Raw genomic sequence first — 72,089 nt, 5'->3', positions numbered from 1 at the left:
TCAGAGCAGGAACCCTGGGGCCAGCCTGGATTTGAACCCCAGCACTACCACTGACCTGGTGTGTTATATTGAACAGGTTATTTAACTTTCTGTTTCTCATCTGTTAAAAAAAAGAAAAAAAAAGGATGATAATAATAGTGCTTAACTTATAATGTTGTTATAAGAATTAAACAAGTTAATGTGTTCAACATGCTTACCCAGTAGTATATAATGCATGCTATGAACATACTTATTAAATCCATTTTGAGAAGATAAACATAAATTCTTAAACAGTCTTGACAATTTTGTGTTAAGGGCATATACTTTATACATGTGTGCGCCTGGGAGTAATTCTTACTCTAATCTGGATGTCATGTGGTTTAAAGAAGAAATTAAAATGAATAAAAAGCTATGTTTTTAATTTGCATATAAGATTTTTTTAAAAATGAAATGGATGATAGCAGGTTGGTTGTAGTATATGCTTGGGTCTGGGGACTGGTGAATCTTTGTACCGGTCATAGGAGTACAAATTATAGGAGATGTAGGTTATCACAGCAAACCACCTGAATTTGAATAGCACAGGCTTCCTTAAAGCCCCTGAGAAGGCCAGAAAGAAGGATATTTGAAAGGAGACCTGGGCTCCTCACAGTGGGACCGAAGCACTCACAAAGCCTAATAAATAGCTGAACACACAATTCCACAGGAGGAAGCTCTGGGAAAGGGTAATTTCTGGCTTTAGTTCCTACCGTGTTAAGAATTGGCTCAATTTGGTTTTCATTTGTGACCACAAATGGGACACTATATGTCCCTTCTATATTCCCCGGTCATCTAGGAAATCATTTTGCAGTTCCCCTTTGTAGAAACTTCCTCACTCTAGGCTAATGACATCACCTTTATTTCACTGAGAAAATAGAAGCTCTCTGGAGATGACTACCAGCTCTTTCACCACCAGATCTACCCACTCAGCTGTGTCTGTATTGATAAACACTTCCTTGCCTGCAGTGGTAGGTCTCTGCTTCCTTCCTGTGACAGCCTCTCTCTTTTGTATTCTGTCCTTTGGCCATTTTTCTACTCAGAAATTTGTTTGCTCTACTCCAGCAATTATTCTTTCTCTTCCCTCCCTTCTGCACTCCTAATCATGCCTTTTCTACCAGATCAGTCCCATCCATATATATAAAAACCCTAGATCCATCACATTTACAATGATCAGGGGGAGGGCGGGAGGGGCAGTTAGGAGTTACCAGGCTTGCAGAATAAGGCAGTTAGGGGTGACCATGCCTACTGGGATTAGGCCTAAATGGGCAGTCGGACATCCCTCAAGGGGTCCCAGGCCTAAATGGGCAGTCGGACATCACTCAAGGGGTCCCAGATTGGAGAGGGTGCAGGTTGGGCTGAGGGGCAACCCTCCTTCCCCCGTGCACAAATTTTCTGCATTGGGTCTGTAGTTTTCTTAATAAAATACAAATTCCCTGCAGTGGCTAAAGCCTTCCTGACCTAGCCCTGACTACCCTTCCACTGAATCTCCTGCTCTGCCTGGCTCCTCCATCAGCTCCAGCCACATCCACTTCTCACTGGTCTTTGAACACTCCAAACCTGTCCTGCCTTAGGATCTTCACACTTGCTTCCTGCATCTCTTGGAATGTGCTTCCTCCAAAAGTCCAGATTGTTTTCTAGATTCATGCAGCTCTTTGCTCAAACAGCACACTTTAAGAGAGACCCTTCTTGATAATCAGATCCTAAATAGAATCTATCCTTGTCTAGTTTCTTATTCAGCTTTATTATATGCTATATTTCTTATATATTATGCTATATATTTAATTGGTACATATTTTATTGTATAGTTCTTTGACTATAAACTTCTATGTTGACCTATAAGTTCTATGATTGTGAGAAATGTGTCTGTCTTAAGAGAATCAATCCATTCACTGATATATCTCTAGTGCATAGCACTTAGTAGATTGCAGGTGCCCAATATGTATTTGTGGAATGATTAAGTTGACATTATTGAATGAATTATTTTTAATATTTAACATTGTTATATCCTCTTTCTGGACTATAAATTCTATAATTTAAAAATATTATTTGTTCCAATGAATGTTTTGGCCTTAGATTCCAGCTTATTTGATATCATGAGTATGTTGCCTTAAAATTTATTTACATTATCCTGCTATATTTTTGTGCATCCCTCTTTATTTATTAACTTTGATTCATAGTGATATCCCCTATTTAATTCTGATTTGCCAAATTCAGATCACATTGTTCCATGAGAACAGTGTCTTTAGCGGTGGCTAACCTACACAGAAACATCAGCAGTTGCAATTCTGTAGATTGGGTAGTTTTCTTGAAGTTAGCCCTTTAAAAAAGAGTCTTCTGGGGCTTTGCCAGCTGTGGGGGAAGGGAGATGCTGTAATCTGTGCACCCTCCTCATCTGCTTTTGTTGATCTCAAATATTATTTGTATACAAGGAGCCAGGACAGGAAGAGATGGGGCCTATCTCAAGTTGTTAGTAGATGAGCATATGGCAACCTTATAGGGTTGATCTGAGTGAAATGTCTTCATCAAGTTAATTTATGAATGGATTTTGGCATTGAATGATGGTACATGATAGAAATTGAGGGGAAATTTACCCATTTACCATTGTCACAAGACTTATTTTAACCTTGAACCTTTAATATTTTTAAATTACAGAATTTAAGATTCTTATTTCTCCTTTATTTATTTATTTATTTATTTATTTATTTATTTATTATTATTTTTTCTTTCTTTATTGATGTCCAAAGCCCATCCACAGTCATGACTGAATAAGGAAGGTTGGGCCCCTGTGAAAAACAAAAAGGCTGAAGTGCATGCATACCCTATTGATGACATGTCCATCATGGTGATCTTTTAAAACTCTGCCCCACATGCATTAAGTCATAGTCTCTTCTCATGTCATCAACCCTAAACCAGTGCCTGATAATCTATAACTCATTCTTTATTTTTCTAGGTAAATCTGTTATTCTTCTTAATATACTTCTTCACAAAAGCAACCAGGCAGCTAATAATCCCTGGCCAGCTTAATAAAATGAGACCAACTGAGGATTTTTATCCCATTCAAATCTTGTTATAACTTAGGAACGTGAAAAAAAACTCAAGTGTAAATACATCAGTATGGTGAGATTCATTCTGATCATCAAATCCAATAATGAGAGCAGATTCTAAGACATAGTTAATGAGGGAGGCCAGAAGGGGAGGACAGTTGGGGGTGAGCAGGCTGTCAGGGGGGTCCAGTTGATGGTGAGCAGGCCTGTGGGGGGAGGGACAGTGGGGAGCGAGCAGGTTGGCAGTGGGGGGCAGTTAGGGGGGATTAGGCTGGTGGGGGGACAGTTGGAAGTGGGCAGGCTGGCAGGGAAGGCAGTTGGGGGCAAGCAGGTTGGTAGGGAGGCAGTTGGGGGCAATCAGGCTGGGGGAGCAGTTGGGAGTGATCAGGCCAGCAGGAATCAGGCCTAAACCGGCAGTCTGACATCCACTGAGGGGTCCCAGATTGGAGAGGGTGCAGGCTGGGCTAAGGGACATTCTACCCCCCACAACCCCAGTGTATAAATTTTGTGCACTGGCCACTAATATATATATATATATAATGAAACAGATTATATAAACTCAAGAATACAGGGCATTGAAGTTTGCTTAACTGAGATTTACAAAATCAATTCATTTTTCTTAAACTTTTATGTTCTAGGGAACTTGTTAATTGAGTTAGTAATTCTTCTATATATTATGAAGTTGACCAAAGCCCAAAAACCAGTTTAAATAAAAAGTTGGAGAGGATTTCCTGACCCATGCTGTGTGAAGTAGGTTCTCTTCTTTGCCAATTTGTCAACTTTTTTGAGCATTTCCTAAATATTTACTCATTCACTCATTATGGGCTGAATAGCTCCCATGTGATAAGAATTGTTCGCCGAAACCGGTTTGGCTCAGTGGTAGAGCGTCGGTCTGCGGACTGAAAGGTCCCGGGTTCGATTCCAGTCAGTGGCATGTACGTTGGTTGCGGGCACATCCCCGGTAGGGGGTGTGCAAGAGGCAGCTGGTCAATGTTTCTCTCTCATCGACGTTTCTAGCTCTCTAGCTCTCTTCCTTCCTCTCTGTAAAAAAATCAATAAAATATATAAAAAAATAAATAAAATAAAAAAAGAAATGTTCTAAGCTCTGAGGATTGGTCAGGGAACAAAATGGACAAATTTCTGCCTTTTTATAATGCTTGTTTTATTAAAGGAACACAATATTTAAAAATAACCAAACAGACGTATAATGTCATTTTGTGAAAAGTGATACAGAAAAAAAAAAAAAAAAAAAAGCTGAGAACCTCGAGGGTAGCAAACTCATTATTAAAGACAGACAACCTATATGATTATTAGACCCATTTAAAAGATATTCCAGCTATCATGTTGATAAATTGAAAGCCTTGGTTTTGTTTGTTTGTTTGTTTGTTTGTTTTGGATAATGGGTCTATGACAGGTTACCCAGACTGGCTGCATGGGAGTTTCCTGGAGGTCCATATTAAAAATAGTTTTCTGGGCCCCATCCACAATGCATTAAGCCATAATCTCAGAGTTTAAGACCTGAGTTTGTGTGCCTTTGAGTGAGTTCTCCAGTTAACTGGGTATGCCATCAGGTTGGGACTCACTGCAGCTGCATAAGGACCACAAAGGGCATTAGTCACAGTCACTGGTTTTCTTATTAACACATGGAGAAGTCTGTTATGAGCAGTATACAGTAGTTTATGGTTTTTGCTGACCTTACTTTATCCTTAGTCTCTGTAGGCAAGAAAAGGTCAGAACAAGCTCCGTGACCTCAATACTGAGGCTCAGTTACTGAGGCTCCTGCAGAACCTTAATTGTATGTTGAGGTTAGAATCAGGCAGGTGTTTTGATGGTTCAGGTAGCAATTTACAGCCAGGCATAACAGTGATGTGATTTGTTCTTACAACCCTCTGAATTGGATGCACAATTATTCTGCTCTTAGATGAGCTGTGTGTGCACCCCACACAGCAGAGAAGAAGATGATCACTCTGACACACGGGCTATGGCTTGATGGTCACCTATAGTATCTTAATAGTGAAGAAATGGACCATAATTTAAAAAAAGACAGCAAATAATAATTTTAGATCGATAAGTCTTCAATTTTTAACATGACTTTGGATCACAATCCTGTATACAGCAAGTGACTTGGTTAATTACCTAGTGAATTATTTGTCATCTGTAAACCTCAGAAGAGACATTAGGAAGTTTCATTGGTTGAGATTAAAGATTATGTCGGGGACCGACCTTCATATTAATAAATAAATCACCTAAGGAGCTTAAAAAATCTTTCCCACTTCCAGATATTCTGAATGAATTAGTCTGAGGTGGAGCCTAGGGATCTGATAAAAAAAATATTTTTTGAAAAAGAAAGCCAGTTTATTACTTATTTGTTTTTGCAATCCTTACCCAAGGATATATTTTTATTGATTTTTTTAAAAATATATTTTATTGATTTTATACAGAGAGGAAGGGAGAGAGATAGAGAGTTAGAAACATCAATGAGAGAGAGTCATCGATCAGCTGCCTCTTGCACACCCCCTACTGGGGATATGCCCGCAACCACTGTACATGCCCTTGACCGGAATCGAACCCGGGACCCTTCAGTCCCCAAGCCGACTCTCTATCCATTGAGCCAAACCGGTCCCGGCTATTTTTATTGATCTTAGAGAGAGAGGATGGGAGAGAAAAAAACAACACATTGATGTCAGAAAGAAACATTGATCAGTTGCCTCCCAAATGCACCCCAAACTCAAATCCAAACTCTTGGTTCCCTGACTGGGAATCAAACCTACAACCTTTTGATGCGTGGGACAATGCTCCAAACACCTGAACCACCCAAGCAGGGCTTGGCATCTGATTTTTCAAAAAGCTTCATGAGCGGTGTACACTCCATGTAGAGGACCACTATTCTCTGGCTTAGCAAGTGGTGCCTTGGTCTCCCTCTATCCTTGTACAGGAGCAGGGCTCCGAAGTTCTTATGGGGCCGTCCCTTTTTCTAATTTTCACATTTAACTGGGAAAACAGGACACATTAGCCTCACCAGATACTTGTCAGAGAATTTTCTTGCTTGTGAACTCATGACTACTCAGTAATAATCAGAAGTTAACTTAGAAAAACATTATTAAAAATCATTAACCCCTAGCCGGTTTGGCTTGGATAGAGCATCAGCCCATGGCAGGGGTCTTCAAACTACGGCCCGCGGGCCACATGCGACCCACAGAGGAGTCTGATCCGGCCCGCCAGGTTTTTTGGGCAGTGAGCGCAGCCGAGGTGTTACAGTAGGAATTAGTAGTTCATATAGTCCGGCCCTCCAGCTCTCTGAGGGACCGTGATCTGGCCCCCACTTTAAAAAGTTTGAGGACCCCTGGACTAAAGGGTCCCATGTTCTATTCTAGTCAAGGGCACATACCTAGTCAAGGAACAATCAATTGATGTGTTTCTTTCACATCAGTGTTTCTCTCTCTCTCTTTTTCTCTCCCTCTCCCTTCCACTCTTTCTAAAAATCAATGGAAAAATATCCTCAAGTGAGAATTAACAACAACAAAAAAGTCATTAAATAGCCCTGCCTTCGTGGTTGAGCATCGACCCATGAACCAGGAGGTCATGGTTCAATTCCCAGTCAGCACCTGTGCAAGAGGCACCCATTCAATGATTCTCTCGCATTATTGATGTTTTTATCTCTCCCTCTCAACTTCCTCTCTGAAATCAATAAAAAGTATATTTAAAAAAGTTAAAAACCTCCTGCCTCCAAATCATTAAATAAAATCTTACTGGATTTCAGATAGAAAAAAAACAAATCCGAGGCATTATTATAAAACTAGTAACCACTAATACCTAGTTTGTAACCACTAGCAGAACTTCCTACTTATGAATTCTTTTGTCTCTTTTTATTCAGTTCTGTGTATTATCTTGCACTATATTTAAATGTTCTCATATGTAGATAACAAGCTTTTGAAAGAAGGGAATATATCTTTTATGTGCCTATGTCCTTTATATCTTTTAATATTCCGCCAGAATACAAATGGCATCAGGAATCTAGCAGCTGTTTAATAAATATATTTTTTTAAAGAATGATTAATGAATGAACAATTGATCCTTGTATCTCAAGCCACAGAATATTAATTCTATCTCCTTAGAATTGTAAATGTCCTAGAAAAATTTATGAAGAATTTTAAGTACGAAAATAAAAACAAGTGCCATTCATGGTGTTAGAACACATGACAAATTTTGCCAGTGACATCCTTGTCCAGGCAGGTTCAGGCCTTCATCTTCTTTCTGCTGAGAATTCTCTATTCCATGCTTTCAGCAACTCCTCAGCTACTAGTGCACCAGAACCTGTGTAAGGGATGGAGGGCAATTTATCAGTTTCTTTCTATTTCGATGCCTGAAACTTATGGCTCCCAACCCTTCCCAGTTGCCAGTGATTGATGGGTTTGTTTACCACCTCTCCCTCCCACCTGGGGGGAGATACTGAGCGCGGTTTCTGCCAGCAATCTCCGAGGTTTGGCAGAGTCCCAGATCCAAGAGCGCCGTAGCCGGAGCTGTGTTTATGCCACAGAAGCCCTTGGACTTCTTTGGATTTGAATCACTTTGTGAACAGATGCGTTTCTGTTGAAATGGACAAGGGATGGACACTTGCACTCTGCTTATGTAAACCTAAACTCTGCTTGGTCATAAAGCTGTGTTTTTTTTTTGTTTTTGGTTTACTTTTTCTGATAAAAAATTAAATAGAAGATGTTTCTTTCCATCTGATTCCTGTTTCCACAGTTGCCTTTCTCACCAAAATTAAAGAGACTTTTATATTGTAATCTCCCATGATTAATAATCCCTTTATAGTTGAAAGATGACAAGAGAGTTAAATGGAAACAAATACGTAAGATATCAGCAAACTCACTGCGCACAGCATGTGTATAGAGAGTAGCAAGCTGTTTGCTGTCTTTGAAAAGGAGAAACCTGGGTGTGTGCACGCGTGCATGAATAACGAAGCTCTCCACGCATAAGCAGCATATGTTAACTTCTCACTATCAGACAAGGTGCAGAGTGTGTTATTTAATTACACACATTGGCTTTCACACAAAAATAGGAGTTGCTTTAAATTTCATGGAGCTGTCCTATGAAGAAGGAAGGTGGAAAATAAAGTAAAAATTAATGAAAGAATTTTTGTACCTTGTTGCTGCCAGAAAACCTGGTTTACACAGCAGTTTGACAATTGACCTGGATACTTTGTATGCCAGCATGCCAGCAATCAATCTCTCTCTCTCTCTCTCTCTCTCTCTCTCTCTCTCTCTCTCTCTCTCTCTCTTTCTTTCTCTCTGTCTCTCTCTCTCATTTCTCTTGTACTGTGTATTGCCTTCTCTGAAATATTCGTACAAACCGGATCTTGTATTTTTATTGTGCTGAAATGATTCTGGTAAAAACAGGTTCTAAATAAACACGGCAGGTGTCGGGAAAAGCAGCTGGATCTGGCTGAGAGGGTCTAACAGATGGAAAAACATTGCACTGGTAACGGCGAGGACGAACCTGATTGTCTGATACTGACACCATCTTGGGTGTGAGTTTGTGACCATTTCTAAGAGCTGCTAGCCCCCAGCCTTCATCAAATGGTGACACGGTTGGAGGTAAACAAGGACAGGCGCATTCAGCTGAAGAGAGATGTCCCTTAGAAAGATCAAAAGAGAAAGTAGAGACTCTATCTAGTTGATTGAACTTTTTGATTGGAAAAATACAGTGCTTTTCCCAATAAATCTTTGGCAAACAAATATTATTTCTAATAAAGTTGCCAGTGCTGTAATACATTAACAAACAGAAATTTCATAAATTGAAATGTAGCAAAGCTGTGTTGCTATGCTTCCTACCCTTGTAAGCTCCGATTCTTCAGGCCGTGTGAGTCGGAAGCTAAACACTGACTATTGTCAACCATAAAAAATTATTTCATCAACTCTGTCCTTGTAGAATCTCCCCTCACCCTTATGTTTCTGGGCGTGGCCAAGGCATGCTTGTCTAAGCTCACCAACACACATCCTTTTAGCTAGAGGAGCTCAACTGCCATTTCTTCTTTTTATCTTACTCTTAACTCCCTGTTATGCCTGTTGCTGAGAACTTCAGTTCTCAACAAGTCTTCTGAAGACTGCGTTTCAGTTGCTGCACCATTTATAGTGTGTGTGTGTGCGCGCGGGGGGGGGGTAGGGGGGAGGGGAGGAGCAGGGGTGAGGGAGTCATTATGTTGGGAACTGTAGGTGGCCAGTGGCAGAAACCCAGTTAATTTCCCCTCGAAGACTGATGAAATCAGTAGCAGGACTACCTCGTCTCAGGACCAAGAGGTCAGGGAATCCAGGCTGTCAGGAGCCTCTCTCCTGTCTCACCCTTGGACAACGGCTATATTTTCATCCTCGCACAGTCTTTCCCTTCTTCCCCAAGGGACATGTTGACAGTTTCTGATTTTGTATTTTGTAACCCAGGCAGCCCAAAGAGGCTGCCAACTCTCTCAGTACTGGAATTTTCAGGTGAGGGTCTTGTTGGCTTGGAGTGGGTCAGGGGCTCTCTTCTGGATCAGTCAACCATGGCTGTGGAGGTAAAAGGATGTGATGGGGAGGCAGAGACCCACTTATGGACCCACCAACAATGATCAGGGAGCAAGTTGATGTGGTGACATGGCTGCTAAGTGACAGGTGGTCAGGAGTCATGTCTGCCTTCACCACCACTGAACCCTGAGCACAGACCTCTTACTAGTGGACATTTTAAAAATCGGTGAGTAAATAGATTATGTGTATGCCTGTGTGTGTGTGTGTGTGTGTGTGTGTGTGAGTGAGAGTGTATGTGTGTGTGTGTGTGTGTGTGTGTGTGTCTGCGTGTTTCGTTTTATTGGCTCCAGCCTGCTATGTGGAGATGCTGTTTGGTGCTGGTTGGTGTGGTGAAGAGTTGAGGATGGATGGAAGTCAGCCCCAAGGGCAACCTGAGTTAAGGTTTTTAAATGATGATAAGATTTCAAGATGAGTCCTTCCCAAAACTCCTTGTGTCCTTGGAGAGAATGAGTCTGGAGCCCGCACCCAGAGTCCAAAGGAAGCTTGCTTCCAGGAGCGGAAAGGTAAATGGCGATTATCACCTGCTTCTCTGGGCCCTGAAGCCCAGCCCAGAGCTGCCCCATCTCCTCCACCACCAGCTACTGTCCTGCAGCTTCCTTTTCTCCTGTTCCCTGACCTGGACACAGATCAATCTTCTCCTTTAATCTCAACCAGTTATACTTATTTCATTTACTTCTATTAAATTTGAAAATAGTACCAACACAATGAGCAAAACTTGGAAAACAGAAAAGATCAAGAAAATACAAATGTTCACCATTCTGTGTTTTAGCACTTTCTGTATATAGTAATTCCTTTCTGTTTTTTTTTCTAAGCATAGTTTAATATATATATATATATATATATATATATATATATATATATATATATAGTTTTAAGCACTTGGAGTTACACATTTTTATCCTGCTTGTTTTACATATTCTCCTATATGCCTTGTATACATTCTTGCATGGTCTGCATAACTAGCTGGTATGTTTTTACCATGAATTAAGTTAGTGTTTAATTATGCTTTCTCCCCATGATCCAGAATGCTTCCTTGTTCGATTTTAACTTCTGCTAATAAAGCTTCTAATAAAAGAGTCTGCCTTTGGAAAAACCCTCTTTAATAATAGATGTAATGCCGCAGTCAATTTGGAGCTTAGAGCTCCCATGAAAACTGAATTGGATCACAAGACCGAACAATTTTGCTGTTTGAGGTAGCACCCACACCCATCCATCAAGAAGTGCAGTTTCGTAGTTGCATACCCCAAGGAAAAGGAAAGGGAGTGGAAACGTATTTCGTTTAGGATATTTGGCCTTTGCTGAGACCGGTTTGGCTCAGTGGATTGAGTGTTGGCCTGCGGACTGGGAGGTCCCAGATTCGATTCCGGTCAAGGGCATGTACCTTGGTTTGGGCACATCCCCAATGGGGGGTGTGCAAGAGGCAGCTGATTGATGATTCTCTCTCATCGATGTTTCTAACTCTCTATCCCTCTCTCTTCCTCTCTGTAAAAAATCAATAAAATATATATATTTTTTAAAAAGAAGATATTTGGCCTTAAGACTCATAGACAGTGAAAGATAATTTGCTGCTTTCTATTCCAGCTTGGGGGACATTTAAAAGCTTCTTAAAAAACATTTTTTTAAAGAATTGATATCAGAGAGGAAGAGAGAGGGAGAGAGAGATGGAAACACCACTGATGAGAAAGAATCATTGATTGGCTGTCTCCTGCATGCCCCACACTGGGGATCAGGCCTATAACCTGGGCATGTGCCCTGACTGGAAATCGAACCATAATCTCCTGGTTCATAGGTTGATGCTCAACCACTTAGCTACACTGGCTGGGCTTGAAGCTTCTTTTTGTCTCTCACTTTATATTTTATATCTCCCTCTACAAACCGGGGGGGGGGGGGGGGGGGGGGTGGAGGAGAATTTCATTGCTGATCATAAGAGAATTAAGCCACTCTATGGGCCTTTGGAATTATCTCCCTATCCTACTTCCTTAGGCAAACAAAACCCCAGAAAAATTTCCCACTGCCTCAATTATTAGAGTATGTCAGGTGAATATGCCTTATTTTGGCCTGGATCCTTTTGAAATCACACATATGGTGTGTACATCTCCTTACCTACGACAGTAAAGTGTATGTGCCCTGGCAAAGGTAAGTATTTTGGCCTGCAGTAAAAGGCTGGTTTTCTAAGAATGCCAGGAAACACCCCTGAATAATTATTGCCGCTTAATTCCTGAGTTCTGCCTGCTGCAGCTTTAGGTGTGAGGTTCCTTAGCTCTGCAGCACATAAGGCCACCCTCTGAAACTTGGGTGGGCCTGAGAGTGAACCTCGGGAATTTGCCGAGTCCCGTGGGATCCATCCTCGCTGGGCGGTCTGTGTCCTCAGAGAGCAGGGGCAGGCTATGGAGGGGAAGAGCTCTTTGCTTTATTTTTTTCCCTAATGTGGACAAAAGCCCCAGTATATTAGACTGCAGGTCTTATTTATTTGTATCCATAAATAATTTTAAGGAGTATTTATATGAAGCACATAATTTGAGAGACTCTTTTGACTTGTGCATCTGAATTCTCTCTTCTTTTTCTTCATTCTACCTCCAGAATTTATTTCTAATTCTGATTTTGTCTGGCAGAGGAGATTGAGTTGACATTTTGTGTTTTGAAGGGTCTAGCAGCTGCAATTATGTCTTTAGAGAAGGATCACAGCAAAAGGGTGGAGAGGTCTTAGCATGAGAGGAACACTATCTAAAAACTGTGAAGAAATGGTTCAGATTTCACATTGTGGCCAATTGATAACACCTGGGATGAATATTTCACTTTGTTATGTTTAAATGTTTGAATATTTGTTGACATGTAGGTTAGCAGTTGCAAACATCTTGGCCTCAGCACTACTTTATACTTTTTATGTTTTATTGATGTTTCCCCAAGAGTTTTTGTTTACATGGCTTATATGTATTAACAATTACCATTTTAGAAATTAAAACTGGGAAACTGAAAAAAAATTAATTCATTTAAAATTTTAAACTAATAAACCAGTTACAAGTTAATCATTTTTACTGAAGATGTTCATTTTTATTGGCAGTAAGAAGAGTGACATTGTTTTACATTTTTGAAATTTCTTGTGCTTAGTACAAGACAACTGGATTTTCATATCTGCTTCTGAATTCAAACTGTTGCAATATGTTACTTTGGTTGAAGTATGAGCAGATAGGTAGTTTTAAAAAGGATATTTGATAGTTTTAAAAAGGTCATTATTAGTAATCATTTAAAAATATTTTTATTGATTTGAGAGAGGAAGGGAGAGGGAGAGAGAATTGTTGATTGGCTGACTCCTGCACGCCTCCTGCTGGGGATCAAGCCCACACCTGGGCATGTGCCCTGACCAGGAATTGAACTGTGACCTACTGGCTCCTACATCAATGCTCCACCACTGAGCCACACCAGATGGGTGAGTAATCATTTTTTGATATTATATCACAGCTAGACAAATGGTAGTTTCTTCCCCCTCACCCCTCTAATTTTAGGTATTTAATTTTCAAGTGGTAGTTCCTTTTTCTTTTAATATATTTTATTGATTTTTTTACAGAGAGAAAGAGAGAGGGATAGAGAGTTGGAAATATCGATGAGAGAGAAACATCAATCCCCTACTGGGGATGTGCCTGCAACCAAGGTACATGCCCTTGACCAGAGTTGAACCTGGGACCTTTCAGTCAGCAGGCGACGCTCTATCCACTGAGCCAAACTGGTTTCTGCTCAAGTGGTAGTTTCTTAATGGTTGGTTGTAATGTGAAGTCTGAAGCCATTTCATGAACTTTGAATCTTTTTGTTAGTCTTGCCACATGACTGAGTCTTTTAACCAGGTTTGATTATTTGGAAAATATTGGTTCACCGAGTTATGCATATTTCCTAAATGTTAACACATCCTATTAGACAATATGATGAAACCATATTCAATAATATCACCACAGATGTTAAATTTCTGACGCTAGGAAAAGCCTTTCAGCATTGTGACACTGTCAACCTCAGTATGAGATTTTCAAACTTTTAACTTTGCTGAAAGTTCAAGTTTAGTCAGTGACAACAAATACTACTAGTTGTTTTCCTGAATGTAACAGGATTACAGTGTTCATTTTTGAGAAATATCTGCCCAGTTCCCAAATCTATGTCATTCCAACCAGGACCATCAGTTGGTCTTTCAAGTGACAATGATGCACCAAGAAAAGGGCAGCTGGTTCGGGGCACAGTTCACGCTATGGCCCCCGTGCTTCTTAGCCAGCCCAACGAGGTCCTTGGGTGTGCAGCCTTCATCCCATTTCTTCATGCAGAATCCTGCACAGACAGGCAATTCAGGCTTGAATTTTAATAAAATTAGCATTTCTACTGCTTTATGAGGAACATCAAGTGAAACTGCCATTCATATGATCATCATTAGCATTTTTATTGCCAGTGCACTACCGTAGTTCTCCTATTTATCCCCAGTTTCACTTCCCGTGGTTTCAGTTACTGTCATCTGAAAATATGAAGTGGGAAATTCCGAAAGAAAAGAAACAATTCATCCGTTTTAAATTGCCTATTGCCCTGAAATCTAGTACTGTCCTGCTTCGCCCCTCCAGGACATGAATCATCCAGCATCTTGTGCTGTGCCCGCTCCATGCCCATTAGTCACTACCTAGGGCTCTAGGTTATCAGATCAGATTGACGGTAGCAGTACTGTAGTGCTTGTGTACACGTAACCCGTATTTACCTTAACAGTGAAGCACAAGAGCAGTGATGCTGAAAATTCGGATCTGCCAAGGAGACTCCCTAGAATGTTTCCATTAAATGAAAGCATGGAAGTTCTCAATTTAAGAAGGAAAGAAATAAAACTGTATGCTGAGGTTTCTAAGCTCTGTGGTAAGAATGCATCTTCTACCTGTGAAACTGGGAGGAATTAAAAGGAAATTCATGCTAGTTTGGCTGTCGCACCTCAAACTGCAAAAAGTCAGGGCCCCAGTGTTTGATAAGTGCTTAGTTAAGATGGAAAAGTCACTAAATTTGTGGCTGAAAGAAATGAGCAGAAAATGAGCTCTGATGGACAGCAACATGTTGTGCCAGAAAATGGTGAGCCTATAAGAAGACTTCAGCGTGGGATCCCCTGACATAAGTGACAGCCGGCCATTTCCTGCAAGTAAAGGGTGGTCACACATATTCAAGAATAGGTTTGGACTGAAGAATATAAAAAGTACTGGCCCTCCTGCATCTACTGATGAAGCAGCTACTGCCACATTTCCAGCAGCGGTGAAAAAGGGGAGTAGGAATTAGAACTATTCAGGCATGCACGGGGGTCTTGGAACCTATCCCCTGCGGATAAGTGGGGACTACTGTAAATAGCACTTAATGTATGTTTGTTAGTGTTACTTCTGAGTTTCTGTGTGTTCAACATTTATGTCAGATGACATTTACAGATTCCAATAATAAATGCCAATTCCTTTCTGTATGGCTAATTTTTGTGCTAATATAGTTTTTGGAAACTATTGACTGCTGATCAGAAAGAAAACCCATTGCCCTAACCAGTTTGGCTCAGTAGATAGAGCGTCGGCCTGCTGACTGACATCGATTCCAGTCAAGGGTATGTACCTTGGTTATGGGCACATCCCCAGTAGGGATGTGCTGGAGACAGCTGATCGATGTTTCTAACTCTCTATCCATCTCCCTTCCTCTCTGTAAAAAAAAATCAATAAAAATTATTTAAAAAAAGAAAACTTGTTAATCTAGGGAGAGTACACATTATAAACAGCTATGTAAAAAGAAAATGCAGTCATGTTCTTTCTCACCTATTTGGTCTTTCTTTGAAGTATTTCGTCTCCTGAGCAGGAAGGTGAAACAATTTATTCTAATCCAATAATTTTAGTCTAATACAATAGTTTAAGTCTGTAGGCAGTCTAAAATGGATTTTGGTTTAAATCTTGGTATTTTGGTTTCCTTCTTCTAAATCTGCTTCTCGCCAACCATGTCAGGGTGTACTGTAGAGGGAGAGCCTGGGGGGAAGGGAGAGAGCCCCTAAGATATGTTTTCAATGCTGTGTACTGTCCTCTGGCTCGATTGGAAATGCCTCTTGTTTATCTGTGACTACTGCTTGCCCCTTAGCCTTAAAAACTGAGGTGGTTGTCTGTTCTCTATAAATTCAGGGTGAGCATTGTGCTAAGAGAAGTAAGCCAGCTGAAGGAAGATAAATGATCTCACTCATTTGGGGAATATAATGAACAACATAAACTGATGAACAAAAATAGAGGCAGAGACAGAGAAGCATCGAACAGACCTTCAAACCTCAGAGGGAGGGCAGGGGAAGCAGGGGTGGGGGTGGACGTGGGGTAAGAGATCAACCAAGGACTTGTGTGCATGCATATAAGCATAATCAATGGACACAGACACTAGGGGCCTAAGGGCATGTGCTGGGGGTGGGAATGGCTGGGGAGAAGTCAATGGGGGAACAGGGAGATATATGTAATACTTTAAACAATAAAGAATTAAAGGGAAAAAAAAATTCGGGGTTAGGGCCAAGTAGCTTTCTTTGGTTGTTGGCCTTACGATCTTTGTGACATTCCTACAATCCCTGGAACACTGACTTCTGACTATGAGCCATGTCATGCTATCAGCTGACTTCTATGTGCCACCTTGGGGTCAGGTGGGAACATCTATCTTAGGACACTTAAGGAAGACCCTTCTTCCACCCTTCTCGTTGTGTTACACACTCTGTTGCCACCATGCCCACCACAGGAAGTAGGACAAAAATCTTTATGTTTCAGGTATTTCCTTAAGTCGAATACACTCTCCTTTTTGCTTCTGAGATAGGAGAGCTGATAGATCCTCTCTTCCTCTAACTGATGGACAGACCTAAACTCCACCTGCAGCCGGACATTCTGAGCACTGAACCACCAATCAGCACCTGCCAAATACCCTAAGCCTCGATTCCTAAGTCCCTAGGTCCCTAATCATAGGCCTTACATGAAACCACCAATCAGCGTGTGCTGAGTGCCCTAAGCCCCATCCCCTCTCTTTCCTCCCCTTAAAGGTGCTTGTACCCCGGCCCTTGGTCTCTTCAGCTCTCTTCCGCTCTCTCTCTCTGGAAGCAGCCGGCAGTGGTACTCTTCTCTGCAATAAAGCATGTGTCCTGGTATCTCGGTCTCCAGCTCTTCTCTATTCCATCTTTTAAGAGCAAGACACACATGTCTCACCTCTTTCCTCTTACCTCTCTTCACCTGGCTGTTGGGGTGGGCTTCCTACCTCCTAGGGTCCTGTGATCTAGCGCACCAGCTCATGCTGGAGGTGTTCTTTGTGATTCAGACATCATTCTTTCTCCTGACTGCCTGACTTGCAAGCCCCCTCTCTCCAAGAGATCAATAAAGTCAGCTCAGAGAGTAAAAGCTGATCAATAGTGTCTTTGTTCTAGGTTCTTTCCTCCCGCAGAGCACTAAATCTCAAGGCTCAAATGGAAACAAAAAGCTGAAAGGACTTAGGGGGAAATTAAGAACATTGTTTTAATATGCACAAACTAATATCCCCTGTTACGTTAATCTATCAACGTTTGTCTAACTACAAACCCCATGCTTTTTCCAATGCAGGATATTTGGCGGGGGATAAGCCTGTGGTTTTTCAGATAGAAGACAGAAGAAATTAGGAAGATAGAAAGAGATGGGAAGCAGTTGGTGTCTGGACGCAAGCAGTGAGGATGAAGAAGAGACAAGCATTTACAAGTAAGATTCTCTGAGAGGACCTGTGCCAAGTATTACTGCTATAGAAAATGGATGTATTCCTGAACATTTTACGATGTTGCCCTCAGGACTGATGTCTTTATTTTAAAGAGGTATTAGTAAAATGGCCACTTACAATCCCACAGATAGGTCTCATCCAATGGTATAGCCAGAATAATCAGGATATAATCTAAGGTATTATTGCTAGGTATAATTTCTTTAAAATGTGAACATTTATTTTCAGACTATCTAAATTGAATTACGACACTGGAGTCAGTCTGTCTGGGTTTGAGTCCGGGAACACACTCCCATGGCATATGAGAAAATCAGTTTTAATCATCCTTAAAATGAGGATTACAAGAGTCAGCATTTATTGAGTGTTTTTGCCTGCCAGGCACTCCTCTGAGCATTGTGTGCTAATTTATGTGATCTAAATAATGCCAGGATGTACTAGAGCCATCTTTGTTTGCAGATGACAGAACCGCATATCTGAGAGATTATTTAACTTGTTTATCATCATCTAGTTAGTGAGAGTTAAAGGGGATTAGAATCCAGGCAGTATGGCTTTAGATCTGAGCCATAACAGCAAACACTTTTTCACATACTTTATTCCAGGCATTGATCTAAGCACTTTGTATCCTATGGGATAGGAACTATTTTTATCCCATTTTATAGATTAGAAAACTGAGAATGGAGTGATTATCTTGTTCAAATGGGCACTACTATTAAGTGTGGAGCTGGTTCCATGCAGTCTGGCTCTATAGTTTATGCTCTCAACCTTGATGTATACTGTCTCAATGATATTTAGGAGGAATAACTGAGCAAATCCATGTGAAATACTTAGCACAGCACCTGGTACAGAGGAAATGATCAATACAAATGAACTAATTATTAACCAGGATATCCTCTCAGCTGGCAAATGTTACAGAGATACTTTAAGCATGGAATGTTCTGCAGAAGTAAACCTTTTATTATATGTGTTATTTTTGTAGCTATCCACATTATTTAGTTTTATAGAATTTCATTCATTCACTCATTCATTAATGCAGTCAATCATCTTGCCTTACATGTAACTTTTTTCTTTATTGTTGAAAGTATTACAGATGTATTACCTTTGTTTGTTGGTGTTTTGTTTTTTTGTTTTTTTGTTTTTTGTTTTTTGTTTTTTTTCCCTCCCATTGACTCCTTCCACTCCGCACAACCCTTTCCAGGCCTTCACCACTTTATTGTCTGTGCCCACATATGCATATAAATTCCCTGGTTAGTCACTCCTCTCCCACCCTCCCACCCCCACCCCCTGCCTTCCCTCTGAAATTTGTCAGTCTGTTCCACGTTCCTATGTCTCTGGATCTATTTAATTCTTCAGTTTATTTTGTTCATCAGATTCCACATATGAGCACACATGTAACTTTTTGTTTGTTTTTGGTTAATCCTCACCTGAGGATATTTTCCCATTGATCTTTTAGAGAGAGTGGAAGGGAGAAACATCGAGATACAGTGTTTGAGAGACACATTGATTGGTTGCCTCCTGCATGCACCCTGACCAGGGCTAGGGAATCTGCAACCAAGGTGCATGCCCTTGTCCAGAATTGAACCCAGGACCCTTCAGTCCAAGGGCCTACACTCTACCCACTGAGCCAAACTGGCTAGGCCGCTAGGGCAACATGTAACTTAATGCATCCGCACTTCCAAGTGCTCTGGTATGTGATTTTGGTAGGTAGATACCCTTATGAAAATAAGTTCATGGATTTGTTGTACTGAAGTTAAAGAAGCAATAAGCAACTTTAAAAAATTCTGTATTAGCAGTTGAGCTTCACTAATTAGGGAATTTGATTTCCATAAAAGGGACTTGTTTTGGACTTCAGAGATGCCTGGTGATAGATATTGTGCCATTTAAATGCTTCAGGTTAAGTTGTTGCACCCGTCTTGTTACATTTTTAACATGCCTAACTTTAAGATGCTTTATCTCTTAATCTGGAAACTGTGTGCCAAAGGTTTATAGCTTTTTACTTAATGTCCTACTCACTGGTATTTCCTTACATATTTTAAAAATACAGCTTCTGTTGTGAATGTTGTTTTGCTTCTGCCAAGGGGAGAGGGTCTGCATAGCCTAAGAAACACAGGTTTCAAAATCAGAACATACATGAAAAGCCAAATTCTCTTAGCTTGTTGGCCTCCAACAAGTTACTTAACTGTGTTGAACCTCAATTTCCTCACTTGAATGGAGTTAGGAATTTCTATACTGCAGGATTCCTGGGTGATTAAATTAAGTAGTGAAGGCAAAGGCTCCAAAACAGTGCTTGCTCCTTTAAAACACTCTACTCCAGCTGCAGGTTATTTGAAAAGATAAACAAGATCAACAAACCTTTAACCAGACTCATCAAGAAGAGAAGAGAGGACCCAAGTAAATAAAATCAGAAATGAAAGAAGAAGTAACAACTGACACCAAAAAAATACGAAGGATTGTAAGAAAATATTACCAACAACTATATGCCAACAAATTGGACAATCTGGATGAAATGGATAAATTCATAGAAACAGACAATCTTCCAAAATTGAATCAGGAAGAATCAGAGAATCTGGACAGACAGATTGTAGCTAGAGAAATTGAAATAGTAATCAAAAATCTCAACAACAACAACAACAACAAAAGCTCCGGACCAGATGGCTTCACAGGTGAATTTTACCAACATCAAAGAAGAACTAACACCTATCCTTCTCAAACTATTGCAGAAATTTCAAGAAAAGGGAAGACCCCCAAGCTCATTTTACAAGGCCAGCATTATCCTGACTTCAAAACCAGTTATAGACACTTCTAAGGAAAAAAAAATTATAGGCTAATAGTCTTGATGAACATAGATGTTAAAATTGTCAACAAAATATTAGCAAGCTGAATTCAGTAATATATTCAAAAGATCATGCACCATGATCAAGAGGGACTTATTCTAAGGATTCAAGGTTGGTACAATATCCAAAAATCAATAAACATAATATACTACATAAACAAAATGAAGGCTAAAAGCCACATGACCATGTCAATAAATATAGAAAAAGCATTTGATAAAATCCACACCCATTTATGATAAAACCTCTCAGCAAAATGGGAATAGAGGGAAGGATCATACCTGAATATAATAAAGGCCATGTATGGCAGACCAACAGCCAACATCATACTCAATGGGCAAAAACTACAAACATTTCCCCTAAGGTTGGGAATCAGGCAGGGATGTCTGCCTTCACAAGTCTTAATCAAAATAGTACTGGAAGGCCTAGCCACAGCAATCAGACAAAAAGAAGAAATAAAAGGCATCTAAATTGGAAAGGAAGAAGTAAAACTGTCATTATTTTCAGATAACATAATACTGATATACAGAATCCTAAAGATTCCACCAGAAATCTTCTAGAACTGCCCTAGCCAGTTTGGCTCAGTGGATAGAACATGGACCCAAGGAATAAAGGGTCCAAGGTTTGCTTCCAGTCAAGGGCACATATAATACTTTGTTGCAGGCTTCATTCCTGGCCCTGGTTGGGGCATGTGCAGGAGGCAACCAATCAATGTATCTATCTCACATTGCTGTTTCTCACTCTCTGTCTCTTGCTATTCTTTCCATTCTCTCTAAAATCAATGGGAAAAATATCCTTGGGTGAGGATTAACAAAACAAACAAACAAAATCTACTAGAACTGATAAATGAATTCAATAAAATAGCAAAAGACAAAATAAATATCCAGAAATCAGTTGCATTTTATACGCCAATAATGAACTATAGAAAGAGAAACTAAAAACAATCACATTTACAATTGCATTAAAAAATAAAATACTTATGAATAAATTTAGCCAATGATGTAAAACATCTGTATTCAGAAAATTATAAGACACTGAAGAAAGAAATCGAAGAAGGTACAAGTAAGTATTCATGGGTAGGAAGAAGTAATATTATTGAAATGTCCATACTACTCAAAGCAATATAAAAATGCAACACAATTCCTATCAAGATAGCAATGGCGTATTTCACAGAACTAGAACAAATATTCCAAAAATTTCTGTGGAACCACAAAAGACTCCAAATAGCTATAGCAATCTTAAAAAAGGAAAACAAAGTTGGAGGACTCACACTACCTGATATCAAACTATATTACAAGGTCATAGTAATCAAAATAGCATGCCCATTTTTTTAAAAAATATATTTTATTGATTTTGTACAGAGAGGAAGGGAGAGAGATAGAAAGTTAGAAACATCAATGAGAGAGAGTCATCGATCAGCTGCCTCTTGCACACCCCCTACTGGGGATATGCCCGCAACCAAGGCACATGCCCTTGACCGGAATCGAACCCGGGACCTTTCAGTCCCCAAGCCGACGCTCTATCCATTGAGCCAAACCGGTTTTGGCGCATGCCCATTGTTAATAAATCAACAAACAACAGGTGTTGGTGAGGATGGGAGGATTCAGAAAAAATCTAACCCTCATGGAAAGTTGGTGGGAATGAAGATTGGTGCAGCCACTGTGGAAAGCAGTAAGAAGTTACCTTCTAACGCAGCAATTCCACTTCTGGGAATATATCCAAAGAAACCTGAAACAATAATTAGAAAGAATATATGTACCCCTATATTTGTTGTAGCACTATTTATAATAGCCAAGATTTGGAAGAAGCCCAATTGATCATCCACAGATGATGGATATAAATAACTGTGGTATATTTACACGATGGAATACTACTCATTTTGTAAAAAAGAAAGAAATCTTACCATTTGCAACAGCATGGATGGACCTGGAAGCCATTATGCTAAGTGAAATGAGCCAGTCAGAGAAAGACAAATATCAAATGATTTTACTTATATGTGGAATCTAATGAACAAAATAAATAAACAAAATTGAAACAGACTCATAGATACAAGGAACAGACTAACAACTGTTAGTTAGGACTAGGGGGAAAGGTGAAAGAATTAAGCAAAAACAAAAACAAAAACAAACAAACAAACAAAAAATAACACACCAAAATGTCATAGACAGAGACAACAGTATGGTGATGACTAAAGGGAATGTGGGGTGGGGATCAGTAAAAAAGGGTAAAAGGGTGATGGAAGGAAACTTGACTTGGAGTGATGAACAACCAATACAGTATCTAGATCAGTGTTTCCCAAACTTCTCTCATGATGAGAATCACCTGGTGGAGTTGTTAAAACACAGATTCCTGAATCCCAACTAAGAAGTGCTAAACTAGAATTTTTGGGAACATATAGGTAAAATTGTATACTTAACTAGTGCTCTAACACAGATGTTATATACAGAGCACTAAGTTAGGTATGCAATTTTACCTATATGTTCTCAAAAATTCTAGTTTAGCACTTCTTAGTTGGGATTCAGGAATCTGTGTTTTAACAACTCCACGAGGTGATTCTCATCATGAGAGAAGTTTGGGAAACACTGATCTAGATGGTGTATTATAGAATTGTACACCTGAAACCCATGTAGTTTTATTAACCAATGCAGCTCCAATCTACACTAATAAAAGAGAAAGATGTCACCTTTGTGACTCCTGTGAGGAGTGAGTATGCAAATTAATCCAACAAAGTTGGCAGATTTATTTTCATACACAGGCACCCAGCAGCCAGGGCAGGATGCACCTCCTCAGCTGCTCAGGGCTTCTCAGCATCCTGGGAAGGCAACTCTGGGTCAGAGCAAAAGCTGTGCCAGCAGCCAGAGTAAGGAAGGCCCATTCTGTATTAATCTTCATGCACTGGGCATCTAGTAAGTTCAACTAATTCAAATAAAGTAAACAAGGGAAATAATAATAATGAATTAAATAAAATGGAGCTGGAAATATTTCAGAAACAGATGTTTTAGAGGTCTTTAAGTACCGTATTCTCTTTCTTAATTAGGGAATCCTATAAATCTCTCAAACTATATTTGTTTTCTAAAAGTTTTCAGGAGAGGTCAAATTCATTTTTAAAAAATGTTAAGTGATTATGAAAAATTTTAAGCAAGAAAATATTGTAGAAGTGGGTTTTTTCACTTTTTAAAACATCAGGTAGCTTTGCTTCCCATAAAGTCATATTTCATTGTATATCTTCATAACATATATTAATTTTAAAAGTTGAGCATTTTACTTACTAATATTTAGCAGGCGCTGTTACAAAAGCTAAGTAATGCCACATTTCTGCTAAGTATTTCCCTGAGGATTTTTTTATTTTTGGATTTAGCAGGAGAGTTAAGACAGCTTGGTACCTAATGACCAAGAGGATTAATTTACATTATATTTAGAAACATAACCTCCACATGCCCCTGCATCCAAGGGCTAGCCAACAGTTTTAGCTTTTGCAAAAACAGCTTTATTTTCTTTACCTAGTACCCACAAACCTTGCCTAGGTTTTTTATTTTTGTTTTTTTGTCACATTATATTTTGAACCATGCTATAACTGAAAGAAAAACAATTCTATTTTTTCTCATTTATGATAATAGTATGATCTACCTTAATGTACTAATTCAACTATTCTTTTTATTATTTTTATTTTCTTAGGAAAATAAATCAATAAACTCTGGAAAGTTCAAGGAGGAAGTCTTGATGTAGTTGAATATCAGCAAAATAAAAATACTTAATTAGAGCATGTAGTAAAGGAAAGTGACAGAGGTCATTTAAAAATAGATAGCTGCTGTAGTAATTTACACCCCAACTCGTATTTATCAGTCACAGGAGAGCATCAAAAAGTCCTTGTTGAAGCACTTGAATTTCCTGTCCTTATTCTTAAAACTGCTTTGAAATTTGAGAGCGAGAGAAGCATTGCAGCTGCCGGCCAAAGGGCTACCAAATAGCACATATGTACAAATCAGAGAACGGTGCTGGATTCTTATTGAAAAGAACACAGAGCCTGCTAACCTCATCACTAACAACAACAACAACAACAACAACAACAAAAGAGATTGTTGAGTGAATTTTGGACTCAGAGAATTAGAGAATCAGAATCCCAATGATGGAAGGGATTTGTTGAGATTATCTCAGATCTTAACTCAGATGCCTTCCAGGCAGGTGCTATAAACTAGTGACATGGGTCAGGTGGGGACAGTGGCCAGCTGAAATGCACCTACCCACCCACAGGAAGAGGCTTCCACTCAGGGCGGCCTCTTTTTACTCAAAGGGAATGCAGGCCGTGCTGCACGTCCTCGGATTTCTCAAGAGGACAGAAATCTGGATTTTTAATGTGAAAGTTGTTTTGGCCACTTTGGAGAACTGCCCAGATTGTGAAAGTACAGCATGCATGGCTGCATGTAGGATGGCTCTTTGGGAACCAAACAAAAGATTACCATAGGGTTACATTTAACCATCGGTGATCTGGTTTAGGCTGTTTCAAAGTTCTTTCTCAGGGAACTGAGATCTGTTTTTCAATAGCTTTGATTCCTTGGATGACAGGGCCATATTGAACAAATGCAATCTTTACAGACACACACAGAGGTGTTTCAAATACTCCAAGTCAGTTATCATATTTCTTTACTAAATTGAGGGTCTAGAGAGCCAATCAAAGAAATAAATTGTCTGTTGGGAATGAATGGTAAATGGTAATGGATATAGGCTGGCCACTAATACATCTTTTTGTATGATTGCCAGCAATTATTTTAATAACGTGTTGTAGAATCCTGCCTTAAATCAAAGTTGAGATGACTGGTCTATTGTTTGGGGAATCTGTTAATCTCTGGACTACCCAGCGGAGAGTTCTAAAGGTCTGCCACCTGTGGGCTTCTTCCTGTCAAGTCCCTGAGCCCGTGGGAGCGGGGCTGGCAGGGCTTGGGTAAGTGGGATCCTAAAATAGCCTGTTGTGACCACACCTGGTGTTGAGAGAACTTGGAGAGAAGTTAGCCCCTTGGTGACTTCATCAGCTTTAGATTATATCCTCTCTCACTAATTCCCTCTCTGGCTGGTCTCCATTAGACTGAAAAGACCATGCTTAAAAACAAGTAGTTAGATGACTAAGTTTGTGCTCTGGGCACAGTTGCAAGTGCTTTTACTATTGCATACATATTAAATCATTAAATCTTCACAATAACTCTCTGAGGCATTAGCCTTGCATTTCACAGATAAGAAAACTGAGCATAAAAAACCTACCCGAGACCACACAGTCAATCAGTGATAAAGCAGGGGTTCATACCCAGGCATTTGGCTTCAGGGTGTATTCATCTTTCGATAACTCAGCTTAGGTCCCTGGATCTTCACTATCAGATTAAATTCCTCCACAGACTGCAACTGGGCTGCAAAAAATAGCCACTTGCTAGAGACGGTGATCAGCTTTCTGCCCTGTGTCTGGCCTTTGGCTGACCTGACCTCCCTACGTGCTTCACACCTCCTCTACGCCAGCCTGCAGAGACAGTGGCAAGCGCTTTTGGGTGTCCTTGCGATGGCCAGGAAAGTCTTGTTGCCTATGCTGACCTGTTTGCTCTCCTGTCTATATCCAGTGTTGAACTCTTGACTCTGCAGTCACCGTCTGCCCGGACTGCAGAGCTTGGTGTGTTTACTTGGTCCTTTCTACATTTGACCCTTGACCTGGCTTGCCTTTCTAGCATTTGAAGTCTCAGGCTGGCTTGGCCCTGCTGAACCCCAAGCTAACATGGGTTTGCGTTGGGATTCAACAACTTAATGGGGTGAGACTTTGAACAAGTTCAATATCTCTTCAAATTTACCCCTTAGCCAAATGGAGAAATCATACCTTACTTATTGGATTATGATTAACAAGCAACATATATAAAATGTCTAGTACAGTGTCTAACATAAAAGCGATTTAATGATACTTGTTATTATGGTAGTTATCATGGAAGTAGGTAATTTCCAACCAGGTCTTTAAATTCTCAGAGAAGCCTTTGCCCTAAGCCTCAGATAGCTTCCGAGGAACAGATTGAAAGTACTTGTTGCAACCTTTAAATAGCTGGCAACTCCAAATTTAACTGGGCTGTAAAGTAGAAAAGAGGTGAATTTACCAAGAATCAGTCAGAATGATTATTTATAATATATATGCAATGAAAAAAAATGTAAAATTTTATTTTGCTTTAATTTATTTAATCTGCCATTTTATAAAACAATTCTGACAGAGTTATGTTTATGTGATTATTTTTCCCAGCTTTGTGCTATAATTTATCCTCTGTTGTGTACTATCTGTTGAGAGCTCAAAGGAACTTGACTTAAGAAACAAATTTATTTATTATATTTTCATTATCAAGGATTATTTGAAAAAGATAGAATTTTATAAAAAAAATAAAGATTACCTATAATTGCACAAACCAGAAGGAAATACAGATATATATATATATATATATATATATATATATATATATATATATATATATTCTTTTTTTTAAAGAGGCATATAGTTCTCTTTTCTTTCTTTTATTATCTTTCTTATTGAAAGTATTAAAGATGTCTCCTTTGTTTTTTATTGTTTTGTTTTTTCCATTGATTCCCTTCATCGTGCACTCACCCCTTCCAGGCCTTCACCCCTTTATTGTCTGTGTCCATGAGCTATGTATATATTTGTACAAGTTCTTTGGTAAATCTTTTCTGACACATTCACCCACTCATTCACCCGCTTCTACCTTCCCTCTGAGATTCCACAGTCTATCCCATGCTTCTATTTCTCTGAATCTATTTTGTTCATTAGATTCCACATTTGAGTGAGCTCATATGATAATTGTTTCTCTGACTGGCTTATTTCACTTAGCACAATACTCTCCAGATTCATCCATGCTATTGCCAATGGTAAGAGTTCTTTATTTTTTTTAATAGCTGCATAGTATTTCATTGTGTAAATGTACCACAGTTTTTTTATCCACTCACCTGCTGATGGACACTTGGGTTGTTTCCAAATATTAGCTATTATAAATTGCTCTCCTATGAACATAGGGTGCATATATTCTTTCTGATTGTTATTTATGGTTTCTTAGGATATGTTCCTAGGAGTGGGATCATTGGGTCAAATGATGGTTTCACATTTACATTTCTGAGGAAACTCCACAGTGGCTGCACCAGTCTGCATTCTCACCAGCAGTGTACTAGAATTCTCTCAATCACTTGTTATTGGTTGATTTGTTGATGATAGCCATTCTGGGACGTGTGAGATGACACCTCATTGTTGTTTTAATTTGCATGTCTCAGGTGGTTAGTGACTTTGAGAATCTATATATATAAAAGCCAAAGCGACTGTTCAACTGTTAGACCCATAGCTATGATGTGCACTGACCATCACAGGGTAGATGCTCAATGCATAGGCATGAAAACATGGGACAGACTGATGAATCTCAGAATGAAGGGGGGATGGGGAGGGTGGGAAGAGATTAACCAAAGGTCTTACATGCATACTAGAAACACAGTACACAGATTCATGCACTGGTGAGATTCCTTGGCCTGGCCAGCAGGGATTGGGCGAAACCAGCTCTCTGACATCCCCTGAGGGGTCCTGGATTGCGAGGCGCCTCTAGTTTTTTTTTTATATGTCTCAGCCTTCTGTATATCCACTTTGGAGAAGTATCTATTTAGGTCCTTTTCCATTTTTAAATTGGATTGTTTATCTTCCTTTTGTTAAATTGTATGAGTTCCTTATATGTTTTGAAAATTGACCCCTTATCAGATGTATCATTGGCAAATATGTTCTTCCATACAGTAGGTTCTCTTTTCATTTTTTGCTGGTTACTTTTGCTGTGCAGAAGCTTATTATTTTGATGTAGTTCCATTTATTTTCTCCCTAGTTTCCTTTGCCCTAGGAGATGTATCAGTAAACATATTTCTATAAAATATGTCTAAGATTTTGCTCTCTATGGTTTCTTCTAAGATTTTAATGGTTTCCTGACTTGCATTTAAGTCTTTTACCCATATTGAGTTTATTCTTGTGTATTATGTATGTTGGTGGGTCTAGTTTCATTTTTTTTTTTTTTTTGCATGTACCTGTCTAATTTTTCCAACATCATTTACTAAAAGACTGTCTTTACTCCATTGAATGTTCTTGCCTCCTTTGTCAAATATTAATTGAACATAATGGCTTGGGTCAATTTCTGGGATCTCTGTTCTGTTCCACTAATCTGTATGTCTGTTCTTGTGCTATCACCAGGCTGTTTTGAGCACAGTGGCTTTGTAGTATTACTTGGTATCTTGTATTTTGATCCCTCCAACTTTGTTCTTCTCAAGATTTCTGTGGTTACTAAGGTCTTTTTTTGGTTCCATATAAGTTTTTAGAATATTTGTTCTCGATTTGTGAATTATTCTGCTGGGGTGTTTCTCGGCATCTAGAAGGGTTCATGAATCTTGAGAAGGGGCTGCATGTAAATTAATAAAGAGACTAGACATGAAATATAAATTTGGAAGGCATTTTGAGGAGCCAGAGGAGAACCAGCTTCGGTAACCAAGTTTTCTGAATCTCTGGACCCCTAGATTTTTATTAACACAAATTTCCCTGAAACAAAGCAGATATACATATCAAAGGTAAGGCTTGGTATACAATAGGCATTGTCAGGTTAGGGGGACCGCCCTCAGCTGTTCCAGTAGCTGGCAATAATATATGCAGATTTTCAGGTTTTGGGAAAGGCTTTCAGCTATTCCAGCAGCTGGTTATAAGGTGCAGACCTGCCAAATATAGAAGCCCATCAACCTTTTGAGGACTTCTTGCATTTATTATGACATGCTGGAATTAGCTTCCAGCATTATACCACTAGTATTTTAATAGGGATTGCTTTGAATATGTATATTGCTTTGGGTAGAATGGACATTTTAATGATGTTAATTCTACCTATCCATGAACACAGTATATTCTTCCACTTATTTATATCTTCCTCTATCTCTTTTTTCAACATGCTGTAGTTTTCCAAGTACAGGTTTTTTACCTCCTTGGTTAAGTTTATTCCTAAGTATCTTACTTTTTTTGTTGCAATGGTAAATGGGATTGTTTGTTTAATTTCTCTTAATGAGAGTTTATTATCTATATATATAAAGCCAAGCAACCAGAGCAACTGGAATGACTGGTTGCTATAACACACACTGTGTCCCGCCACCCGTCCTGATCAGGGGCAGGGCTGGCCAGACAACCTCCTGCAGCCCCTCCCCTTGGCCTGCCCAGTCCCGATCAGTCCCGATTGGGGTGGGCCAGCTGAACCCCACACGTGCATGAATTCATGCACAGAGCCTCTCGTTGATGTATAAAAATTCTACAGATTTCTAGGTGTTAATTTTGAATCCTGCTGAATTCATTTAACTCTAGTTGTTTTTAAAAAACATTTTTACTGATTTCAGAGAGGAAGGGAGACAGAGAGACAAATAGAGACATCAATGATGAGAGAGAATGATCAATCATCTGCCTCCAGCACACCCTCTACTGGGGATCAAGCCACAACCCAGGTATGTGCCCTGACCAGGAGTTGAACTGTGATCGCCTAGTTCATATGTCAGTGTTCAACCACTGAGTTACACTGACCTGGTTAAATCTAGTAGTCTTTAGGGTTTTCTATGTATACTATCATGTCATCTGTGAATAATGACAGTTTTGCTTCTTCCTTTCCAAATTGAATGCCTTTTATTTTTTCTTCTTGTCCGATCACTATGGCTAGAACTTCTAGTACTATGTTGAAAAGGAGTGGTGAAAGTGGACATCCCTGTCTTATTCCTATTCTTTGGGGAAATGGTTTTAGTTTTTGCCCATTGAGTATGATGTTGGCTATAGGTTTGTCATACATGGCCTTTATTATGTTGAGGTATTATCCATTTATTTCCACTTTGCTGAGAGTTTTTTTTTTTTTTTTTTTTTTTAATCAAAAAAGGGAGTTGGATTTTCTCTAAAGATTTTTCTGCATCAACTGATATGATCATGTGATTTTTATCTTGCAATCTGTTTATGTGATGTATATCACATTTATTGATTTGCAAATATTGTACCAGCCTTGCATCCCTGGAATAAATCCCACTTGGTCATGGTGAATTATCTTTTTAACGTTTGCTGGATCCAATTGGCTAATATTTGTTGAGGATTTTAGCATATATGTTCATCAGGTTTATTGGTCTGTAATTCTCTTTCTTTGAAGTGTCTTTATCTGGTTTGGGGATTTAGGTAATGCCTCATTAAAAGAACTTGGAAGTGTTCCTTACTCTTGAATTATTTGGAATAGTTTGAGGAGTATAAGTGTTAGTTCTTCTTTAAATTTTTAGTAAGACTTCACTGTGAAGCTCTCAGGACCTGGACCAAGACCAGGACTTTTGTTTACTACGAGGTGTTTTTTGTTTGTTTGTTTTTGTTTTTCTGCTTTAATTTCATCAGTAGTTATCAACCTATTCAGATTTTCTGACTCTTCCTGATTGACTTTTAGAAAATTGTATTTTTCTAGGAATGTGTCCATTTCATCCAGGTTGTCCAATTTGTTGGAATTTAGTTCTTTATAGTATTTCTTATGGTCCTTTTATTTTTGTGGGGTCAGTTGTTACTTAACCTCTTTCATTTTTGATTTTGTTTATTTGGGTTCTCTTTCTTTGTTTTTTGATGAGGCAGGCTAAAGGGTCATCAATCTTGTTTATCTTTTCAAAGAACCAGCTCTTGGTTTTATTGACCTTTTGTACTATTGTTTTAGTTTCTATGTCATTTATTTCCACTCTGAACTTTATTATGTCTTTCATTTTATTACTCTGTGGTTTTGTTGTTGTTCTTTTTAATTCTTTAAGTTGTAGGATTATATAGTTTATTGAAAGATTTTTTTTTTTGTTTTGTTTTTGTTTTGTTTTGTTTTGTTTTTTTGAGGTAGGCCTATAATGCTATGAACTTCCCTCTCAGGACTGCTATCTCTGTGTCCCATAGATTTTTGGTTGTTGTGTGTTTATTGATAGGCACTTATTTATTGTCATTCTTATCCTTTATGCTTGTGTTCTTCTCTTTCCCTCTATTTCTTTTTCTTATAACAGTCCCTTTTGGCAATGCTTGTTTGATGGTAATAAAATCTTTTAACCTTTTCTCGTTTTTAAAACTCTTCAGTTCACCTTCAATTTTGAATGATAGCCTTGCTGGGTAGAGTAATCTTGGATTCAGTCACTTGGTTTTCATTACTTTGTATATTTCATGCCATTTCCTTTTGGCCTAAAATGTTTCTATTGTGAAGTCAGTTGACAGTGTAATAAGAATGCCCTTGTAGGTAACTTTCTGTTTCTCTTGCACCCTTTAAGATTCTCTCTTTTCTTTAATGTTCCTTTCTCAGATTCTGTTCTTTTTGGTACCCCATAATGGAAATGTTATGTTTCATGTTATCCCCAAAGCTCCTAGATTCTTCTGCTTAATTTTTTTTTCCCCCATTTGCTGCTCTGAATGGGAGTTTTTTCTACTTTGTCTTCCAATTCATTGATTCTGCTGATTCTGTTCTCAGCTTCTTCTAGTCAACTGTTGAATCCTTCCAGAGTGTTCTTTTTTCCAGGTATGTCATTCCTCATTTCTAATTGATTCTTATTTATTGTTTCAATTTCTCTTTGCATGTTTGGTGTAGCTCTCATTAATACATGATATGTCTCATTAAGTTGCTTGTAGTTCTCACTGATGCTTGAGTACCCTTATTACTATTACTCTGAATTCTTTATCTGACAAATTGTTTACTTATCTCCATTTCACTTAGTTCCCTTTTCTGGCAATTCCTCCTTTTCTTTCACTTGAGGGTTGTTCTTTGTCTCTCCATGTTTTCCTCCATTTGTTTTTGTTTCTATGCATTAGATCAAATTGTTTTGCCTCCCAGATTTTGTGGGATGATGTAATATATGAAGTATTTTGTGAGACCCAGTGATGCAGTTTCTTAAATCTCCTGAGCTGGGTGCTCCAGGAAAGCCCCTTACTTGGGTTATTTGGGTTATCCTGTTATAGTTCAGTCTTGAATGTTATTGTCTGTTCCAGGATGGAGTATCCTCTCAGGCTGGTTGACTATGTAGCTCACCTGCAACCACATCATGTGAGCTGTTGTGGATATGCTGACTGAACAGAACAAAATACAACACAACAAAACATGAAACAAAAGAAACAAAACAAGAACATACATAAGACCACGACAGCACCAACAAAAGCAACCACTGGAGAAGAGAGAATGAGAAAAGATAAAAAAGAGCAGGAATTATGGAAAAGAAAGAAATATGAGGCAAAAACAAAAAACAAATAAAAATACAAACAAAAAAACAACAAAAATAGGGGAAGTATGAAGACACACAGCTGAAATAAAATAAGGATAATATAATACCTTAATTAAAAAAATTAAAAATAAAGATAAAGAATTAGTGGAGTAGGGGAAGAAAAACAATTTAAAATAAAAGAGGAAGAAAAAATGAAAAGAAAAATATTTGCAAAGGAAAATAGATGAAAAAGCAGATAGAACTAAAATAAAAAAGGAAAAAAAGGATGAGAAAGTAGGAGAAAAAGAAAAGAGAAAACGAAAATAAAAATAAAAAAGTATTGGGAAAAAAATTGAGTAGGAAAAGGGAAGAGGAAAATTAGGTATATGAACAGAACAACAGAGACTAGAATTATAACAAATCGATAAAGCAGATAGATATAGAAGATAAATTTAAAATTGGAAAAAAGAAAGAAGAAATAAAAAATGAAAACAAAATAGAAGAGGGAAGAAAAAAGAGGAAAGAAAAGTAAAGTGGCAGAGTTTAGTGCCCTAGGGCTATCCCTTTGGATCCTACTCTTTCATTCTGTTTGCCAATTCTGGGCTTCCTGTACGGTACTTAGGTCCTAATTACTGTCAGGACTATCTTCCTTTGGATTTCAGCAGCCTGCTTGAAGCTCCAATGATCCACCAACCCATTGCTTATGTCTGTCTCCATAGGCCTTGGCTGCAAGCAGGGTGTGTGTGTGGGGGGCTCGGGGGAGGGTGTTGGGGTGGAGAGTGTGCACTCTAAAGCAGGTTTCTTAGCAGGAAACTTCCCTGCAAACTTCTCCTGACTCCCGGGGCTACACCCCTGCCCACCTTTGCCTGCAAGCCAGCTGTCAATCTCAATTACTCAAAAGGCTGTTTGTGGTTGAGTGTTGACCTATGAAGGAGGAGGTCACAGTTCAATTCCCGGTCAGGGAACATGCCTGGGTTATGGGCTCAATCCCTAGTGTGGGACCCGCAGGAGGCAGCCAACCAATGATTCTCTCTCTTCATTGCTCTCTCTCTCTCTCTCTCTCTCTCTCTCTCTCTCTCTCTCTCTCTCTTTCTCTCTCTCTCCTTTTCTCTCTGAAATCAGTAAAAATGTATGTATTTTAAAAAATTGCTGTCTGTATTTAAAAAATGGCTTTAGGTAAGGGAGGTTCTGTTTAGCTTTCAGGGGATGCAGTGGGTGTGTTTCCCCACCCCAGAGATACTGCTCTGCAAATGGCCCAAAATATTCATCTGCCCTCAGCTGGACAGAGATCCTTGCATGGAGACCAGTGGAGTCGGCTGGAAACTGGAGTTTTTATCAGCTCTCCCGTGCAGGGAAAGCTGGTGCCCAGGATGGTGGGCAGCCCCTCTCCCAATCCAGTCACTGAGGGCTCCTGAGCCTGTTCTAACCCATAGGCTTGGCCTCTGCTTTTGTTACCTGTGTAAAGGTCAAACGAGGGGCATGGCATGCAGGGCTCCTGCGGGTGGGACAGGCTATATCATAGGGGGTGGTTTTTTTCTTTTCCTGCCTTCTGGCTACTGGGAGCTGCTAGCTCCTCTCAGGAAAAATGACCTTTTTATTTAAGGGGCCTAGGACCAAATATTCCTGGCTGCTGCTTTTCCACGTCTTCCTGCAATACTTCCCACCCCGGCCTCTTCTTAGGCACCTTGAATACCTAAGCCTCAGTGAGTAGCAAATGAAAACTCCTATGCTCTGGGTTAAAAACAAACACACAAGCAACAGCAGCTTTCTCTCCAACCAGCATCCGTCTGCGGCTCCAGACTCCACCGTGGCCAGCAGCCTTGGCACCTTTCACAGCTGGATGTTACATGGGCCGTGGGCCTGGGCTCTGGTGCTCCGGGCTGTGGAGCCCAGCCTGGGTTCTGGGCCTCTATTTTCTGGAGGGAACAGACCCTCCCTAGCCGGGAGCTCCCTCTCACTCTCAGCCTGCTGGCCTGCCGCTCCTGGGAGCTGGGTCACTCCTCTGGAGGCCTCACCCTTCCTACTGGTCTCTGGGTGTTTTCTGTCCTTCCCTGATGTAAGTCTCCTCCTCAGCTGGACCTCAGTTGGTGATGCGAGGTGCATGTTCTCCAGTTTAGTTTGGATTTCCAGTCTGGCTCCTGGGATGTAAATAAATAGTAAAGGAAGGATATAGGAATAGAAAACAGAGATGAGAATTTTGAAAACATTAAATTATCTAAGAAACACAAATTTTTAAATCCTAGTTTCTGAATCCCACCCGATGGCTATATGGTTATATCATAATTTAATTTATAAGTTACCTGATAAAATTTCAATTCTTCCAATTTTTAATATCTTTAAAGGGTATGGATTTTTCTTTTCCCTTTCAGCATCTGAATGTTCTTTCCATCATTAGGACACCCCACCACCACCGACATGCACATACACACACATTATAGAAACTAACAGGTATGTCAGATATTTGACTTTCCAGCCTCCCTTGCAGCTAGTATGTGGTGCTCTCCTAGACCTTTGATAGAAGCATGAAGAGTTGAAGAAGTGGGGCTGTGTGGAATGTGTGTGTGGAGGTGGGTGACAGCCAGTTTCCCGTGTGGGCCGTAGCAGTTGTGCCAACAGCAGCCTCGGGGATGTTTGCAAGGAAGTCACTGAGTTAGAAAGCACCACTATTTCAAATCTCTTGATTCTTATTTAAATGTCCCCTTTGAAAGGTTAATTTAAGTTCTATTTTTGCAGCCATGAGTAAACCAAGTCTATGGTAAATCCTGTACTTCAAAAACATGAGTATCCATTACACACATTACCTCAAAAGTTATTGTTAAGTAGTTTGGGAGCGATGTCAGTATAATGTGGAATTTGTTTTGTGCATATGCGATTTCACCATAATTTCCAGTGAGTAACAAAAACTGAGTGTAGATTGCCTCACAGCAGGGAGAGGCAGCAAGCCACAGAAGAACACAGTGCTGGGATGGGGCCCCTCACTTCCTGGCTTCCCCTAGGATCCATTAGGCCACACACTCTCTCTTGAAAGTACATGTTGCTTGGTTCTCCCAGATGGTTTTAAAGTTTTTGTCCTGGTCTCTATGAATTGACAGTGTAATCCTTCTTGCCCACCCTTTCCTTAAGCTAGCATTCACTTCTTCCAATGGTCAAATCCTGTATTTACTGTAGTATGTATTTACTGGTGTAGCTTTTGGTTTGCTTGCTTAGTTAGGTTGTGTATTTATTTATTTGTTTATTTATTTATCTAGTGCTCTGGTTACAACCTTGCACAGATTTGGGTGGCTTTCTCTAATCCTACACCCCCCCCCCCCCCCTCGTGAATTCTGGTATTTTTAGAGTGCAGTTCAGCATAAAGGAGGTTTCTTAGGAATGCTACACGGGGCTAGAGCAGAAGCATGGGAACTTCCCCCATTTGCCCAGTCATAGCACATCCCAGAGATGCTTGTTGAACATACATATTTATAAGACTGGTATACATTGTTTCTCTTTAATAAGCAGAAAAAGAGAAACGATGTATACCAGTCTTCGAGCAATAAGAACAATTTTAAAAAATGAATAATACTCTACTCTCTCCCATGATTTCAATGCTGAAAGATGGAAGGGTTTGAGTGCACAGCAGTTGGGTTGATTATCATAAAGAACAAAAGCAGCACTTTTTAGGACTTTGAATCCAAAGCAGCCTTGAACTTGGGCTGTGGCGGTGAACACCAGCATTTCTGTAACTCCAGCAATAAAGTATGCTTCGCTCCCTCAGGAACTGAAGAGGCCGTCTGGTATGGTGCTGACCACATCCTATTATTTTGGGCCTTTATTTCAACTGGGCCACCTCGCATTTGGAGAACCAATGATAGAAAAGCAGTTTTCTCACGGTCTGGTTGTTTTTCATCCTACCTAAGATCATAAGTCAAGAAGTTGAAGGCATGCAACAGTTTGGAGAGCTAATCTTGCCATTTAGGGAGTTATTCTTATGCCCTTTTCTGTGAGTCGGGTCGGAATTTTCCAGCTGTTCTCTCCACCTACTACAAATCCATGAGACCTTAGCAAATCCCTTTGGTTAATAAACACTTCCTTTGTTTAATTATAGACACATAACATGGTAGTTAGACTTGGGTTTGATATATCATAATTAATCCACAAGGGCTTTAAAACATAACATTGTAAGTTATCCTTTGAGATAGAGACAGAGTTAAGAGAGGAAGTCTGATAATTTAAAATTTAAAACATTTTTAGATTTCTCCCTTCTCTATCATTACAACTAAACTTCCACTTCTCACTTCCACCTTTCTGCATTCATCTGAAAAGGACATACCACAGGGCACCAACCAGGTCTAGGGAACTCATTCCCCTAGCTCAGTGGTCGGCAAACTTATTAGTCAACAGGGCCAAATGTCAACAGTACAACGAGTGAAATTTCTTTTGAGAGCCAATTTTTTAAAACTTAAACTTCTTCTCCGAAACCGGTTTGGCTCAGTGGTAGAGTGTTGGTCTGTGGACTGAAAGGTCCCAGGTTCGATTCCGGTCAAGGGCATGTACATTGGTTGCAGGCACATCCCTGGTAGGGGGTGTGCAGGAGGCAGCTGGTCGATGTTTCTCTCTCATTGACGTTTCTAGCTCTCTATCTCTCTCCCTTCCTCTCTGTAAAAAATCAACACTATATACATATAAAACTTAAACTTCTTCTAATGCCACTTCTTCAAAATAGACTCGCCCAGGCTGTGGTATTTTGTGGAAGAGCCACACTCAAGGGGCCAAAGAACAGCATGTGGCTCGCAGCCGCAGTTTACCTAGCTGCTGGGAGTGTTGGTGATGCCAGCTGTCAGTTGAGCCCGTCTACAGTAATTACCGTCATGTGAAGTCCTGTCCCTTTCTTGATGGTGGACATTCTCATAGTCACAGTCTTCCATTCAGTTTCCAGAACTGGAGTCCTGGCCCAGGTCCAGCTCAGAATGTGCCTATTGGGTTCATGAATGTGCTTAGCATGAGAAGCACAAATGCATAATTTAGACCACAAATGTGTAATTCCCATGGGCATATTTGGTAGTTGGCAGAACATATTGGTGCTTTGACATTTAGGTAAGAATTATAATGGGAACAACCAAGAGTAATGGACAAGTGCAGCAAGCATGCTCTAAGGTCATGTTGACCTTGAGCTCAGACCTCTCAGTAATGAGGGTCTGAGTCACCCACTAGGAAGTCAGCCGACTAAGAAAGGGGAATCTGGAACAGTTGTAGAGAAGGAACTGATGCTCAGCTGTGGCACTGAGACCACCTGCAGTGGCGGGGCTTCCCTTTGCCCCAGTAACCTTCCTCTATCTGTTTCTCTAGGAAAAGAGACCAGACAAAATCCTGCAAGAGTTGGACCCAGAATTTATAATATGACAAATGGATCTAAATGTCACAAGTGATGGACCGGAGTGGATGCCGCAACGTGTCACTCAAATCCCTTCTTCATGCCTGAGGCTGGCATCACCCAAACTGTTGGAAATGGTGGTGGCTGACTGCTCCAAGCTGAGTCAACACCTCAGGAATTGCGTTCAGCTGAAGAGGACCACTTTGCCCAAAGTCATGCATTCCTATCTTAGGCAGCAAGTTTTTGAGGTCTGGTAAATGAAGGGACGGATAAAAGTCAAAGCCTCTTATCTCAGGGGAAATAACTCTGAAGGGCAGTCTAACTCTAGAGCTTCCTGAGAGATCATGTGAAGGCCTTTCAAGGAGACAGTATCAACTGTTAACTATTGCCTTTGCTTAGCCCATTCTATTTCCTTCTCTTGTCTAGAGGTGTTGATCAAAAGGGCATTAACCTTTTGCTTATAAATCTCTATCCCAGACTCTTTCTAGGGAACTCCCAACTAAAGCAGTTATTAATAAAGAAATGGTGCCAGATATAAGATCTGCAACTGTTAGTTTTCTGGTAGCTTCTATAGGTACTCATTTCCTATTCTGGGTGATGATTTTACTGCCTATATTAAAAAGCAGCAGGAAAACCTAAATACCAGAGGTTTACCGGTAACTCCTTTTTTTTTTTTTTTTTTTTTTTCCCCCTCTTAATATCTATCCACCAACAACAGTTCATTTTTTTCTTGTAATGACTCTTGAACAAATTATTGTCATCATATTATATTTAATATAATCTTTTCTCTAGTTTAGACTCTTCTCCTCTCCCACCTAGGCTATTCTAATTGGTTCATGTCACCCCATCTGAAATTTCATATGTTTAAGTCCTTAACTTCAATATGATATGGTCTTGAAAGAGATAATGAAGTCAAAATGAGGTCCTTAGGGTGGGCCCTAATCCAGTATGACTGGTGTCCTATAAGAAGAGGAGATTTGGACCCAAACAGTACAGAGGGAAGACAATGTGAAGACCCAGGGAGAAGACAGCTATCAACAAGACAAGGAGAGAGGTCTCAGAGGAATGTGAAACAGGAAACGTCTGTGCTCCTGCGATCTGTCACTACCAGAACCAACAAGTAGAGAGAACAATTGGATCTTTATGGATGCTTTACTTAAATGGTGGGTTATGTACCCCAAAGACATCATATCTCATCTCAAGTTGAACTTTTTTATATGGAGAAGAAAAGTGTAGGTAATGGGTTTGGAATTCAAGAAAAAGATTAATCAGAAAAACGATACAGTCCAGCAATTTTCTGAGCATCCCTTCATGTACTGACCAGTGATTTTTTTATCTTTGCCCTGGGCATTCTCTCCCTGGAGCACATTGGTTCAGATACCATCTTGACCACTTGTGGTCCTCCTGGGGTGCAAAGGTGGAATTGCTTGCAGGTCTCCTGGAGTCAGGGTAGGTCCTGTCACACACTTCCGTTCCTGGAACAATAGTTTTCTACATGCATTAATCACCAAGCCTATTAACTAGATAACTGAAGTAAAAATTTTTAACTTCTGGAGTTCCTCCTCAAAACTAACCCTGCCAACACTTTAATCTCACACTTCTAGTTCACCAGAACTATGAGGAAATTAATTCCTATTGTTTAAGCCAATCAATCTATGGTACTTTGGTAAGGCATCCTGAACAGACTATTGTAATATACCAAAGTAACAAGTCCTTTTGCCAATCAGGTGGTTTTTAGTCTTTGATTTCAATAACATTGAAAGAAAATCTAATTTAATTATCTGCGCATTGATTATTTAAAATACTTTTGGTGATAGATATTTGTGTGATTTTGATCTATAATTTGAAGGCAGCTCAAAGATGGTTACTACTTGATACTGTAATAACCAAATATTCTCGATTCCCAAATATTTAATGATATAAAGAATATATTTTCTGAGTTTTCATTTATAAAACAAAAAATAGGAAATGATATTTAATCCTCTAATTCTAGTAATAAAACAATATTTATGTATAAATTAATTAATTTAAATTCACCTCACTAAGGGATATTATTTTTGTGTTTAATAGTTTTAGAAAGTTTTAAAGCATATTCAATGTTATTTTGATCATTATGCTCTATTATTTGTAAAGTTAACTTAGTCAAAAAATTAACAGAGCCTTATGATTATAGACCATTTAACAAATTAACTTGAATTTATCATTTTGTTTTTATTGCAGAGAAGAAATACTAATGACTGTCAAACTTAAAATAGTTAACAGAAAGGTAAAATTTAGTAGAAACCTAGACTTTAAGAAGAAACACTGAAAAATTTATACTGTTGAAAACTTATTTCAGTGTTTTCTAAATAAAATTTGGTCATAAATTACTGTGCTATCCACATTCCATTGGAAACATTTAACATATAATCGTTTTTATTTTAAAATATCAATATTTACCACACCCTGAAAGTTAACATTACTTGTAATGAGGGTAAAAATTATTTGTAATTAGGGTGAAAATTTTAGATGGCAATTAAAAAATAAAGCAGTGGTGTACTTGTTTAGATTTGATAACTAAAAATGGAATTGTATTCTCATAAAATATGCTTATTTTCAATTTTACAAAAAAAAAAAAATGCCAGACTGAATTCACATATATGGGCATGCTGCAGGGAATATTTTTCCCTTCATATCTTCACCAACATCTGAATGACCAGATGTTGAACTTTTTTTTTTTTTTTTTACCAATGTGGATGTGTTATCCATTAGTGCCTTACAGTGCTTATATTAATAGTTTGCATTTCCCTGATTACTAGTTAGATTGAGCATCTTTTCATGTGTTTGTCAGCTATCTAAGTGTCCTTTACAGTAGCATGCCTATATAAAGCTTTTGCCTATATTTTTTCTTTTGGGTTGTTTGTTTTTCTAATTGTTTTGGAGAAATTGAAAACATATTTAACATATTCTGGTATTAACTTTTTTTGTGTTATAATTGTAGAAGATACTTTCTTCCAGTTCATGACTTGTATTTTTATTCTCTTTATAGTGATATGTGATAAATAGAAGTTTCATTTTTGTGTCTTCTTTAAGAAATCTTTCCTTACATCAAAATTATAAAAATTATATTCTCTTTGGAAAGTGTCCCCTTCATAGTTAATTCTTTAATAAACCTATAATTGATATTTATGCTTGATATATATTCATCCAATTTCATTTTTTGCCATGTAGATAAATGATTATTATAGTGCCAATTATTCAAAACACCATTCTTTCTTTACCCATTTATTTAAAGGTACAATTCTGCCATAAACCATCTTTCCATATATGTGTAGGTCTGTGTCTGGGTTCTCTATTAGTTCATAGACTACTAGTAACTTGCCTCTTCCTGTGTGTCAGAAACAGTTCATCAAGCTCATTTCTTCCTAAGCACACCTTTCAACCACATTTTGCAGCTCTTCTTTCAATTTAATGGGGCCATGTGACTGAGTTCTATGTGGGATGTAGACAGAAGTCATGTCCATCACTCCTCCACCTGGCTCCTAAGTCTCTATGAGATCCCTCAGTCTCTTTCCTCTTGTCTGTGGCAGGTTCAGAGGACCCAGTGGAGTATTATGAGTTGAAAATCAGTAGCAGAGTCTAGGTGATAGTCTGGGGTTTTGAATAGTTGCATGATGCTCATGACCATGTACCTTTCCTTCCCTCATGTGTGTCAACATGCCTTGGGATTTTTTGTTAATATCATTTGTTTAAACCAATATAGATCACTGAAAACTGAATGTAGTAGACCTAAGAATTTTATACTTGTACATCCTTCTACTATGCAAAAGAGAAACTGTCCATAGTGCAATATGAAATTGACTCCATGAGGATATAGAACATTGGAGAAATTGATTCAGGATATTGAGTCTATTTCTGTTATTAGTAGAAGTAGGGGTATGTACCAGTAGAAGTGGGGTATCCCTTTCTCCACTGAGTGCTGGGGGTCAGGTTATGATATCTTGAGAAAAAGAATTTTCTAAGACTCCCAAGGGAGAATCAGTGATTTTTATTTGTATGAAGTTATAACCCGCAATTTCTAAAGTCCTATTTCCCTTTAACCAGTCCTGGAAAAGGTGCAGCTAGGGCTTTAGCAGAGATAGAAGCAAAGCCAGTGTCCAAAATTTCCGTTCCATGGTGGAGCTGAGTCCAGCAGAGCATCAGGCTAGTTGCAATCCATTAGTCTATTGTGTGGGGTCCATGTGGCCATTGGCCATGAGGGCCAGTGCAGGGTGTGAGGGCCCTGCAAGCTAGGAGTCAGGAGTGAGCAGCAAGAGAGAAGGGCAAGAAGAACTCCCTTTGTTCGGGAGTTTACCTATCCCAGATTTGTTCTCTTACAGTGGCCATGTCTATTGTGGCCAATGATCTGCTCCCAGGTGTGACTGGCAGATAATCACCTTTCCTATGCTATTCAGTCCTTACTGGACTTGTGTCTATTCTTTCTCTCTTCAATCCCTTTTCCCATCATCCCCAGGATCTGCAGGGGACAGACATGGAGAGTGCTAAGCTGCAGCTTCCTGGCACAAACTGTATGTCTATATTCTCCAGCCTCCTCTTTGCTCCTTTTCTATTAATTAATAACTGGGTTAATTATAATGGCATCATTACTATAAAATGGTATTTTTCTGCTAATAAGAGGAAAATAAGGCATTTCATTACTTTAGGAGGCCATCACGCACTGTAGCTAACAGGTTTATTTCTCAATAAAGATAGCTAGGGCACAGATTACACTTTTTTTTTTTTTGAGGCTAATTGTATAGGATAAGCATGAAGGTGGAAGGATTGAAATGCATCTTTTAAACTTGCACTTCTTATTCTAAGCACAGCTCTGCTCCAGTGAATGGGGAATATTGTCAGTACTGTAGTTTCTTCCTTTTCCCTACCTGACAAGAAATCACCATAAGAACTGTACTTTGAAATTTAGGGGCAAGTGTTTCTGACATTGTCTTTGCAGACTCTTGGTTCTGTGGATGTGGTCTCTGTGCTGGTTGGGCTTTTGGAGGCAGCAGTTGGCTCGGTTTTATACTCTGGCTCTGTTGCCTAACTTGGTGGCATTGGGCAGGTTACTTAACCTCACTGTGTCTGGTCATTTATCTATAAAATGGAGATGACAGTAGTTTCATTTCATAGGACTCTTGTGAGGAATGAAAGAATTTATATAAAGCACCTAGTACAGTGCCCACCAGTTAGCAAGTCTTACTAAATGTGTTATGTAGTAAGAGATGTGAGCTAATGACCAAAATTTTGAAGCAGACAGGATAGGTAAGCTGAATAACAGTGATACTAGAAAGACATGATTCAAATAGAATTTTCTGACAAAAATAAAAATGTACACTGATCTCAAAATTTGATATATTTGCATTTGGGCGTTAGGAAAACTATAGGAAAAGCTTCATACCATAAGCTGTTGTTGTATTTAAAGGTGGTTGCCAAAGGAGCTCAAATTATTGTCTCCCTATAAAATGTACTTTTGTATTTGAAAAATTATGAAGCAAAACACGTGATAGATAAATGTTTTGTTATTTTCCTTCAAATACTGTCAAATATATTTGAGGGTGATCATTAAATAAAACTCAGAAAAGACAAAGAGGACAAAAGATTAAAAATATATGATGCTTTATTGTCAAAAATAGACAAACTTTAATTTCCTTTAACAGAAATAGTAATTAAAGGTCTCCATGAGCCATTATCACCACTTCATGAACATAAAAGACAACTATTTAGAGGAAAAGGGACAACAGCTCTACATCCTGCTGGAGAAGCCTCGCCCACAGAATCACAGTGACCTTCAGAACCCAAACTAATAATAGACAAGCAAAACAAGGTTGACTTATGCTGGCCCAGTCCTAGAGAGGGCTTAATGATTCCGACAGTGAAGTATTGGGTCACCTATAGGAAGAGTAACAGGATCTACCCGCTTTTGAGTTACACCAGGATGAAGCCATCGGTCCCTACCACCCTCAGGTATGTAAAGGGATGCTAAAAGCTTGGACAGAAGATGTGAATAAAGTCCTTATTCATGACCTATAGTAAGGATATGAAGGATTTGCAGAAATGAACACTGTAGTGTAGAGGTTACATTCTCTCATTAACATAAAAAAGAATAATGATCTAGGCAGTAAGAATAAGATAAACTTAAGGCCTTTCTTGTCCCCTAGGAACAGAAATCCTAGGTTGAAGAAAGCTGAGTTCCATTCTGGCTTTTATTCTCTAGTCTGTTGTAATAGACCCATCTTATTAATGAAAAGTGGTAGTCTACAGCTATCTCCTTTGAAGAATATATAAAGATAGATGAGTTTGTAGGAGAGGCCAGGGATAAGATAACACTGACTGGTGGGAGGGTTCATCTGAGATTAAGCATATGTAATAGTGTAAAGAAGCTAGATTATACAACAAATAAGGAAGGGATGAGAACTGAGAACTCATGTCCTAACTCCATATTCACTCACATAAAAAAAAAAAAAAAAAGGAATCAACTATATGCAAAATAACAGCTTAACATTTTCCATTTTTTTTTTTTTTTTAGTTTAAAGGTATCATTCAACACTTGAGCACTAGAAAAACTGAGTTTATATTGTCCATGAAGTTATTAAAAACAATACTGTAGTTATAAACGGCAGCTTCAGTTTATGCCACCTCTTTAGAACAGAAGAGTGAAACCCTGGCTGGTGTAGCTCAGTTGGTTGATCATCCTCCTGTGCACAGAAGGTTGCTTATTCCATCCATTCCCAGTCAAAGCACATGCCTGAGTTGCGGGTTTGATCTCTGGGACATGCAGGAGGCAGCCAATCGATGTTTCACTCTCATATGGATGTTTCTCTCTCTCCCTTTCTCTAAAAATCAATAAAACATGTTTAAAAACACACACTAAAACAAACAAACAAAAATACCCAGAAGAGTGGGGAGAATGCAAAAAACAAAACAGTGAAGTAGTTCTGTTCTCCCTCCTGATAGTTTCTTATTCACTCTTGCATGGGGTTAAGTATTAATTATGCTCACCCACTTAATTCTATTCTCCTGTATAAGACCCTTCAAATTAAGAGTAGGGACAGGAAATTGGTGGTGTGGGCTTCTGGAAGTTTTGATGGACTAAGCATCGCTCAGTAAGATTCTGTGATTGATAGGATCACTCTGAAAACTTACAGAAAAAAAAGCAATATGAAAATCAAACTAAACAGGTTGGTTTAATAGTCTATCAGCAAGACTACATGGAAAACTTTGTGTAGTCAAATACAAAGCTACAGTGGATAGCTCCTTTTCCCTCCTTATTCCATTTCATTCCATTCCATTTTGTTTAAAAAAAAAAATGATATAATGCAGACATGGGGTTCATTTCTCAAAAGCCACAGAATAACCCCTTTAGTTGGGGTTGCTGTGACTGTGAAATACAGAAGAACTTGATTTGGGGCTTTTCATTGAAAGCAGGCAGGGCAAACTACAATGACGGTGACTGAGCAGCTGCAGAGTTTTATTCCCCAATCATAAAAAAGACCTTTTAAAATGTTTCCCCTCTTAGCACTCTTCTATGACTGTCGTTCCAATCAAGGAGTAAAGCTTTTTCTTAACAAGTCGAAATCCTGAGCTCAGGATCAGAGTTCGTCTGAGGCTGGATGCGAAGCGACCGCGACTAAAGAAAAAGTCCCTGAGGCTGGTCCATGAGCAGTTCTCCTGCTTAAACACGAGTGTAAGCTCAAAAGTGGGCACCACAGTGGCGTCGCACACAATCCTGTCCAGCTTGACACAGACGTTGCCCACTTCCATGTTCACGTGCAGGACACACCCCCGCAGGCCGCAGGGCTCCGTGGAGGAGAGGCGGAGGACGTCCTGAGCGATCCTCTGGGTCAGTTTCTCAGGGACAAGGACTTTGGAGCAACCCAGTTTGGTTTGCTTGGATTTGGACAGACAGTTCTCCAGCATTTTGACCAAACTCTGGCAAGTTGTCTCCTCAAATATTACCTCATTGAGGTTGGGTTCGGGAACAACATAATCCCAGTAGTCAAAATCTGCAGAAAATAGAAGTTTGAAGTAAAATAAATAAATAAGAAAGAAATCCAGGAGCAGGAAAAACATACCAAGATAGCAACATTGGTCTCTATCACATCTACCTGTTTCCAATATGTATCCAATATTGGATCAGCTGATCTCACTTTGCTACTAACTAGTGGGGTAATACTAGTAGAGCAAGTCATTTGACCTTTCATTTATGAAATATTTTGATAAATAGAGTGGATAGTATACAACCATTTTAAAAAAATTTATGTGTACACACACAGAATCTTAAAGACTATGGATCAAAAATCTATGGGTATCCTAGATTACTAGTGACTTTCTTTCATTTCTTGCTCCTTTACTTGCTTGGGAAACTTTTCTACTTATTTTACAAGGAACATGCATTACTTCTAGAGTAAAAATGGTTATATACATTTTTTTAAACTAAGAAACTGCTACCTTCTGACTCTAAGAATATATGAATTTATTGCTTTAAAATACCAAATTTTTGCTATTGTTCTTAAGTGATGAATTTAAAGATGTATCTGAGGAGCTATATTAAATAGTTATTAAGTCTGCTTCTTTCTTTAAAAGTCTTTACTGGAATGGCCTGTAAATTCCAATTTTAGCTTCAACCTTTTTGATTAAAAATTGCTCAGAGAAGACCTTTGAGGTCCACCAGGATATTTATAACTGGCTGGGTAGTTTTCCGTGGCCAACCAAAACAAAATAGTCCTAGGAAAGTAAAATTAGATTTGCGCAAGGAAAAGAGATAGGTCTGCATTTGGTCACCTACCTTCCAAATTAATCCTACCACTTGGCAAGATGCCATACACAGTCAACTGGGAGCAGGCAGAGGTGCTGCGGGCTCTCTTCTCTAAGCCTACTTCCTCCTCATTGGCTGTTGTGGCTTCCCCACATGCATATTCTCTTGGATCATTGTTTTTCTCATTTTTTTTTTAAATAACTAAATAAAACAAATGCAATCCAATTTATAAAGCTTCATATGCTGAAGGTAGAGACTTTAGAGTTGGCCTATAAAATTAGACCAGCCACATTGCCTTCTAAATGAGAAGGGCCCACAGGTCTTCAGCCATCGGCCTATGCCCACACAGCTCTTCATGGCAGAGCAACATGTGAGCTTAGAAACTGCTGTTTAAAATGGCAAGTGGCAGCATGACCAGCATCCCTGCAGTCTTAACATTGTCCTCTGGCATTAAAAGCAGAGTAATGGCTATATCCACACACAGAACACTACACCGCAATAAAAGGGAGCACATACTGAGAGAAGCAACAACCACGGGAGGATCTCAACATAATTAAGCTTTGTGAAAGAAGCCAGTTACAAAAGAGTGCATTTTATATGATTCCATTTACATGAAACTCTGGAGGCAGAAGTAAACAGGGGAGAGGGAGGGTGGGGAATTGGTGGCAAATAGGTTACATGGGCATTTGGGGAGAGAGGGTCATGGTGGTGACTACAGGGCGATGACACTTGTTGAAACACACATAACTGAACACTTAAGATTCACCAAAACTTTATAGCCAGGTAAGGTCAGGAGCCTACATAACTTTTCACCCCAAAGAGCCTGTCAGCAACATACCAGACCTATGCACCCCTCAATATCTATGCATGTATATATGTGTGTGTATGTATATATGTATGTATGTATGTATGTATGTGTGTGTATGTATGTATGTATGTATGTATTTATTTATTTATTGTGCTACTTTTTGTTTCTCACTACCATGGTCAGAAGTTGCTAGAAAGCTTGGAGAGAAGGTCCTCGGATGGATTTTGTGGCAGCTCCACTGAGGAAAGGGGGCGACACCGCCTGCCTGCCAACCCGATAGAGAGGCTGCCACCTTTGGAGCGGGGAGAGGCGGCCCTGGGAAACTCACCATTGATCAGGCTCCGCGGGTAGAAGCCGTGGTCCAGCAGCTCTGAGACGCTGCTGCCCGGGGTCTTCGTGTTCAAACTGCCAGTGGCAACCATGGTCAACGGCTCCGTTTCCCTCGCGGGGAAGAACGGCCTGGGGCGCTGGGAAAAAGTGGGCAACGAGGACAGATTTGCAAGAGCCGGAAAGACGTGCAGAGGCTCCTGAAACGCCCCGCGCACACAGAACGCACTAGCCCAGCACCCCTTTTCCCCAAGGGAAGGAATCCCGGTCCCTGCAACTCCAGTTTGCAGTCTCGCCAGCGGAGACGCCAACTTCTGCTGCAGCCTGAAACTCATTCAAAGTTAGCCGACTTGTCCCGCGGGGCTCAGCCCCCTCCATGGCCCCGGCCGGGGCACCACTGGCACCCCTCCCCTCAACCCCCCGCCTCTGCGCACCCCACTTCCAGGCCGCCGCCTGGCTCACCTGCCGGGGAGTTGGCTGAGGCCGATGCGCTCGCCGGCACCGCTGCGGGTTCAATGAGTCCGGGGGTGAGAGGAGGCAGACCCTCTCCGCTGGAGCCTGCTCCCTGGGGTGTGGGGGTTGGGGGGCCCTGGGACCTGCAGACCCCAGCAGCGATCCGCACCCCGCTGGGTCCCAACCCACCTTGCACCCGCCCCACGGAACTGCGCCGCCGCCTCGGGGGCAGCGGGCACTTTATAGGCCCCGGTCCTCCCCTGCGGCCGCCCCGCCCACCTGCCCGCCCGCCCGGCCCGCCCCGCCCGCCGCGGCTCAGGGCTGCAACTCCACCCCAAGGGCCGCTGGAGTTGAGCACAGGCTTGCAGTACGGCTGCTACACAGCTGATTCCCGGGTGGGCCACAGGGTACCGTGACCGCAACTCCGGGTGCACCCCACGTCCCCAAACGGACCACTCCCTCCGCCCCCCAACCCGGGTGCCTGGAGGCCACTCCTCCACCCGCGCGCGCTCCCGCGCACCCACTCCCGCCGCGGGGCCCTGAGGTTCTGTCCCGGGCTGGGCTGCCGGAAGCTTTCGGCCCTTTGTCTGTGACCCTGACCCGAGGCTTTGCAGGTTCCTAAGGAACATTTTGCTTGACTCCGTTTCCATGTTCAGTGAGCATCATGGATGCACTTAGTTCTGGCGGTCTCTAACCAAGTCAATGCTACCCCGCGTCCCTGTCCCCTCTCAGTGCTAGCTTTCCTTTCAGGCATCAAAAGGCTCTCCACAATTTAGGAAGGGCTCCTGGCACGCTCGCTCCGTGCTGTTTCATCCCTGACTAATGGAGTTTCTCCTAGAGAAGGGTGAGCCTGGTGCTCTTCTAATTAGACCTGGCTCCCGGACGCCGGGAGGGAGGTTGAATGAAGGAGAGTTTGCCAAGAAACTAAACAAAACCATTAGTCGGATAGCTGCCTCCTCCACCCGCCTGGTAGCGGGGAGCATTTGTCATCCCCAGAGGCAGAAGTTCCTGGCGAGCTCTCTCAGGGGGAGGAAGAATTTGGGTTTGGGAGATCCCCAGGGGGCTTTGGGCAATGAAGAGGCAGCTTTAGGTCCCGTTAGGATCAATTCTATGAGGCCTGATGCGCCTCAGAATTCTGAGTTCTGAACCAGAGGGACAGAGGAGCCCAGGAAAGAGTCAACAAGCCGCCGGCAAGAAGCCAGCCGCGTTCTCTTGCGAAGTCTGGGAGCTACCCTTTTCCTGCTTCAGTGTGCCAGTAGGGGACGATCTGTTCAGAGCGGCCATTCCCACTGACGGTGGTGGGTCCGGGGAAGGAAAGGGTGGGGATGCCTGGAGGGGAAGACTTTCAAAGAGCAGGAGGTTCTAGCGTTGGCTCCCAGCCCTCTGGATTACTAGTACTTTGTCACTGGTACAAGCATCTGCAGGTTAGGGCCTTGAAAGGTTCAGCTGTCCAGGCTACAAACTGAGTCAGAAAAACAACTGCAGCAGGAGTGAGGAGGGTGTGATAAACAGATCCGTGGGAGGACACTGGGAGGCAGAGCAGCAGAAATTAAAGCCAGCCTGGCAGTCCCTTTTTAAGGCAACCTCGGGCAGCTGTACTGCCTGAAGGTCAGGCCAGCCCAGGAAGGAGATGGTGATGGGCTGGTCTTTGAAAGCAGATTGCCACTTCTCTTTCAGTAATAGAAAAGTGGGAATAAGCAAGAGCATTTAAGCTAGCGTGCTCAGGACCCCTGGATGTGGGCCCCTGGTCAGATTCAGATGTCAGCAGCCAGGGGGTAAGAGAGGAGGGGGCGTGCAAGCAGAGCTTCCTTTCCTTATCAGAGAGGCAATATTAATGAGCCTGCCTCTTGCCTGCCTCCGAGGAGAGCTGTTAGGGTTAATAATTTAGGATGAATGGGTGGTCTGAACATGCACAGTGAAATACAAAAATTGCCCATTTCAATTTCCTTAGGGCATTTAGGCAGGCATCACTCATAAATTAAGAACTCCCAAGGGGCCAGAAAGATTATTAGACCTTTATACTCTCAGCTCCCCCTCACTGACGTTTTGCAAAGCCTTTTGGGATTTTATTGAAATAAATAATTTACCTATGTTACAAAAGACTTCAAATAGTATCATTTTTTAGGGGGAAGGGGGCTGAATGGGCCTTGCTCTCAGGAAATACAGGGCATTAAGAAATGATTGATGTGGGACACCTATCTTAAAAGGGTAACAATCCTTCCTGTTACTCCAGTTTGCATCTTGGCAGTGTTTCATAGACAGAGCTGATTTTTAACAAGGAAGCACATAATTAGGGAAAAGGAAGTGCCACGATAGTGTTGCCATGAGATGACATAACTTAACCTATTAGAATTTTTAATGACGTGATACAGGTAATTATTTATAACAGAAAGTTCATCCCATTGGTGAATTTCGGGTATTTATCAGGTGCAGTGATGGAGTATGTTTCATTGTTATTTTATTATATCCTCTATAGTTAATACTTAAAAAATAATTTATGAGGGTGCTTACTTGGAAATAATAGTTGTATATAAACAAAAAATCTAATTGATTAAATAATTTGATACACCAATATATTATAGCAAACTACCAAAATCATAATCATGCTTGCTTTTTTCTTACTATTTACTCATCCACCTTTTTACAAAAAAAAAGAAATAACAGTAAAATATAACAAGATGAATATGATATATATGCAAATATTTAAATTTCAGGCCTCTTGTATGAATACTAATATAGTGTAGTACTCATAAAGTCATTGTTTACATCAGGTATAAATTCAGAATACCAGGGATATTTCAATAAGCAAACAAAACTATGGTGCTTTAATGTATTATTATAGGAAATACTGGTATCATGTATATTCCTGATTTGGAATGTTGAATATTTATTATATGTTTCACCAGCCATTTTTCTCTCTTCATTCAGTATAAGCTTGAGGTCTTCTTAACACATTTACATTCAGTGCATTGCCTATTTCATTTCATAAACTTTGACACTAAGGGAAAAATTACTGTTTCTTAATCTCTACAGTGGATTCTGGGAGGACTTTTAGGACACGGAAGTTGATCTGTATAATAAAGTCCCTTACTAAGCTCATAGTGTTGTGAGAATTGAAAGAGATTATATGCAAGGCCAAATATTATCTTTTTTTAAAATAAACAAATCTGAGCTCTTTAAAAGTAATTGTTTCTGACTACCCTTGGTTGTACTAAATTTATAAATTTAGTGCCCATGTGAGATCTTAGAACAGGACCTGGTACATAGCAGGTGTTGAATGTGTAATAGTTATTATTATTGCAATTATTATTGTCCTGAAATTACAGTTCTCAGGTGTCAGTGCAACAAGCACTAAAGGGACTAAATGGGGTCGGGAGATATTATTAAAGCAGAACAAACTTCATGGTCTTTTCTGTTTGCTGGAAATCTGGTCTTGGAGCTAAGCAGGGTCGGGCCTGGTTAGTACTTGGAAGGGAAAGCCTTTTTTATTATAACACACTAGAGCCAGGGGCACGAATTCTTGCACCCGTGGGTTCCCTTGGCCTAGCCTGCAGGATTCAGCTGAAACCAGCTCTCTCCGGCATCCCTTGAGGGATCCTGGATTGCAAGAGGGCACAGGTCAGGCCAAGGGACCCCAGGGGTACATGATCAAGGCCCATAATCTGGCCAGGGAGGGATGTGAGAGGGATCCAGGGTGTGTTCAACCTATCTCACTCAGTCCCGATTGGCCAGACCCCAGCAGCAAGCTAACCTACTGTTGGAGCATCTGCCCTCTGGTGGTCAGTGCATGTCATATTGAACGGTTGAGCAACCTTAGCATATCATTAGCATATTATGCTCTGATTGGTTGAATGGATGACCAGACTACTGGACACTTAGCATATTAGGCTTTTATTATATAGGATGCATGATTGTATGGGAGAGCAGGAAGATCTCCCAATGTAAAAAAAAAAAAAATAATAATGTGGGTAAAGTTATTTTGATGCATAATACAGTTATACATATTAACTTTTCTTTATTAATCTAGAAAATAGTTTTCTGGAAACAATTTAAATTTACACATATTTGAAATCATTGACTATAAAACTACCTGATTGTTTCAAGATATGTATGACCCTCTGTTAACATGCTGGATGAGATATTTGATCATTATTTTTGTGTTTGAGGATGCCAATAACATTTTTATTTAAGAATTAAATATGTAATATGAGTCATTCTGTAGAAAGACAAGGGATTTACTAATATGGGAACTTATTTAGTATAAGACAAGAAAAAGCCCCCATATAAAATAATATGTAATAGCTGCTGCTGTAAGCAGAGGGAATCTTCCAGTAACAGAAGGCATTGCCTTTCTAAGTTTGAACAGAGAAATGGTTACCATAGTGACTTATCTCTTAAAATAGCTGTACGATTATTTTTCTCTTTAAGAACAATGTTATGTATTATATTCCCATAAAGAAATCTGATATGTTTTAAATACACACACTCTCTCTTTCTTCTTGACTATGCAAAGATTTATAATTGAGGTGCCCACATAAGAGAATGTCAGCCAAGAACATGGAGTAGGTCCTTGGCATTTTTCTAGGATAAAAATCTTTGCATAATCAAGAATACCACCATTACACCATTTTTCTGGAATTCTTATGTGCACAAAGATAGGAAGAGAAAAATAAAGCTTTATGTTCATGTAGGTGCTGTAACTTTATTGGTCTTCCTCCTTATACCAGCCAAATGTCCTATTCCAATGGACAACCTTTGCATAGCTTTTGTTATTCACATTCGTGTCCCAGAAAAATTACACATTGCTTTATACCATAAACCTGTGTGGTTGCACAAGAATAGAATTAAATCCAAGAATGTCAGTGTAGAGAATTCTGTGAGTACTCTTTACAATGTGACTTATTCCATTCTGCAGATGCAAAGCATATGAAGAAGTCTGAGAAAGTCACAGATAGATTCTTTTTTTTTTCTTTTTCAACTTTCATGTGTAGTATTTAGATGTATAGCCTATGGGGCCTGACTTCCTAGGTCCATATACCAGCAATGACACAAGTTGTACAAACTTTGATAAGACATTTAACATATCTCTGCCTCCATTTCTACCTTTAAAATAGGGATTATAAGGACATTACCTCATAAAAAGCTGTTGTGAGGATTAAATGACTTAATATTCCCCAATGATTATAATTATAATTATGAAATTTTCTTCGATTTTAAAAAAAATCACCAATGTCCTGGTAACATTTTTATGAGAATGTAGCTAGGGGAGTGTTTACATGTATTTCAGGGTATGTATAAAAGTGTATTTTATATATATTCTTTCATTGGTTGATCAATATTTAGTAAATATTAATTATCCATTAAGCACTGAAACACAAGTCTCTGGTATCCAGAGAGGTTATAGTTTAGAAAAAAACATAGATAAATAAATAGACTACAATTGGTCTCATAAGTTAGGGAGAGCACAGTGATATAAAATATGAATCTATTTTGAAGGAAGGTTTATAGCCTTGCTACTCATGGTTTGTTTCCTGGACTAGTAGCATGAACATCACTTAGGAGCTTGTAAAAAATGCAGGACCTCAGTCCTTAACCTAATAATATAGAATCTGCTTTTTATAAAAGATTCCTAGGTGATTCATATTATATACAATCAAAGTTTGAGAAGTACCGATTTTTAAAGAGAATAAACAGAACAGTAAGACTGCCTAAGCATTTGTAAAACTTTTTTCTGAGCAAATTAATAGAAATTTCTATTGATTTCCTACACTATGCAAAGCAAGGCCTTGATGAAAGGTGGGTTCCCAACCTTGCCCTTGTGTTGGTGAAGTCTCCACAGCTCCGATCAGACAGGCTGGTCCTAATGAATCTAATCAGTGCTGTGTGGCTCTTCGCCCTGGGCTCTGGCTCATAAAACCATGCACAGCTCTGTGAAAAGAGACCAGGTTTTTTTTTTGAGAAGACTGTATTCTATAAAAAATAAATCCTGTGTAATAAACTTGAGACGCTATCAGACCATAAATTATTTTCAATCTTGATGAAATAGAAGCCAATTATGTAACATCAGGAATGGGCTTACATTGCAGAATGTATTTAAAATGATTGATCTGTGGAAGGTTGTACTTGAAAACAAATCTAGAAGGAAGGGCATAATGTAGAGAGAGATATATATCTTGTTACTTCCAAATTTACTGGGGAGAGTAAATATAGTTATGCGAGTATTCATCTCCTCTGTTGTAATTATATCATAAAGTATACTTTAAAACATTGACTTGACTTTTTGAAATATTGTGCTGGTAATTAAGAATTATTTTTCAAGATGATATACTTATATTGTGGTGGGGGCTCTAAATCACAAATTGCTAACACAGCCTTTGGAGATGTCAGCATAGCTGCAAGGGCACTGGAGTGTGTTCAGTTGTGTGACAGTGTTGATGCATCATATGTAAGCTAAGTCATAAGCAGTACTTAAGAACCTAATTTATAGTTAGACATCATTCCATTTTCAGTAGGTTTAGATGTCTGTATGCTAAACATGAAAACAGTGCTCACTTCTATACATGTAGCAGAGCAGTGCACTTAATGATTTGACTTCAGGCTCTAACTCAACCAGACTGGGCCACAAATTCTCGCTGGGCCACAAGAAGGCACTGTGAAACTAACTGAAATCCTTTGGATCTCAGCTTCCTCCTTTATAATATGGAAGATTCAAATATTTGTTGAGTTTCTGGCAACATGACTCCTCCATGTTAAGTGTTCTGTCAAAAGTGTCTGTCCTAAATACATATGTCTTACGTGAGTTTGTTCATGTGAATGCAGATTCTCTTGCAGTAAATAATTCATCAAGGGCTCCGTTGGGTTTTTCAGAATGGCAGTAGATTTTATTCTGTACACATGGATTATAAAAAGGGTCCAGTTAGAGTATTAGGAGACCTGGCCCCACATACAGCCTTTATACTGACTCGATCTCTGACTGGGTAGGATGAGTCTCAGAATCACCTAGGAGTTTTGAGAGACTAAAAAGAGATTTACCCAGGCCAGGGAAAGAGTTATCTGTGGATATCAGAGCAGTAGAGACTAGGCTTTTGGCAGTGTCTAAAATAAAGCATGATGCTAGAGAGGAAGTAGATAGGTTTTTCATATTTGGAAAAGATTCCTGCTGTGCCCTGAAAAATCACAGAGCCACAGGAAATGTGAGGGCTTGGGCGACAGACATCTTGGTTTTAACCTGTGGGCAGCCAATGACTAGAGGGAGGCTGTCTTCATCTCCATCCCAGTCCCAAAGCCTCAATGTTGCACAAGATTTAATTAAAATCCTTGATGTGAGCACTGGATCTATGGAGTGGGAGGATCAGGAGGTGAGAAGAGAGAATGACTGACATTACATTTACCTATTTCTCAGTGGAATAAAAGATAAATATCAGCTATTAAGCTAAACAGCAAACAAGAATGCAGAATGTTGTTTTATTGAACAACCAGTGTGTTGTTCTACCTATCTACATAGCTATAGCCTTACTTCTGAAAAACATTGAATTTTTTTTTCTTTTTATTCAATTTACACAATGTTAAAGCAGCCTTTTTGAAAGCTCCACTTTTAGCATTTATTATCCAACTTAAGATTTCCATAGCTAGTACATTTTTTAGTTTACCCATTATTGAAATAGTGTTGCCTATAAAGAAATCCATTACATCAAGTACTTCTTAAAAAGTATTTTAATGTATTCTATATTTAAAGTTAATGTGAAAAAGCATAAATCAGGAATACTTTCACGTTTTCTAAATCAGGGAGCTGTTTATAAATAAACATGATAATGATACTATAACCATTGTAAGAAGGTATGTAGGTAGAAACTAACAAGTGTAACTATAAAAATTTGCTTTAAAATAATGATTCTTACACTTTTATCTTACTCGTAAGTAGCTCAAAGGAAGTGTTAACTGAAGCAGGTCCAGAAAATTCAAAACTAAATAAAATGGTAAAGTTAAAGTAGAATTGACTTTGAATATACAAATAGCCAACTTAAAAATTACAAAATGAAAATCAAATTTCTGCTGCTGACTCTCATTCATGCTATTCTTTGTCCCTTGCAAAAAGATAATGACTTTTATTTTGTATGTGTGTTTTTTGTTTGTTTGTTTGTTTGTTTGTAGTTTTCTAGAACTTCTTTATGGAACTAAAAGCACCTACTAACATATATTCTCATTTCACTAATTTTTTACCCTAAAGGGAAATAATATACTTACATTCTCCACATTGTTTTTTTGCACAGACATTGTAGCTTAGAGATTTTCATAGGAATACACAGTTTTATTTTCTCTCTCTCTTTCCTCCCTCCAGCTCTATAGTATTTTGTTTTATGGATTTTCATTTAACCAGTATCTAACAGAGGGGCATTTTCATTATTTATAGATTTTTATCATTACCTACAGATGTAATGGATAATCTTATTCATAAGTCACTTTAAATGTGGGCAAGTTAAACCTATTAAATTCCTGAAGGAGAATCTAATGGAGCAAAGAATAAATGCACAAAATATAGTTCTGAGCAATCTTGGTAAACTATCCTCAGAGGGTTATACAGTTTTGTGCACCCACCAATAAAGTTTAAGAATTTCCTCATAGTCTCTCCAACATCTACTCATTTTGTAAACATTTTAAGCATCTACTATGCTTTTTAAATATAGTTTTAACATGCTCTAGAAACCTATTGGTTAGGTGGTGTAATTTCTCTCATTCTAGGTCGGAAATATATTAATCCTAATTCTCAGGAAAACTAGAAATATTTCATATTCTTTCTGATTCTTAGTTTTATGGGAAAGCACTGGGGTTGTATAGTATATAATAACCATTACAATAATTTCACTGATTGGTCAACTTAGGCAAGAAAAATATTATGTGTCCCCCCCCCCCCCCCTATTTATATTAGACTAGAGGCCCGGTGCACAAAATTTGTGCGGGGGGGGGGGGGGCAGTCACCTCAGCTCAGCCTGTGCCCTCCCACAGTCTGGGAGCTCTTAGGGGATGTCTGACTAATGGCTTAGGCTCGCTTCCCACAAGTCTTCAGTTAGACATTCTTAGTGCTGCTGTGGAGGCAGGAGAGGCTTCCACCACCATGCTGCGCTCATTAGCTGTGAACCCGGCTTCTGGCTGAGCAGTGCTCCCCACGTGGGAATGCACTGACCACCAGGGGAAGCTCCTGCATCGAGCATCTGCCCCCTGGTGGTCAGTGCACGTCATAGTGACCGATCGTCCCTCTGTTTGGTCGATTTGCATATTAGTCTATTATTGTACAGGATTGTCAATCAGAGGTTTTGTTGTTATGAGGGAACATTTCTATGTATATTGGATTCAAGGGCACTTAGATTTCTATTAAGAAGAGAATCTGACCCAGCCGGTGTGGTTGAGTGTTGACCTATGAACCAAGAGGTCAAGGTTCAATTCCTGGTCAGGGCACATGCCTGGGTTGTGGGCTTGGTCCCCAGTAGGGGGCATGCAGGAGGCAGCCAATCAATGATTTTCTCGCATCATTGATGTTTTTCTTTCTCCCTCTCCCTTTCTCTCTGAATCAGTAAATATATATTTACTCATTTTTTGAGTAAATTGAAAAAGAGAATCTGCATCAGAGCAGAGAACAATAGTTTTTAATATAAATCTTTTATATTTCTAATGTGGTTTGATAACCTAAAACTTTGTGAAATGTTAGATCTCATATTTAGTCTTAGCGTGAGAAAGATTCTTTAGTAGAAATTATATTTTAGTTACTTAGCTTTAAAGATTAAATATAATATATTTAATTAAAAATTTAATGTCATATATGTTATATGTTTTATAATACTTTGGATATATGTTAATTTTTCTGTTTTTAAAAGTAAACTAACTAGATATACTTTGGTAAAGCAAAGAGCAATTATAGATTGAAAAAGAGAATCTGCATCAGAGCAGAGAACAATAGCTTTTAATATAAATCTTGGGTGTTGCCTGTAACTTGACTTTTATGTTCAAATATTTAAGTGACATTTCTCTCTTTTTAACCATTGAGATTTTTTTATTGCTCACTACTGTAGAATATTAAATTAAATGCAATTCAGTACATCAAATGTTTTGTGGATGTTACTGTTAAGGCCAAGAGAGAGCATGGATTCTTGGTCTGCTTTGTCCAATTTTATAGCCACTACACACTTCACTATTGAGCACTTTAAATTGTGACTAAAATCAATAAAAAATCACATCCTTGGAGAAAATGTGCATAACATCTCAATCTCAATTAGTTGTCCTCTGTTATAAGCTGTTTTAGTGTCATTATAGATTTTATAATAATTATATAATTATTAGAGGCTTCTTTCTCTAATGTCTGCATTCTGTTTCAAGAGGCCAGGCTCATCTGCCCTCTTTATCATTGTATACTCATTGCTTAGCAAGTGTTTGATACCTAATAGGTGCTTAATAAATATTGGCTGAATAAATACGTGAATCTTTAGGATTTAAAGAATATTCTTATTCATTATTCATCATTATAATGTGAACATTATACCTATAGTTGCTTTCTATGTATTTACATAAACTTCTTACAATGAACAGAAAAGCATTTAAGACATAATTTTATGGGTATTAAAAAACTACATTATTATGAGCATAACAATTTATACTGTGGAAAGAATTTCTACATATTATCTTAATCCTGATGAAAATGCTTTTATATTTCTAATGTGGTTTGATAACCTAAAACTTTGTGAAATGTTAGATCTCATATTTAGTCTTAGCGTGAGAAAGATACTTTAGTAGAAATTATATTTTAGTTACTTAGCTTTAAAGATTAAATTAATATATTTAATTAAAAATTTAATGTCATATATGTTTTATAATACTTTGGATATATGCTAATTTTTCTGTTTTTAAAAGTAAACTAACTAGATATACTTTGGTAAAGCAAAGAGCAAATTGGTCAGAACAGGAAACTGCAGAGCATATGGTTCAGATTCTGGGGTGCAGAAGCAGCCTTTCCTGCTGAGTCTTGGGAAAACATCCAAGGAAGGACTTATAATTCTAGTAGCTTCCTTTTACATAACCTTTCAACTTGTTTCCAGTCTAATTCTCTTCTTTTCTGCAGCAACGGGGTTTTGGAAGGTGAAAGAGAAGTGATGCAGATCGTTAGCTAACTAAACATTTTGTAGAAGAAACAATAAAATCTAAATTCAAGCAGAAATAACTTTCTCTTGAAAGTCAACTTTGATTTATTAGTTCTTTAATTCTTTTAACAAATGTATTTGAGGGCCTACTATGTAAAAGTGCTTAATAGGAACTGGGAATAAAATGGAGGGCAGCCTAGATGTAGACTTGTCTTCATGGAGCTTACATTACAGTGAAGTAGGAGAATAAGCATAGTACACAAAATATAACAGCAGGGCAATATTACATTCTTTGATAAGGGATAAGAGTGCAAATGGGAGTAGTATTAACTTATGGATGGGGTTATTCTGGGAAGATTGCTTGTTCAAGTGAATATGTAAAAGAGATGTAGGAACTAAATATATGAAAGAGAGGGGGGCTAGAATGATTGTTATAGGTTGAGGACTTAATACTATCAATAACAACCAATTTTTAGTGGGTATTTTTAAGTGTCCCACATGACCAATTTCATTTGATTTTTACAACAATCCTATAAATAGAGTGTTATTGTTTCCAATTTAGGAATAATGATGAGAATTCTGGGACACAGTTAGTTCAGAAACTTGCCTCATGTTACACAGAGAGTAAGTGGTAGAGCCAGGAATTGAATAGGCTATGAGTGTCTGGCTGCAGGACAGAAGTTCAGGATAACAGGAGTATATAATGCCAATGGCAGGAGGTTGTTGGTGGAGAGAAGTGGGAGCATGAGCATTGTAGGGGAATGAGCTTGGAAGGATGAAGGTAAGGATCAGGCCCTGAGGGGTCTTGCAAGCCACATAAAGAAATACATTGAATATCACCTAAATGTTAGCCATTTTCACCCACAATTTAAATTCCTACCTTGATATATTTCTTGAGTTCTTTCATCTAACTAGGTGTAAAGGAGGATATAGTCCTGACTCAGCTGACATGAATGACTTAAACAAGATAAAAGCTATACTCCAGTGGAAAATTATTTTGCTTGAGGAAAGTTTTTCCATCCCAGAGTAAAATAATCAGAGAAAGCTCCTTAGGTGAATTTACAGCTTTCTGACAAAGCATATTCATTGTCTTTAGTTTTCTTTACTAAAAACTTATTTATTTTTGTCTTTGGGTCAGAATAATTCATTAAGAATCATTAATAATATGCTGCCATAACACAGTTGGGTAGTCTATTGTAATGGTACATCACAAGTAATTTGTTTCAAAGTATAAAGCATTGCATCTTGTGAATGTTTTCTTTTCTAAAACATAAATTAACTCAGATTTGAATTTTTCCTTACTTATAACCATTGCAATTTTCCTTTCTGAGTGGAAGAGAAAGAAGAGTTATTTTTAGCACACATGCCATTGTGTATGGAGGTGTTTTGTGCATATAAATAACATCTGTCCAGTCTATCAAGATGAATCATCCATCAGCATAAAGTGGGGTGGTCTTGGAAGACCCTCATTTAATATAGCCATGAGTCAAATGGCTAGTGACTACAGGGGGCTATGTTATTAACTCTAAACCACCATGTTTCACCAAAGGAACCAGAAAAGAGAGTAGAGTTGCTCAACACAAATATATGATTGCTGTTTTCTGTAAGGGAAACAGATCAAGCCCATAATTCTTCAATTTGGGAACACCAGAAAGACATGTAGTCATAGCATTAGAACTCCTCATTAGGAATTTCTGAATTGATTCCTGTGTACATATATTTTCAGAACACTGATTTCATAGATCAACATTTTTCTGAGTGGAGTTTGGTATATTTACTGACTAGCATAATGGCCTAAACTCTGGTCTTTATTCTTTGCTTTTGTAGCAGCACATCAGAGATTTTATAGATCTCCATGATTATTAGAGTTACATGATTCTGCTTCCTCTCATTAATAACATTTTAGATTATGAATTGCTTATAAAAGATATTGCTTAGAAGATGAATTACCTTTTGTACATCTACCTTTCAAAAAGAAGCATACTTATATGAGATTTTTTTTCTGGGATAAATTATTCTTTAGAGTATGTACTTCAAAGAATTGCCACAGTAAGCCCCTTTGGAAGGAAATGTTGGCTTGAGTCCCTGTTTGGAAGCCCTGACCTTTGTACCAGGGATGCAACAAATTCTAATATTTTATTTGCTGATTCAAGGTTAAGGAAAATCTCCTACAGCCCCATCTTATTGTCAACCCCTCCAAATCTGGAAAAAAGGAGAAATTGTACTGTAATGGAGTTCTATAAAGTTCAGAGTGGACAAGGAGGAAAAGAGGGGGTCTCCTTTCATACATTCCACTTTCATTTAGCTTGTGAAGGAGCCTGAAAGCAAGACAGCATGATCCTGACTGAGCTGTCATATTCATTCTCTTATATACTAGAATTGCCATTTAAAAACATGAAGAGTGAGAAGGAAAATATCAATGATTGACAGTCTGACAGGACTGGTTGACGCAGCTACTAAGTCACCAATTTGCCTCATTTCTGGAAGAAATCCAGCATCTGATAATTAGATTTTCTTCTGGAAGTTGTGTTGGTTAAAGTAGGTCAGTTCCCTTGGACTTCGTCTCCTCTTCCAGCAAGGAGCTTTGGTCTGACATAGCATGATTGGTCTCCTCACACGTTCCTTGAAGTCTATGAGATGAGGAGGAGTTTGCCAATACAGTTTGGTGGTGCTTGTTCATTTTGGGATAAAGAGACCTGGCTAGTCAGTCTCTGCATAAGGCAACATTTTTGAACAAATATTTTGTATCTGAACAAAGAGTCCTTGGTAAAACCATAAAGTAGGTGGATTTTTTCTTCAGGGACTCTCCACCCTTCCTCTCTATGCAATCTGAGCACTTTTTACTCATTCCCACCCTGGCTGTGCAGGGTCTTCTGGCTTCCTGAGACCCTGAGATGGAAAGCTCTGTCTTCCTTATTGTAGGATCCTCCTCTGCAGGGCTTCAGGCTTTAGCCCTTTCTCCTTTTCTCAGTCTTTCTCCCAAATCTACCTGACTTTGTTCCAATTCCTAAAGTTCCTATTTTTAGGCAAGAATGGGCAGCCACTACAAATTGAATATTCTATCATTCCTATTAATACATTAAGTCACTTATTTTTTTATCCTTGGATAATATACTGGCAGTCTAATTAAAAAGGGAGAAAATCAAAACATTTGATTTTTGAAGAGGGCCTTTAATGTCCATTTAATTTACATTCTTTCAATAATTCCCCACTCCACAAATATCTAGAACTCATTTTGTGGATATGCTTATAGTTTTTTTCCTCCTAGATATTTTAAAGCAACTATGATTTAAGCAATTTGGGAGTTATCAAAATAAAGAATAAAGAAAAAACAAACAAACAATACCTTTACATGTATTCCAGGCAGGTCTTTAGGACTGGAAGAGCCTCGGAGGCTATAAAATTTTGTCTATTCATTTTAGTGACTTTAACATATAATCTAGTCTTATTGTCTTACTTAGAAAACCAGGAAGCAGAAATACCAGGGAAAGAAATATTTACAAGGTCACAGAGATTGGTTACTGGCAGGATGAGAACCAAAACACAATTTTAATATAATTGATTTAGTACTTTTTATTTCAATAACAATCAATAGCTTTAAATATTTAGTGTAGACATTAGGGCGAGTCCTGCTATAAGGAGTTTTTTAAAACACTATCCTCTCTCTTTTTTATAAGCTGCATCTCTAATTTCCTTTGAAATCTAACTCAAATTCACCTTCCTGTAACAAAATTGTGACTGTTGCTGCAAACTTAGTTGACATTTTCTCAGCCTTTCATTAAATATTTTTAGTATGTTTATATTTAGCATGTGTTCATTTATTTAAAAAGAAAGCTACTATGTCTAGTGTATCTTATTTCCCCATAAATAAGCATTTCACTTTTTTTTTTTTTTTACTTTACAACACCCAATAGATGCTCTGAAATGCTGATGCCAAAATGCTTTTGAAATTTCTCCTTTTCTCATCCTGCTTCCTCTGCTTTCTTCCTTCTGGGCCACCAGAACTTGAGAGCAGACGTTGTAGTTAAGATGAAGCCAAGCATTCTCGGGGCGGATTGCAATTGAAAGCAACTTCGTCTGGTCTTCTGGAAGGTACAGACTAAGGGAGGCTGGCATCATTGTACTTCACAGTACATTCAAAGCCTAAAAAAATCTGTAAATAAACAGTGTGGCGGTATGAAAAGCTGGTTGAAAGGGGGGAAAAGTACAAGATTTTTAAAAGCATGAAGAAAACAGTGTTCAATTTAGGTCAACTGCCTTCTTTGCTTTTTATACACTTACTGTGAATTCGGGGAAATGAGCTCCTGATTGTACTGTGGGTGTATGCCTATGTAACGGTGTGTTCAGAGATCAGCTAAACTTTTGCGCATCAAATGATCCCTATAATTCCATGAAGGAACCCAGGCTTCCTGGAAAAATTCAAATTTGCTCCCTGGGGGTTTATTTCTCCCTGGTGCAATCTGATTCCCCATGATATTTATAGGGGATGTTTTGATTTCATGCTGGTGCCTTAGGCTCACAGTGCATTTTTCTAGACAGTGTTGTCATGAAATGTGACTTGCAAAGCTATTTAAAGGCTAAAGCAGGCTTTTAAAAAAATTCAGGCAGGAATCAAGGCTGAAGGCAGCACTATTTCTTAATAACTCTTTCTACCCCTCCTTGCCTCGGCTAGACCCTGAGCAGGATTTTGATGCTTAAGGATTAATAGAAGAAAACATAAGAATAAATAACATATAGCATCTCACTCCCCTATCACTAGCTGTGGGTATAGATTTTGGTTCCTTTCTCAGGGTTACCAGAAGTGAAAGTTAGCCTGATTCAAATCTATTATTGTAAGGAATGTACCATTTTTGGGTGCTCATCATTGAGGAGCCTTGGTTCCCCACTTCTGAGATTAAACAGGGTGCAGAGATGCTGTGCAGCGAAAGGGGTTCTTTGTTCCTTTCCTTCTTTTCCTTGGAGTGGAGGGCTAAAGGCAGAAACTTTGTCTAGTAATGCCGAGAAATTATGCTATGAAAGATAATCAATATTAACACAATAACTTGTCTTCCTTTCTTGCCTTTTTTTGGGGGGGAGGGGGTAGATGCTCTGTTATGAAAATCTGACAGATCTAAACTCACTCCTACAATGCCCATTAACATCTTGCATCAGGTTTTCAGGACAAAGGCAAGACTAGTGGCCAATGAAAATGGGAGCAGCCTCCAGGATGGAGCCTGGATGTTGTAGGAAAGTGAGAGGGGTTGAAAATACAGATGTGGAATCAGAAGGGAGGTAAGAAGAGGACGGGCGGCCAGAGAGGAAAGGACTGTAAAATGCTCTAAACCAGTGATTTCCAATAGGGGCCACTTTGCCCCGTCTTTACTTGGAAATGGGTGACATTTGGCCATTTCTGGAGTCATCTTCGGTTGCTACAACTTGAGGTTAGGCGATCCTGGTGAATAGCTAGTAAAGCCAGGGGTGCTGTTAACCAACCCATGATGTACCTACAGGACAGCATCCATAACAGAAATTCACTGAGCCCAAACTATCAAGAATGTTGGGGCTTAGAAACCTTTTCTAAACATGGTTCAACAAATTTATCGAGGGACTACTATGTATAAGGCATCATTATAGATTCTTCAGATACATCCGTACATCGGTAAACAAAACCAAACAAAACTACTAGCTTATATTCTAGCAAAGATAACAGGCAATAGACATCCTAGATAAGTAAAGCATATCATATGTTAGGTAGTTAAAAAGCAAAAGAAGGAAGGAGAGGCAGTGAAGATGGAGCAGGTGGTGTGCAGTGTTCGCCAGTGAGGAGGGAAGACCTCACTGGCAAAGTGGCACCAAGAGCGGAGGTGAAGTGCAGAGGAAGCAGTCATGTGCATTCTTGTTTTCCTCCAAACTGCTGACCTCTGGCAAGAGGAGCTCCAAATGCAGTGATGAGTCCACTCCTCCGGAGTGTACCCGGCAAAGTTTGTTTCAAGGAAGCCTGCATCCGGGAGCGTGTCTATACAACAGTTGTGCCAATCCAATTTGTGAATTGGTTCACTGGGCTTAGGTTTATTATGTAGGTCACCTGGAAGCAAAGGAATCATGTTATGGTTCAATCATTTCTTGAGCTCATTGCGGTGTTACTGAAAGTGAATGAAGGTGGATTTCCGAAAAACATGGCTGTTTGGCCAGCACAGTATCTGCTGCCACTCCTGCTATGCAGTCAGAAACAGCACGAGTCGTCACTTGAAGCCCTGCAGCCTTCATTTATTCACCCAGTTCAGAGAGATTCCTGAATCCCTATAAAAGGCAGAGCGCTGTGTACCAAGATGTGGAAGGCAGATTCCTGAAGCTTAAATAGTCACGTCCGGAAGAGGTAGACATGGGTCATGTTTCTTCCTAGAGCATAGTTAGGTGTAATTAAGATAGAAATCAAATATCATAAAAATACAGGCATACCTTGTTTTATTGTGCTTATCAGATACTGCATAAAAAAAAAAACCCACACAAATTGAAGGTTTGTGGCAACCCTGTGTCAGCAAATCTATTGGCACCATTTTCCCAACAGGCTCAGAAGATAGTTAGGATTTTTTTTTAGCAATAAAGTATTTTAAAATTAAGGTATATGCATTTTTTTTTAAAGGCATAATGCTATTGCACATTTAATACACTAAAAAATAGGCAGATTCCTGAAGCTTAAAGGAATAGCCATAACTTTAATATCACTGAGAAACTAAAACATTTGTGTGACTCGCTTTGCTGTGATATCTGCTTTATTGCAGAGGCCTGGAACTGAACCTGCAATATCTCCCAGGTCTGTCTGTAGAGAGGACCAAGAGAAAGAAATCACAGCCAAAGGCTCTGAGGGGGCTCCATGGAGCAGCTGACATCTGAATAATATTTTTTGAATGCTTTTATTGATTTCAGAGAGAGAAAGTGGGAGATAGATAGATAGATAGATAGAGAGAATCAATGATGAGAGAGAACCATTGATTAGCTGCCTCCTGCACACCCCCTATTGGGGATTGGGCCCGCAACCAGGCATGAGCTCTGACCTTGAATTGAGGCCTGACTTCCTGGTTCATAGGTTAATGTTCAACCACATCGGCCGGGCTGAATAAGTCTTAATGGATGCAAATAGTAGAAATAGGCAGAAAGGAGAGATGGGGAGGGCATTCCCAGAATTAGAAAGAGGAGGGACAAAGCGGTAGAGGTGGGAGGCTGCCAAAAAGTGTTTTGGAAGCTGTAGGTTAAGTGTACATTCTGTGATCAACAAGCAAATTTTGGGAAAGGAATTGCATAAAGCTGTGAAGAACCAGATGTGTTGAGACTATTGAACCCAGGACAATCAAGTTCTCTCACCCTCTTCTCAGTTCTGAAATATGGGCCAGTATATCGGCAAGGTTATGGCCCTATTTGGGAAGAGCTAGATTTTCTTCATACTGTTTTGCTAGTGTGCACTGAAGTTTTTCACTTGAAATCCTATCTAATTGAAAGACTTCACCAACCTGAAATCCCCATCCTGAGGCCCTGGTGCTTATCTGACCTTAACCCAAAACATGAAGCCTGTGTTCCAGCGAACCCTCCCCATTTGGAAACATTCCCCTCAAGTCCCTCTCCTCCTATTCCCTCTGGATACTGGGCATTACCAATATCATCACTGCTTTATCCTGAAGCTGTGGTCCATCTTTTTACTGTTAAGCTTTATAATAACTGCTTAAAGAGGAAATTATGTATTAACTTAAAAGACCAATAACTAGGGTGTAATAAAGCAATTGCTTGACATTTTGGTAATTTAAATCCTAAATTTGGAAATGTAGTTTAGTGTTCATACACTACATGCAGAAAATATATGCTCAGAATCCAATGACATCCATTACTCTACCTGTTCCATAACTGTAAATAAGCCTTTTGGGAAGTCATGTGTATGATAATTATAATCTTCAGAACTGCATTACATAATTAGAGTGAATATTTATTGATCCTTTATTAAAGGTTTCAGGAAAATTAGTTTGTTTATTTATTTATTTATTTATTTATTTATTTATTTATTTATTTTTAGCATTGCTGCCTTATTATTTTTGGCAGCAACTATGTGAGCTAGGGATTATTATTGTGACTATTTTATAAATGAAGAAATTGAAGTTTAGAGAGTTTAAGTGACCTGCCTATGGCCTAGTAAAGCAAAGAATGCAGCTATTTGAAGACCCTTTTCTTGGAAAAGAAACTTTGGAAGAATGGGACCTGCTTGCTCACCCTATAATGCTAGCAAAGAAATTACACTCTTGCATCTTAAGAAGTTAAGTGCTCTGGCTTGTGGAGAGGTAGCTTCCTTATTGTAAATGAAAAGGTTTGCTTCTCATGTTGGTTTATGTTCCTCAGTGTACACAGAATAACATTTGGGTCTATCTTGGGGTGTGATAGGTGACAGAAATTTTTTTTCTTTTCTGTATGTCTTCATTGATGTTTTAGAGAGAGAGGATGGGAGAGGGAGAGAGAGAAACATTAAAAAGATGACCTAAATTTTCGAACCGAGGTTGCTGCGGCCACAACGCAGAGTACTAACCACTATATGATCACGGCGAGCTACCGGAACGCCACGATGACCTAAATTTTCATCCTAATGATTGACTAGAAACAGGGTGCGGGGAGGGGAGATTTTAAAGGAAAAGATGAAGTAGAAGCTTATCATACCTCTGCAAATTTGCTCTCTGAAGGAAAATGTCCACCTTATTTTCTATACAGCGCTTAGTTAAATACACACTACAAGTCAATCCAAGTGTAGATTATGAAAGTGAATGTTTTTAAATAATAATACCTTTTTTTAAAAAAAACCAAAAAACTCCACCTATCTTTAGAAAAAGGTTTTTAAAGCTATGCTAAGGTGCTCTTACCAGTAAGCACTCATATGTCAGCATGGAACAACAAGTCCTAGAAGAGTAATGGATCTCTGTTTGTGACTTTAGGAAAGGGCAGTACTGTAAGATGTGGAATTCTCTAATTACTACATGCTAAACAGCTGAAGATGTGGGCCTAGGAAATCTGCTGTTATGTTTTAAAGATAATATACACAATCAAGTCAACTACCTATTCTTTTTTTTTATTATTATTTTTTATTTTTGTGGCTCCCAGGCCTTGGGGCCATTTGGATTTATTTATTTTTTATTTTTTATTTTTTTTATTAAATTATTATCTGTGTACATACTTTAACATTGCCCCTCCCCTCCCGTATATACCCTCCCTCCCCAGAGTTTTGTGTCCATTGGTTGTACTTACATGCATGTATACAAGTCCTTCGGTTGATCTCTTATCTCCCCCAGATATCCCTACCCTTCCTGCTGTAATTTGACAGTCTGCTTGTTGATTTACTCTCTTTATATCTGTCTTTTGGTTCATCAGTTTATAATGTTCTTTAATATCCATAAATGAGTGAGGTCATGTGGTATTTCTCTTTCATTGACTGGCTTATTTCACTCAGCATGATGTTCAACTACCTATTCTTGATGTGTGTTTGAATATTTACTTCTTCCTAGACATTGTTTGGACCATGTGGAGTCTGGTGACATAGAATTAAGTAAGACAATCTATCCTTAAGCTCACCAACTGGAAGTGAAGGGAAGAGGCTGGAAGAGGTAAACTGAAAACGTAAAATCCAGTATGGTCAGTGCTATAACTCTAAAGTTATTGTTGGTGCTGTTTTTATACAGTTATCCTCTATTTCTTAATACCAGGATAATCTGTGCCCATTTTATCTCCCCTGCTAATCTACGAGCCCCCAGAAGGTGGAAATTATGTCCTTATTTGCTCTAGAGTGCACAGGTCAGACCCTGGTGCAAGTCAGGAGACTATTTTTCCCCCCCAGTGCATGACTGTAGTATAGTATGTTATAGTGTGCACTCACATTAGCAAACTGTATCTCCCCAGCCTGCCTCTCTTTCTTCCAGCTCATGTTGCAGAGGTGGCACACACAACACACAGGTGACTTTATGGATGCTTTGTCTCCTGTTCAGGGGCTTGAGGTGCACCAACAAGGGCCCCGATGAAGGAAGCTACATGGAGCAAGTACGTTAGCAGAGGCGATAACAAAAGGGCCCTAAGAAAACACAGTCGATTTTTATCTCCATAATGTGTTATTTATTGGCTTCAGTGTCCATTTCCTAGAAATGTGATATTTATTTTCCTATTCTCCATTTAACTCAGCATTCAGAAAATGTGTTTATATAAGAACAGAACAGAAAAGACATGGCCCCTTTTATTATTTTTTTAATGAAAATTTGACTGCATTAGAGAGATATTGTCATTTGATTTCACAGAGGAATAAAAAACATAATCATGTATTAGACTTCGAAATGTCCCCAAGAAAACTTTTCCCATAATCTCATTAAATATAACTTCTTTAAATTCTACACTAATTTAACTAACCAAAGGCAATGTACTCATGTAACTGCAAAATCTGCTGAAACCGGTTTGGCTCAGTGGATAGAGCATTGGCTTGCAGACTGAGAGGTTCCAGGTTCAATTCCGGTCAAGGGCAGGTACGTTGGTTGCAGGCACATCCCCAGTAGGGGGTGTGCAAGAGGCAGCTGATGGATGATTCTCTCTCATCGATGTTTCTAACTCTCTATCCCTCTCTCTTCCTCTCTGTGAAAAATCAATAAAATATATTTAAAAATACAATATATATATATATATATATATATATATATATATACACACACACACACACAAGTTTAAGACACTCAGAAGAAGGGTGATAAAAGTTACTAAAAGTGCAAGCAATTTATCCAAAGTAGCAAGTAATATATGCAAAAATGCAATTGTAGGCATTACTCTAGAGGGAAGTGTGCAGGATGGTTGCCATGTCTCAGACCCCTTTCCTTGGTAAACCCGCACACGCTGATCCTGTAAGGCGAGATGTGCGATTATGATGCCTAGGAGCTCTCATGGATGGCATCCTTGTGCTGAACTCTGGAGAGAGCAATTTCAGTTAAGTCTTGAAAATGTTCCTCATGCCGAGGGTGGAAAAGAGAGCATTATAGCTGCAAAGAAAACTTCGGGTGACATGAGACAAGCCCAGGACTATAAAGCAGGAACGCAGAGTGCAGTCATGTGTATTTGAGGCAGCCAAGCTCTGTAGAGACTCATTAAATCAAATGCACCTACGGACTTTGAGCAAATATTTTAGCAGAGGTGATGACAAAGGGCCCTAATAAAAGAAAGCAACATCTAAAACACAAGACCAGAACACCAGGGACATGGAGAGGAGAAGCTGTCAAAACATATGAAACAAGAGAGGACTAGACCAGGATGAGGACAAGCACAAGGCCGGCAGCCGAGGGCTTTTCCTGCTCCTTTGGGGGATTATGTGAAGCGTAAGAACCTGAATTTGTATCTTTGTAAAATTTATGAAGATTTATACCTGCAGTATTTCAATGCTTTTTTTGGTTGTTTCTTCAGTGTATGGATTTGCTCTTTTTCAGCAATCCATAGGTTGTCCCCTTAAAATCGCAGCACAAAGAGTCATTGTAGGGATGGAACTCACTGACCATTTGAAACAAGATTTCTATGAGTGGGCAAAACCAGGGGGAGCAGATTCACAAACATAATTTATCTTACAATTAGGGTGTACAATAAAAATACAATTTCTTCATTACATCCATAACTAATTGGCCCTCCTCCAAAATCCCTATTTACTAATTAGCAAGAAAAAGATTTAAACGTCCTGTGTGGTTTAAAGCTTAATTGGATCTAGTAATTTAAACAGTCCATTTAGAAAATAGTTTGTCTTTCTTGGATAAAAATGCTCAGTAGTTGTTCAGTAGCTTCTCTCTCTCTCTGCTTCGTTTCCTAAGGTGGATGGGGGCTTACGCGGGCTTGTGGAGGTGAGGAAAATCAGGGTCCTCAATTAGACGATCCTTGTTGACCTGACATTGAGTGCCTGCTGTCATACACACCTGAAGCTTGTGGTCCGTGTAACTTTTACTTTGGTTGGGATCCTACAGCCTTGGAGATGCAGCTGGCTTGGCATCTCCTGGGCCCTTCGAGCTATAGCACTCTCTCAGGTCTGGTGGGAAATTGCATTTGGCCTTGACTTTGTGCTAAGTCTGCTGACAAGCACCCCCCATTTCTTCCCCAGCCCAGGCTCTCAACAAATTCTCCCAGGGTAATTCAGGAAGGGCTAATTCGCAAGCCCTTCTATCTACTTGTCTACACGTTCCTAGAAAATTGATGTGGCCACACACCAGACAGATGTTGGAACAGGTTAGCTCTTAGCTGAACTGTTATAGAGAGTGGAGACGTAGCCTGTTTCTGCCCTGTTTACCCTCAAGGATATGTAGTTGTTTTTCCAACTTGGGACAAATCCCCAAAGTATAATATCAGAATCCATTCCAGGCCACTTAATTGTCCGCTGTCTTCTTCCACCATCACTGGGACTGAAAGGGGAGTATCTTTCCCTTACTTCTCTTATATCTTACTTTCCCTCTTGATCCCAACCAAGACTTAGTGAAAGACAAAGCTATCTGCTCTATACTTCAGAAATATTTTGGGGACTCACTCCTCTTGGACTACTGACTCATTTGTGAAAGAAGGTTAGAATTCAATTACTTGGAAAATCATCTCTCACCACAGTAGCTGGATCTTGCTGCCTCATCCTGGTCTGAACATCAGAATTTGCCCTTCCTCTTTGCATTTCTAATCACTAGCCACACCTTCTTTCCCACCTAACAAGAAAACCAACTTGGGCAATGTACTTAGAAAGACAAAGTAGAAAACCTACTAATTTTAAAAATATTACATATATTACAGAGCACTGCACCCCTGCCCTCAAGTTCCATATAAAGTTACTTCCATTAA

The 72,089-nt window shown here is 39.3% G+C and overlaps 1 protein-coding gene across 1 annotated transcript; it reads right to left on the bottom strand.

Moving 5' to 3' along the window:
* Window positions 1-43,385: 43,385 nt before the first annotated feature.
* DDIT4L (DNA damage inducible transcript 4 like) lies at window positions 43,386-47,810 on the bottom strand. Its single transcript, XM_084886117.1, has 2 exons — window positions 47,678-47,810; window positions 43,386-45,789 (listed from the first exon to the last, which is right to left on the bottom strand). Exons 1-2 carry the CDS (start codon window positions 47,769-47,771, stop codon window positions 45,299-45,301), a joined length of 585 nt encoding a protein of 194 aa, XP_084742243.1. The 5' UTR covers window positions 47,772-47,810; the 3' UTR covers window positions 43,386-45,298.
* Window positions 47,811-72,089: the final 24,279 nt, after the last annotated feature.

The sequence above is a fragment of the Pipistrellus hanaki genome, assembly GCF_964339955.1.
Source record: "Pipistrellus hanaki genome assembly, chromosome: 1".
Taxonomy (NCBI): domain Eukaryota; kingdom Metazoa; phylum Chordata; class Mammalia; order Chiroptera; family Vespertilionidae; genus Pipistrellus; species Pipistrellus hanaki.
The sequence above is the reverse complement of the archived record's forward strand: the minus strand, read 5'-3'. Positions and strand labels throughout refer to the sequence as shown.

Coding starts and splice junctions, on each gene's coding strand:
- DDIT4L (XM_084886117.1), bottom strand. CDS start 47,771: ATGGTTGCCACTGGCAGTTTGAACACGAAGACCCCGGGCAGCAGCGTC. Junction 45,790..47,677: donor CCCGCGGAGCCTGATCAATG/GTGAGTTTCCCA, acceptor TATTTTCTGCAG/ATTTTGACTACTGGGATTAT.